The 71,483-nt window shown below is 51.1% G+C and overlaps 2 protein-coding genes, 1 long non-coding RNA gene and 1 pseudogene across 4 annotated transcripts; 3 read left to right on the top strand and 1 right to left on the bottom strand.

The window, feature by feature from the left end:
- The first annotated feature begins 978 nt into the window (after window positions 1-978).
- On the top strand, window positions 979-4,583 carry LOC149367294 (uncharacterized; annotated as a pseudogene).
- A 6,666-nt stretch (window positions 4,584-11,249) lies between these two features.
- LOC149367293 (uncharacterized) lies at window positions 11,250-14,262 on the bottom strand. Its single transcript, XM_089573529.1, has 2 exons — window positions 13,221-14,262; window positions 11,250-11,329 (listed from the first exon to the last, which is right to left on the bottom strand). Exons 1-2 carry the CDS (start codon window positions 14,260-14,262, stop codon window positions 11,250-11,252), a joined length of 1,122 nt encoding a protein of 373 aa, XP_089429655.1.
- A 38,019-nt stretch (window positions 14,263-52,281) lies between these two features.
- LOC149367292 (uncharacterized) lies at window positions 52,282-54,702 on the top strand. The gene has a single exon (XM_089554962.1). It carries the CDS (start codon window positions 52,422-52,424, stop codon window positions 54,642-54,644), a length of 2,223 nt encoding a protein of 740 aa, XP_089411088.1. The 5' UTR covers window positions 52,282-52,421; the 3' UTR covers window positions 54,645-54,702.
- Window positions 54,703-61,453: 6,751 nt separating this feature from the next.
- On the top strand, window positions 61,454-63,833 carry LOC149367291 (uncharacterized). Of its 2 annotated transcripts, XR_016287005.1 has the most exons (4): window positions 61,454-61,738; window positions 62,512-62,830; window positions 62,944-63,109; window positions 63,480-63,833. It is a non-coding gene; the product is annotated as an uncharacterized LOC149367291 (long non-coding RNA). The 2 variants fall into 2 exon arrangements; XR_016287004.1 differs by lacking the exon at window positions 61,454-61,738 and having other exon boundaries at window positions 62,387-62,830.
- The last annotated feature ends 7,650 nt before the right edge of the window (window positions 63,834-71,483 follow it).

Raw genomic sequence — 71,483 nt, 5'->3', positions numbered from 1 at the left:
CCTCCGTCAAGCATACTGCGCATGCGCGAGGAGCGAGTGACGTCACTGCGCACAGCTGGCGCGCCTCGCCGCGCGCGTTCGCTGCCGCCGCTGCTGCCGCCGGCGCAGAGCCACGTGACGTCACTTGTCACGCTACGTATATCCGGCATAGCTCTGCTAAGCCACTGCCCAGTTTTAAGGTGAAAGCCTTTAAAGGGTCATGCTCGCGGTGTCCTCAGCCAGCTCGGGTCTGGTTGGAAACGTGGCCGCCCACAGGCTCGCCCGCTCCTCTTTACCCCGGGGAGCCGTGGACACCTCATACGAATTCAGCACTAAAGAGGAAACCAATACCTTTAATAGCATCACAGACAATCAAAAAAAAGTACAAAAGGATCTATCCTCCTCCGGATAGATCGCTTAGCTCGGCTGAGGCCTATGACTGGAGAAGACTCCAAGCTAGAAACTTCGCATCCCCGCTCTGCAGGAGCTGGACAGGAGTGACACGAGGGAGGATGCGGAGGTGTGCGAGTTCTGCGGGCATACCGCCACACTCGAACACATACTATTGAGATGCCCCAGTGCTCCAGGATATGGCAGAATTAATAATGCAGAGGAATGGGAGACCATACTCAGAAGCGCCGACCTTAGCATACAACGATACCCTACCCGCCTGGCAGCAGAAGCTGCACGACTATATCGTTGCTAGTCTTCCAGCTGCGACGCTGCCCTCCCCGGACGCCTGCGTGCAGACCCGGAGGGGCACGGGTCTTCTTCTGGCGGAAATAATGTTTCTTCACTTCACTCACTCGCGGTGTCCGTCCCTGCACGCGTTCTCCATCCATGCGCTGGAACCGTGCCAACTGTGGCCTCGACAAACACCTAGGGGGCCAACGGGAGCGGATGCCTGCAACGTCGGCTCCTGCAAACGGTACGTGCTTCTCCTACCCAATCTCTCCTACGGCCACTAATCTGCTCGAAAACCGACATAACTGCCTAAGGAGGACAGGAAAGCCGCCCATTACGGGCATAATCCGACCTATTCTGAGAGAAGAACAATTATCGGACCGAGACGCCAAGCCGCACAGCTAGGCCTCACTAGGATTCCTCCCCTCCGCCGACTCCGTCGGCGACGGCAGCCGTTGTCATGGAGGTAACGGTTGAAGGCCGCACCATCACCGCGGAAGAGCAAAACTCAAGCGACTGGACACCGGTGCTGTATAAAGCCTACGCCTCCCGACCAGCCAGTTCGCCGAAACCTTACCGCTCTGACAACGCTACCTCAGAAGCAGCTCACCCGAACGCCAACAACGCGTCGCGCCACGCAGCAGCCGTAACCGGCAGCGGCAAGACGCCGGCCGCCCGCCGCGGTGGCTCAGTGGTAAGGCGCTCGTCTACCAAGCCGGAGTACCCGGGTTCGAACCCGACCGCGGCGGCCGCGTTTCGATGGAGGCGAAACGCAAGAGGCGCCCGTGTGCTGTGCGATGTCAGTGCAAGTTAAATATCCCCAGGTGGTCGAAATTATTCAGGAGACCTCCACTACGGCACCTCTTTCTCTCTTTCTTCTTTCACTCCCACCTTCCTCCCTTCCCTTACGGCGCGGTTCAGGTGTCCGCCGAGGTATGTGAGACAGTTACTGCGCCATTTCCTTTCCTCAAAAACCAATTTACAATTTACAAGACGCCGGCCCGTCTACCACCTGCGACTAAGGAGGCTCGCCTCGCAGTACAGCGGAGCAAGCAGCTGCCACCACTCCCACCGAACGCTATTCGAGTAGTCGTTCGCCCGCGAGGTGAACTACGACTCCTAGATGTCCCAGCACCCCGGCTCTTGAAGACAGTGCAGACGCAGCTCGATATCATTCCACCGGACGACTTCTGCCTGCGCGTCCACCCGACGAACAATACTTTCACCATGGCAACCACACATTTCCCAACAGTCGAGAGTCTCAAGACGCTGACCTCTCTCACCATCGGAGGCAAAACATATCCCTGCGCGGCATACGTAGCACCACCACCGGGGGCTACCAGAGGAGTCATCACGAACGCCTATGACGACGAGACGCCGACGCAACTGTACCACGACCTGGTGAAAAGAAATCCTGAATACACCATTCTAGCAGCACGACGCATGGGAAAGACACACTCCATCCTGATCACCTTCGACGAAACCACAGTAACCTCACTCCATCAAATACATGGGAGCCATCCACCGCTGCACCCCATACCGTGGCAGTCCGGATGCCTGTACTAGCTGCAGACAGCCGGGTCACCGCCACGACGTATGCCCGAGTCCCAAGACAAATATCTGCCCCCGTTGTGGAAGACAACACTCCCAAGAAGACACACTTTGCACGCCCAAGTGCATTCTGTGCGAGGGCCCACACCTGACAGGCACGGGATCCAGCAAGGGACGCAACATCAACCAGCCACGGAAACTGCCAAACCACCCACAAACGCAGCAGCACGACTTGGTCCTATCCAGAGAAAATTTTCCCCATTTGTCATCCGGACTCCCACAGCCCAACCAAAACAAACCAGCTTGGTCAGTGCCGTTGAAACAAGTCTGGGACACCTCCGCCTCTTCACACAGGCACACGACATCCTTGCCTGCACAACCCAGTCTACAACAAGCCCTGGCAAAATCTCAGGAGGAGGAGGAGGAGGAGGAAAACTTTTATTTCTATTTACAGTGAGAGGTCGATGGGGCGAGCCGGAAGGGCCCGCCCCTTACAAACACTAGGAGGGATCCCTAGTCCGGGATACCTGTAGCTTCCGCAGCGGCCCGGGCTCTAGCTACCAGTGCCTGTTGGGCATGGAGTTCGGAGCAGCCGCGCAGGGCAGCTTCCCAGTCCTCTCGAGTGGGGTGGAGGTGGGGTGGGTAGGCAGGATTGGAAGGGCATGCCCACACCATGTGGTAGGTGTCCGAAAACTCCTCCTCACAGTGTGGGCACGCGCCCGAGAAAGAAGAATTGAAGTGCTTAAGTACTGCCGGGCACAGTACAGTATTGGTATAGAGGCGGAGAAGCCAGCGCTCCTCCCCCCTGGTGAGGCCTTTACAGGGAGGGGGATAGAGACCATGAAAATTTTGATAGAGAGGTGATCTCTTTAAAGGTGATGGCCGGATTGAAATTGAATTCCGGATCAGGCTGCGGATGAGGCGACGCCCGGTGAGTAAGCGCGCGGGCGGCAGCGTCTGCTGCCTCGTTCCCCTCAAGACCCGCATGAGCCGGAGCCCACACGATGGTACGATGGGTCGGAAACCCTGTGTATTCGCATGCGTGGAGAATTTTGAAAGCACAGTCTGGAATATACCCTTGCTCAATATTGCGGCAGGCGCCCCTGGAGTCCGTAATAATGACTCGGGACTCTGGATCTGCGGCGGCCAGTGCAATGGCGATCTCTTCCGCAAATGTAATGTTTGGGGCACGGAAAGTAAGGCCCTGAACTGTAGTGTTTTGGTGGATGACGGCCGCCGTGTACCAACCCCCATGGTGTGGGCCGGCCGCATCCACATAGAAGACACCTGGCTTATGGCCATATTGTTGAGAAATAGCCTCCGCCCGCGCGAGACGGCGACCATCATGGGTGTCTGCAGTCATGTTCTTCGGAAGGGGTCGCACCTGGAGTGCAAAGCGCCAGGCTTCAGGGATGCGGACCCGTTCTTCTGTATGTGTTGCGTAGGATATGTGTAAGCGGGTCAGAAGGCGGCTCCCCGCAGGTGTTTTGCTTAGGCGCAAGTATTGATTGTTAAGATGAGCTTCTCGTAACTCCCCAAAGGTGTTGGTCATCCCCAGACCGAGGAGACGCTTGTTGGACGTCGTTATGGGGAGGTCGAGCGCTCTCTTATAAATCCTGCGGAGAACTACTTCTAAGGCATTCTCATCGCATTTGCGTAGGTGGAGGTAGGGAGCCGAATATAAAATCCGGCTGGTCACGAATGCATTGGCCAGCCGCAGAGCAGCGGCTAAAGCACAAGCTACAGCAGCCCGAGCAGAAGCCGCCGCCTTGCGTCAACACATCGCCAAGCTGGAAGCCCAGATAAGTGCTCTTGCCGCTGGTTCTACCCTTCCACCTGCTCCCACTCCTACCACATCCCAAACTCCTCCTCCCAACCCGCCTACCGCCGATACCTCGTCCTCCAACTCCGAGCCTAATTCCTCTCCTGATTTGCTAGCAATGGAGGCTGACACTGATCCCTTTACAAATTAACCTCCGTGCACAACGCCCTCTCCCTCCACACCCATGCCACTAAACAACATACCAACGCTGCTTGAATCATTTGCAGCTCGCTTTGAGGCAAAACTGCAGGAAGCTATAACTCGCATCAACGAGGAATACACACCCATCAAAGACGCAGTAATTCGCATAACACAAGATAACGCTATTCTTAACCACCGATTCGATGTGCTAACTCAAGGATTCTCTGAACGCTGTAACGATCATGAGTCCCGACTCCCAAAGCGTGACCCCACACCAAACAGACGCAAGAAGCCCAAAGCACCGGAGGAACAGACCAACCCTATCCCTACCATAGTTCAGGGCTCCCAACCCCCCGTTACAGCTCGCTCCTCTATAGATTGTCATGATGGCAGTTCCACTCCGTAATCTTACACTCTGGCAGTGGAACTGCCGGGGATTTGGTCACAAGCGTCACGTAATCCACCAACTGCTGTCCTGCGCTGCAGGACCTGACATCCTTGCCCTGCAGGAACCCTCAAGCCCACTCCCCTACCCGACTATGCTCCTGTTCTGCCAACATCCCCCACACCCCCTCGGGTAGCATTTCTGGTTCGTCTTTCAATCACCACCATCTCCCATTCCATAGTGATTGAAGACATTGATCACCTTTTTATTGAGCTTGTGCCGCAACACACTCGAGCGAACAGTGTCTTCATCCTAAATGTTTATAGCCACCCTAAGTGTCTTCAAGGTAACTTCGAACGCCTCTTTACGTTCGCGAAGCGCATAGCCAACAAGTGCCCCTTACTCGTCGTGGGAGACTTTAACGCCCCACATACAGCCTGGGGTTACCCACACGACACACCGAAAGGACGTCGGGTATGGTTAGCCGAATCTTGGTAGTGACCATTTCATCATCGAGATTCTCTTACACATTCAACTACATCGCAGGCCTCTCAGAGGCTCCACTCTTACAAAGTGGGACTCTTTCCGCTCATGTAGAACAGCACGCACTTTCGTCCCCATCACGGACATCACCGCATGGACCGAGCAGCTAAAAAGCGATGTCCAATCCGTAACTTGAACTCTACCCGAAGACTGCCCAAGCGACACAATTGACTCCCGCCTCCTACATTTATGGGAGGCTAAAACAGGCCTAGAGCGCCGCTGGCAAAGGCAGCGATGGAACCGGACACTTAAGCGTCGCCTCGCCCGCCTTAACAAAGAGATGGAAACACACGCAGCGAATCTTTCACGTCAGAACTGGGAATCTATCTGCAGCAAGCTTGATGGCAATATGAGTGTGCCTCAGACCTGGAACCTTTTTCGGCACTTAATAGACTCCACTCACTCTAAGACTGCCCAGAGACACGCCCTCACCAAACTCATACATACTTCAGATATACCTCCACCAGACCTCCTCCAAGACCTTCGAAATCAATACTTCCCCACATACCCTCCTGCACACCACCCTTATTATGCAGGCCCCCCTAACGACCAGCTTGACCAACCCATTACAGAAGCAGAGGTCCAGGCTGAACTCCAGACGCTTAACACGTCCTCAGCCCCCAGCCCAGACGGGGTACATAACAAGGCTCTCAGGAATCTCGACGCACAGTCCATTGCTGCACTTGCAGAATACTTTAATGAGTGCTGGCGACTGGGCACCCTCCCACCACAATGGAAAGAGGCAAGAGTCATTTTCATACCCAAACCTGGCAAACCTCTGCTTACTTCTAACCTCAGACCCATCTCCCTCACATCTTCTGTTGGCAAACTCATGGAGCATGTACTCCAGCGCAGGCTTTGCCAATACCTAGAAAGCAACAATCTCATGCCCACTAGCATGTTTGGATTTCGACCAGGGCTTTCCACACAGGATGTCTTCTTGCAGCTAAAACATCACATTCTCGACTCACAGACCTCCGACACTAAAGCTATCCTGGGGGTGGATCTCACTAAGGCATTTGATAACGTTACACACTCAGCTATCCTAGAAAACCTTACGACCCTGGGAGTCGGCGCCAGGATGTACAACTACATCCGAGACTTCCTCAGCCACCGCACAGCCACGCTTACCTTCGGCGACCACAGCCTACCAGGGATCACGATGGGAGCACGAGGTACGCCCCAGGGAGCCGTCCTCTCCCCTATTTTATTCAACATAGCACTTCTTCACTTACCACAACAGCTAGCTCAAATTCCCGACATCCATTTCAGCCTCTACGCCGACGACATCACTGTCTGGGCAAACCATGGCAGCGATGCCGAAATAGAAGAACACCTACAATTGGCACTAACCACCATCGACGCATATGTACGGGAGCGTGGCCTGACCTGCTCCCCTTCAAAATCGGAGCTTTTCCTCTACCGGCCCAAGCAACACGATTCAGCCAATGCACCCATCTCCCTCGCCCTAGGTACCCATCCCATCCCACTAGTACACAAAATCCGCGTGCTAGGACTGGTTCTCCACTCCCACGGTGCGCACGGAGAAGTCATAAAGACACTTCAAACACACGCTCAACACACCACTCGACTGATTCGCCGCATAGCGAACCGCAGGGCTGGCCTACGCGAGCGAAACACGACTCGCCTCACCCAGGCTTACATCATAAGCCGCACAACATATGCCCTTCCATACTTACCCCTCAAACAGAAGGAGAGAGACCGGGTTAATGCGCTCCTACGTAGTTGCACGAGAACGGCTCTACGTCTTCCCCCCAGCACATCCAACGGCCGACTTCTCAGACTAGGTGTACACGACACCTTTGAGGAGCTAAAAGAAGCTACCTTTATGGCAGAACTATCCCGTCTATCCAGCTCAGAGGCTGGTCGTACTTTATTGTTCCAGTTGAGCCTGACCCCAATTAGAGAGCCTACCGAGGGGGTCCCCTTTCTGCTACCCCCCGCTCTAACCTCAACGTAACCCCCATCCCCAAGAACATGCACCCTGAGCGAGACAGGGAACGCAGAGTAGCAAGGGCTCGGGCCCTTCACAAACAGTATAGCGAGGACCATGAGGTGGTCTACGTGGACGCAGCGGAATATACGACAGGCTCCCGTATGGCCCTGGCGGTAGCCGACAATAATGCAAAGCTTCTAACCTCCAGCTCAATCATTACCAATTCGACCACAGAGGCAGAAGAGGCAGCCATCGCGCTTGCTCTCATTTCTACCTCTGCCACAAAAATTATCTCCGATTCCAAATCTGCAATTTTAAATTATGCGAAGGGCTACATATCCAGCACCGCTGCTCGTTTACTACGTTTCTGGCAGCCCCGGCGCCTCATCACCCTCATCTGGACGCCAGCACATGCTGGCCTCCCTGGCAACGAGGAGGCTCATTCCCTAGCCCGAGGTCTCACATTCCGGGCAGGAGTCGAGCCCCCTCTACGAGCCTCGGAGCGCCTGCTCTCCTTCCGTGATATTCTCTCGTACTACCGAGACAAACGAAGGGAATACGCACCCCCAGCTCCATCCCTCACCATACCGCAGGCTGCACATTGGCGACAACTACAAACCCGAACTGCTCCATACCCAATACTGCTGCATGCCCGATACCCAGACCAATTCCCGTCATCATGCAAACTTTGCGGCAAACCAGGAGACTTCTTACACACCCTCCTCACATGCCCCACCTTCCCTCATCCCCCATCACCAACCGCGGCGGAGTCTTACTGGGAGTCTCTTCTGACCAGCTCGTCCGCTCAAGACCAGCGCCGGATCATCTCCAGCGCTCACAGTAGGATTGCGCTCCAGGGGCTATCCTTCGCGTTGTAAGGGTGCCTCCTCCTCACATTGAGGAGGCATCCAAGTGCCATGTAGGGGGCTTCGCCCCCACGATTTACATCATTGGCAATAAAAGTTTCCACCACCACCACCACCACCACTGTGGCCTCTCCTCTGCGCAGCGGCGCAACCTCCTCCGTAATTTCCTTTCCTCAAATTCATTTTCTTCATTACGGCCCCTTTTTCGGTTTCTTCTGTTACTCCCACTTCCACCCTTCCTCTACAAACCGATGACGGGTGTCCATCGAGACAAGCAAGGCAGCTGCTGCGTAATTTCATTTGGTAAATTGGTTTTTGAGGAAAGGAAATGGTGCAGTATCTGTCTCACATATCTCGGCGGACACCTGAACCGCACCATAAGGGAAGGGAGGAAAGTGGGATTGAAAGAAGAGAGAAAGCGGTGCCGTTGTGGAGGTCTCCGGCATAATTTCGACCACGTGGGGGTCTTTAACGTGCACTGACATCGCACAGCACAGGGGCGCCTCTTGCGTTTCGCCTCCATCGGAAAGCGGCCGCCCCGGTCTTGTTCGAACCCGGGTACTCCGGCTCGGTAGACGAGCGCCTTACCACTGAGCCATCGCGGCAGGTCGTAATTTCGTTTCCTCAAATACAATTTTCACTTTCTTCACTACGGCCCCTCTCTGTCTTTCTGCACTCATTCCCACTTCCTCCCTTCCTGCACGGTGCGGTTCGGGTGTCCACCGAGACGGTTGCTAGGCAACGGCTCATACGACCGCCGTCAACATACGGCCAGTCAACAACACAACCTCGCGATTCAGGCGTCCACTGACCGAGGGAGCCGGTTTGCGCACTTCCTTAAAATGATCGAAGTGTACGACGTCAACGCCACATAACGCAATGAACCCCGAACGGGCAACGGCGACAGCGACGCCGCGAAACGGGCGCCAAAGAGCTGCGCTGTAAATCACTAAAATAAAAAAAGCGACAGCAGTCGCCAAAGACAAAAAAATTCAGGGGGGCACTTAGCTGACCTAAAGTGCGGTGAGGCGAAAGACTTAAGCGCAGTGCCTCTTGCTTGTCTCAGTGATATGTGGTTAAGATGTTACGTTTTGCCTCTAACAGTGGAACGCGACAGTGTCTTGCAACGCTGCCAGGGAGTCCACAGAAAGCCATCGCCCATTCGGCTCTACGCCTTGCTCGACGGTTAAATTGGTTTTCGAGGAAAGGAAATGTATCTCTCTCTCGCATATCTCCGTGGACACCTGAGCTTCGCCGTAAGGAAAGGAAGATAGGAATGAACGAAGACGACACGCCTTTGTTCATTCCAAGCCTTCGAGCTGGCATGGCAGAGTGATTAGCATGCTCGTCTCGCACTCCGAAGACCCTGATTAGATTCCCCAACTCGACCAATTTCCGATTCGGTTTTATTTATTTGTGTGGTGTGACTAGAAAGGTTAATTAGGCTAATTGTCTTACCATTTTTCTAATGACATCCATCATGTCCTGTAACTCACCTGTCAAGTGATGGAACTCTCAGAATGTTCGCCACAATGTGTTTGAAGCATCTAACTATTAATGATGGTTAATGATAGTTAAGCATGACTTGCGCATTTCGTATGTATGGTTACTGATAGTTAACGGGACCTTAACTCGTACACTGGTTAATTAGTGTTAGTTAAGGTACCGGCGCAGTGCGCAGTCCCACATGCCACTTCTTAACTACTACTAGTTACCGATTAATCATTTAGTCATTAAGTACAATGATATAATCGGGCTTCTGCAGATTATGTTTTTCAGCCAGCGTCCGCTTCAGCGGACGCGGTTGTTGCTGCGACGAACCCCAGGCGGTTGAAATTTCCAGAGTCCTTCACTACGGCGTCCCTCATAGCCTGAGTCGCTTTGGTACGTTAACCCCATAAACCAACCAACCACTATGATATAATCATGAAATCCCTTTATATCATGTTCCGATGTCTTTCAAATGCATCCGATTAAGTATCGATTGGCTATTGACTGGCATATGCCCTTATAAGGCATGCATCCGAAACACGGACACATTTGCTAACACATCTTGGTCACGACATTATGAGGCGTTGGATGCTTTGATTCGCAAGACATTCGAGGTAGCACTTCATCTTCCCCTCAATACACCCACAGACAGATTTGGGCCTCCACAACACGATCGGGGAACTGGTGGAGGCCCACTGACAGGCCCAATACATCAGGCTCACAAAAACCTCCACCAGTTGCTATATCCTGGACACCCTCCCGTTGAATATGCACCCGTCCCACCATGAGCAGCGCCGCAGAGCCCGTGCGAAGGCACTCCATCGAGCCTACGGCTCCGAGCCGGACGTCGTATGGGTGGACGCTGCCTGCACGGGTGATGAAGCGACAGCAGCTGTGGCGGACTCCTCTTTATCCGCTCTCCTCACCCTAGCTCTCCCTCCGGAAACCTCCCCAGAGGCCGCAGAGGAAGCCGCCATTGCACTCGCTATCACCCGCGCGGAAGCACGGTATATTTTATTGACTCTAAAACTGCGATTCTAAATTTTGCTCGAGGCCGACTGTATGTCCCTGCTTTTGGCATACTGGACTTGCCCGATGCACTCCCACCTCGCGAAGTGGAGCTCATATGGGTGCCGGCGCACTCTGCGAATCCCGGAAACGAGGCTGCCAACTTTTTAGCCCGCCATAGCCCACTATCATCCCTCCTTCCACACTCCTGCGTGTGCCCTATGCCCAGAACCCTTCCCTTCTTCCCTCCACATCGTTCCCCTCTGCCCGGCAGACCCCCCCCCCCCCCTGGGACCTTGATAACCTCAAGACCTAAGAGGACTGGGAGACCCTGCGGTGCTCGGAAGACGCGGCCACCGGCCGGGCTACCAGTGTTATGGGCCTTAAACTCTTGAGTACAGTGGGGTCGTGCGGGGAACCAGGGACGTGCCCCGAATTCCTCTTACAATAAAGTTTTCTCTCTCTCTCTCCACATGGTGTGGGCATGAACTCAGAACCCTCACCTTCCCCCTTTCCCCACTCCCACCCGAAAGGCACGAGAGACTGCCCTCCTCAACTGTTCTAAATTGGGAGGGCTCTAGTAAAGCGGGCGTGAGACGGGGCCTCGTCGTGCGTTGTCCCGAAATAAGGATACCGACCATGTCGCGGGGTCTTCTGATCCCCAAAATCTTTTGAGTATTAAAAAAAATTTTCACCACCACCGCCACTATCAAGAAACCCGATGCCATAAACGCCAGCGTAGCTTCCGCGCTGAATGAACAGGCAGCAAAGCCGCAACATTCGTGGTGAACGTGCTTTGGATGTGCCTGCGTTGTTCGCCGCTCACCGCGTGATTCCAGCATCCCCGCACGTCCCCACTTCGCCCGAACGAGACGAGCGGGGGCACAACCGTCGCGCGCTATCTGTTGGGGCAGTGGCGTACATTGCGATGAGGAGATTATTGTGGGCGCCGTCTGATGGCGCTACGTGCGCGCCAAGCGAGGATGTAGCGGTCTTCTGCTTTATTTCTTGAGGATTGCTATACCTTCGATATCTGCGGCGACGAAAATCTAAAAAAAAAGAAGCGAATAATATAGCTACTTTATTATGAAGGAGGGACGCATTTCTAAGCTAGAAAGTACGTGCAACAGTGTTCTGAAAACGCTTCAGGCCATCAGATTTTTTTATCGTTGTGGCAAGCTCCAACAGCTTGCTTCGCAACAAAGCCATTTGTTCAAGTTTGGGAGTAAGCTAATTAAGTTTCGGAAGCAACCGAACATGCTAATTTCGCCCCTGCACACACAGCTTGACCAGCGTATCGAGTCCGTGCATGCACCTACAGCTGTAGCATCTTTCTGTAATCAAGCCGCCGCGGTGGCTCAGTGCTTATCTGAAAAAAAAAGCTGCGTCTTTGCTTACAACATTTTGAATTATATGTGCATGTCTACTTTCCTCTTGTTAATGTCGACTGACTGCGTCATAAGCAGAACGCGGTTTCAACGAATTGTGGCGAAAATCAACCGACGCCGGGCTCTGAAACGGTGACGTTGAAAACCGCGGATGCGCATTGCACGTTACAGTAAAGGAATCAAATTACGCAGCTGGTCGAGGGTCTTGTGTGATTATACTGCAATGCACGAAGCTCCTGGCGTCGGCGCGAACGAAAGTTCGCACTGTCACAGAAGTTTGTCAACACACGTGCGCACTCACCGCAAAATAACCGCTCGCTACCCTACCACATGAATTCGCGTCCACCTGGGAATAAAATAGCCATGATAATGCGTGATGCTTGAACTGGTGCTTTAAAACGAACATTAAAACGACAACAGCACACAGTCACGGTTAGACTTTCCAACCCACTTTTGAGTGCCGATTATTGCGATCATCAGCGCCAGACTTCAAGCGAAGCTGAGGACGCGGTAGGAGTAAGCTGGCGCTTATTGAAAGCACCTACATTTGGTCAAAGATCAGCTGTGAAAACAACGCAGCAGCTGAAGCTTGCCTGTTGAAACTCCACTCTCAAGAAGAAAGTACGCATAGCAAACGATGCACCAGCTCGATGAGCTCGACTATAGTGCCAGTATATTCTAGGCACTATAGCTCGACCGAGCCAAGATGGAAACCGGAAGTTGTGGGCGCGGTGTTGCCAGACCGCGAAGCAATTTCGCATATCGTCTATTGCACTCTGTTAAACTGCAGCGCATGGTCATACATCAATCGCTGACCTGCGACCAGTGGTCGGTTTCGGTTCTGCTTCTCCATCCTTCTTGGCTTCAGTATCAGTGGCTCGACATAGCCTTGCTTACTTGAACGTATCTAGGTGGTGTTCCTTGACAGCGGTGGTTTGAGTCAGAGAATCGAGCTGAGCAAGGTCAGCCCATCTCGACGACTCTCTGTTTACATGAACTCTATACGAACGGGTCAGCTATCGCGGCGCGCATCGGCTCCGCGCTTCTGTTCTTTGCTGCAGAAAAAATATATTCCAGAAGCGTGAATAGGGTTAGTGAGTGAGTGAGAACTTTATTGTATCTTTCAAGGGATTCGCGGTTGTGAAGTCTCCGTCGTCTTCTCTGGCGCTGGCGACTTGAGGCTTCTCGTCAGCAAGGGTGGGTCCCTATTTCAAGGCTCCACTGAGTCGTGCTGCATCAGTCGCGTGCTGCACTAAGGCCCTTTGGGTCGCGAGCTCGCCGCTGGTGAGCCGACTCTCCCATTGCTCCGTACTCGGGTGTTCGTGTTGGTGGAATGCTTTGTTGCGTTCGCATTCCGACGTGATATGATAAAGTGTAGGTGTGGCATCGCACCAAGGGCAGGTGCCTCTGTATTGTGTCGGGAACATCTTATTAAGTATGTGTAGGTTAGAAAAGGAGTTGGTCTGTAATCTGCGCCAGCCGGTCGCTTCCTCCTTTGTTAGGGCTTTGTGTGGTGGTGGATATCTAATTCTAGCTCCCCTATGCAAGTGCAAGGTCTCTGCGTATCCCCCCTCGCAAGCCTGTAGGCGGAGCTGCGGAGCATTTGACTGCCCTGCTCGGAATGCGTTACCTCGAGCTAGGCTGTCTGCCCTTTCGTTCCCCACTATGCCCGCGTGACCCGGGATCCAGATTAGGTTATGCCTGGGTTTCTCCTCGGCGGAGGTTACGCCGCTGAGTATTTTAAGGGCTGTTCTGCTGATCCTGCCCCTCGTGTAGTTCCTACACGTCTCCTTCGAGTTCGTCAGTATGTTGAGAGATCGGCCCGTTCTGTAGCCTTCTGCTGCCGCCAGCGCAACGGCAATCTCTTCGGCCTCCGCTGTGCCGGCGACCTTTGCCGTGGCACACGTGATCATGTTTCCTTCCTTGTTTACCACTACCGTCGCGGCTACGCGTTCTCTCTCGCGCGGATATACGGCAGCGTCTGTGTGTACGGTGTTGTCTAACTGGGCTAGCGTTCTCTCCACGTACTCGGCCCTCGCTTTTCGTCTCTTTTCGTGAAGATTGGGGTCCATGTTTTTCGGCAATGGTCCTACGTTAATGGTTTTCCTAAGGTGGTCCGGTACGTCCGCGTATCTGTCTACCAGTCCGCTCGTGTCCCTACCCAACCTACATAGCACCGCTCGTCCCGTGGGGGTGCCTCTGAGTCTCGTGGTTTGCGTTTCCAGCAGAGCTTCGGCGAGCTCGCTGAAGGTATTGCTGATGCCTAGCTGGAGCAACTTTTCGTTCGACGTGTACTTGGGTAGGTGCAGAGCAGTCCTGTACGCCTTCCTGAGAATGATGTCGGCTTGCTCTCTTTCCGCCTTGGTCGTCGCGTGGTACGGCAGGGAGTACGTGACTCGGCTGACAATTAGTCTGTTAACTAGCTTGAGAGTGTCTTCTTCTCTCATTCCATATCTCTTTTGGGAGACTGTGTTGATCATACGGCCCACCTGCTCTGCCGCCTTACTCAGCAGGCTGATGGTGTGGCTGCATTTCCGGCTTCCTTGCAACCACATGCCCAGGATCCTTGTCATGTTCTTTTCCGCGATGTTGTGTCCCTCGAGAACGACCTCCAATGTCGCTTGGGTGGGATGCTTGCCGACCCTGAGGAGTTCCGACTTCTCCGTCGAGCATCTTAGGCCCCTCTATCTGGTGTAAGTTTCTACGCAAGTTGCCGCTTCCTGTAGTTTTTCTTGCTTCTCCCCGAGTGATCCTTGGGTGACCCATATCGTGATGTCGTCGGCGTACATCGCGTGTTGGATGCCCTGGATCTCCTTGAGCCGTCTTGAAAGTCCAATCATTGCCACGTTGAAGAGGATGGGGTTAGACATAATTTGCAGATGGGGCTGCGAGTCACCCCACCCCTTGCGATTGAGATGAAGACTCGAGTCCACGACCGGGTTCGGAGGTTCACGGTCGGGGCTCCCGCAGGCAGAGGTGTCGCGGGCTCTCGGCATGACTGCTACTTGCCGGGCACGCGACGTGCCGTTGCGAGCAGCGTAACAACGACTGACAGCAGCTCGCCGCCTGCGCCCTACCGATGTCAACGACAGGCCGCACGCGGCGCGTCGCACTGACAAGGGGCAGAATGCGAGCGCGCAGAGCGCCAGCGTCATAATGACGTGGGGGCGCGTTTCTCGGGGCGGGCCTGTCAGCTCGGATGCCGGCCGCCGGCGTCAGAAAAACACGCTAGTATTATTTGTTCACGCTCATAACAAGCACTGGAATAGATGAATGCCAAAAATTAATCATTTTTGAGGATCGCTGGCTGATGCCGAGTTGCTGGCAGTATTTAATTCGACGATACAAGCAAATTTCATCCCATGACCGCTTTATTCACTGCCAGATCACCGCTCGCATAGCTGGCATTTGCTAACTCCGCTGGCGTCGCGGAAATCGAGCATATCTTTATTTTATTATGGGACAGGTTCACAGTTAAAGGGGTGACGAGAGTAGTACCTTTTAGAGCGCTGACCAGTTCCGAAGCTCCCTTAGCTGTGGTATCGATAGTATCGATGCAAAACCAGGTAGGCTTAGCGACGACCAGGGCCGCCGGCAAGCCTCGCAGTTCATCGCCCGGCGCGTCCGCAGGCGGCGTCGTTGCCGAAAGCTCGGCATGCTGCCACTGCTCGAATATAACAGGCAGCCTTTCTGATAGCATGGCTGTTTTGTCTTTTCTTGTGCGAATGTGAAATACAGCGAGTCTGCAGGCCGGCCGGCAAACCTGGATCCCGTCCGCTGGCGTCATAAAAATGAGCTAAAGATTTTTCTTCACGTAAATAATGAACTGTGGGAGCAAGAAGTGTGGAAAATAGATCATTTTTGACGATCGTTGAACAATGCCGAGTTGCTGGTAGAAGCAGCAACTGTAATACGAGCAAATTTCTTGCCACAACCGCCGCTCAGCTGCCGCTGCCCGGCCGTTGCGGTCCGGCTTGAGCGCCTGACGTCCGCTATACAGGGTGTTTCACCTAAGACTTTCTGCAATTTTTAAAAATAAGCTATTTGAATTAGATGCGCGCTTTTTCTGGCATAGCATTGTCAGTGGTGTAGTACATCATAATGCAGCTAAGACGTGCTAACTAGCAGGCTTGTTAACCAATATTTAATAGTTAACTTTTAAACTATTACCGTTGGGCTCCTTAATTATTGAGAGGCATGTAGCCCACCGTAAGTAATGTCCATGTCCGTTTTTAGAATTTCGAGAACGCGATTATCCTCGGCGCTGTGGCCCAACAAATTTCGCCTGCATCGCGCAAAAATACATGCGGTTTGAGAAGCTTGCAGGCAAAGCAACCTCTCCAGTGAACCTAACTCATCGAGATAGCCAAAATTTGTTGGGCCACAGCGCCGAGGATAATCGCGTTCTCAAAATTCTAAAAACGGATATGGACATTACTTACGGTGGGCTACAGGCCTCTCAATAATTAAGGAGCCCAACGGTAATAGTTTAAAAGTTAACTATTAAATATAGGTTAACAAGCCTGCTAGTTAGCACGTCTTAGCTGCATTATGATGTACTACACCACTGACAATGCTATGCCAGAAAAAGCGCGCATCTAATTCAAATAGCTTATTTTGAAAAATTGCAGAAAGTCTCAGGTGAAACACCCTGTATAGCTCCGCTGCCGAGCGCACCGCAACAATGACCATATTTTTTGTTGCGAGACGATGCTGTTGACAGTAAAGCGATGCCAAAAGCAGGCATTTTATTATGACCCAGGCTACTTCCGAAGCGCTGTCCACCGCAGCTTCGATGCGAAACAGGCCTAGCGACGACGACCAGGGCAGCCAGAGAGCAGTGCAGTTCGTCACCCCGCGCGCCCGCGTCCAGCGCCGTTGCCGAAAGCGCGCTACGTGGGCAGGCATGCTTTGTCGCCGCCCGAGTACAGCCGGCAGTCTTTCTGATAACATCGCTATTTTGTCTTTTCTGGTGCGAACTTCAGTAGCCAAGCAGCGCGCAGGCGCTGGTGTGCGGTGGAAAACCCGGATGTGGGCCGGGCATGAGTCTAGCGGCGCAAAGATGCTTGCCGCTCCGTGTGCCTGCTTGCGGCGGCAGTTCGCAAGCGGCGACTGGTGCGGCGCGCCGGCCAAGTTTTCGCACATGTGTCAGCTTGACAGCTAGCAGACTCCATTCTGAGCAGACGACGGTGCCACATTCGAATCAATATGCGTGCTGTAACCTCGGTCAACTATGGCTAAACAGGCCTCACTAAGCCGCCATGTTGTGTTGACGACAGAAGCCTCTGATTGGCTTCTTAAAATGAAGTTTGCTGTGAGGTGAGGGGGACACGCGCTGGGAAACCGAAATTTAGTTTTTGTCGCTATTCAGTCAACCCAGACGATGAAACGAACCAAGGTATACTATAGAATGAAGGGTCAGATTTTCGGAAAACATTTCACGACCCCCCTTAACGCTCTGTCGCATCAAAAACGAATTTAAGATCACTTACAAGACCTTAGCGCAATGGGCATACAATATTTTGTATTTGCGGCTGAGAGAAATATGTAAAGGAGAAAGCACGGGCCTGCCGACTGGCTCAAGCCGAGCCACCATCGCTGCGACGTGCAGATAGAGGAGAGTTGAAAGATATGAAGAAAGAGAAAGAGAGAGAAAGAAAAGACGCGCGTCGCAACAAACCGGACGCTGGCTGAAAAAACAGATGAGGGGTCGTAACACCCAGCCTCCGCATACAATATAGGGGTAATATACTGGTAAACACGCGCAGCAAACAATAAACACGCTCTTTAGTTCTAGTTGTTGGCCGCGCGCCTCGGAAAAGTAATTTAATGCCAACCGTTTGGCTCAGAATGTTGTGGGGGGTGTCATATGATTCAGCCTCTCATGCCGCATAAAATTACTAGTTCATCATTGAAGTAGTAATTTTAATTTTTTTTTGAACTAGTAATCAGCGACTCCAATGGGCGGCCTTTAATCGCGAGCTGCGCGCCTACTCCGAGATATGTGAGACTGTTTCTGCGTGATTTCCTCTCCTCAAATCCAATTTTTATTTCCTTCATTACGGCACCTACTTCAATATTTCTTCTTTCACTCCCTCCTTCCTGCCATCCCTTATGATGTGGCTCGAGTGTCCACCGAGATGCGAGACACATACTGCTGTTTCTTCAAAAATGTATTGCGTTCAAGGCTGTTTCCAACGGTCAAGGCGCCGCGGCGAACGGGTGATGGCGTTCCGTGGACTCCCTGGCAGCGTCGCAACACGCTGCCGCGTTCCTCTCTTCAAGGAGAAGCGTAGGCAGCCTCCATTTTTTTTTACCAAGTTTGATAAAATCGCGGCTAACCGGGGTTTGTGTTGTTAAAATTTGTAGTAGTTTTATGCGGTTTTCGTAGCAGAGAATTTCGGCGCCGCAATTGGTGCTGTGCTTTTAGAAGCCTTAAAAATTTGATCCCAAATATGCGACCTAGCTAATAATACATTGCGCGTTAAGTAGGAAATCTTGATGCAGCGTATTTATGTTTGGGCAGCCGCATTCGCAGTGATGTTTTAGGACTACCTGAGACATATCCAGGCCGTGCAATATATGCAGCGTAAGCGCTGCTCGTGATCGTTCCGTCGTTTTCACGCTTATCCTGAGCACGGGGTGTGCACCTGAGGGTAACGATGATACCCCTCTCTGCTTTCCCTGTTCACGCATCATGGAGGCCTGATGATGATGATTAAATAACTTTATTTGCACCCGTCAAGGAATCAGAGGGCGATGAAGACGAGTCTTGACCGCCGTCATCTTCCTCCCATTTCAGCAGGCTGGGATCCCTTGGGATTCAGCGGTGTCCAGAGCCAGACGAATGACTTCTTTTTATTCTTCTTCTTTCTGGCTGGCCATTAAAGCCTCCCAGGACTCTATATTCCTGTCTGGTTCGTTGTGGCTAGGGCATGTCCACGCCATGTGGATCATGTCTGCTGTTTCATTACACTGTTTACACCTCGGGTCTTGGATCGCCAGATTCCATCTGCTTAGTGCGAGTGGGTTCGGAAAAACTCCCGCCTGTAACTTTCTCCATTTGACCTCTTCCTTTTGGCTGAGGCCCTTGCATCCTCCAGGTAGTGTCTGTCTTCCTAATCTGTAATGGCTAAGAATATCTTGGTACGTGTTCAGCTCCTCGTCCCTCTGAAGGGGCTCTCTGCTCGACGAGACCGCATTGGGGTCCCAGTGTGTGAGTCCTCGGGCCAATGCGTGCGCTGTCTCGTTTCCCCGGAGGCCCTAGTGGGCCGGAGTCCAAACAAGGTTAATTAGTTCTGCCGGTGTCGGGCCGGCAGTCAGAATTTTGACTGCTTCGACAGATACCCTGCCTGCGTTGTAGTTGCGGATAGCCGATTTGGAATCTTTTATAATCACCCTGACATTCCGCTGAGTTAAAGCCAGCGCAATGGCTACCTCCTCAGCCGCTGTTGCATCTGTCTGTTGGGTGCTGCAGCACGAGACTCGGTCTCCGCCCTCCTTGGTCGCTAGGGCTACGAAACCCGTTCTGCCTTCATATTCCGCCGCGTCCGTGTAAACCACGTCCTGTCTATTGGCTAATTTTTTCTGCAGAGCTTTCGCTCTGTCCTTTCGCCTACCCTCATGGTGTACCGGATGAATATTCCTTGGGAGTGGTGTGATTCTCATTTTGTTCCTTATGTCTGCTGGGATATTCTTCGTGTGTTTGAGCCGCGCTCGAGGTTCGAAGCCTAGCTTTTCTAGTATTTTTAGCCCCGAATGGCTGCGTAGGAGTCTTTGTTGTTGCGCTATACTCTGGTAGTCTCAATGAGCTCGTCTAGTGTGTTTGAAATCCCCATGTTCAGAATTTTCTGGGTGGATGTGTACGGGGGGAGGCCCAGAGCGGTTTTGACGCCTTTCCTAATTAGGATTTCGATCTTGGTTTTTTCTGCTTTGGCTAGCCGTAGGTATGGTGCCACGTATGTGATTCTGCTGATTACAAATGATTGAACTAGTCTGAAGAGGTTCGTCTCCTTCATTCCCGCGTGTTTATTTGCTATTCTTTTGAGTATCCTACACGTCTGGCCTACACTCGATTCGAGGTTTTGTATCGTTTCGGTGGTCTTACCGTTTGTTTGTATCCTAAGACCCAGTACTCTAACCATCTCCACTGAGGGTATTTTGTCCCCGTTTACCGTTAGCGTTATCCCATGTTCATGGGGCTTTCTTTCTCTTTTGTGGGCCGAGGAAGAGCGCTTCCGATTTCTCGGCAGAACATTGGTGTCCTACTTGTTTTATAGGTACGACTCAATTTCCTAGATCGCTCTTTGGAGGGTACCTTCGATGTGTGCGTCAGTGCCTCTGGTAACCCAGAGGGTGAGGTTGTCCGCGTATATTGTGTGGTTGAGTCCTTCTATACCCGCCAATTTCTCTGGTAAGCCGATCATTGCAATGCTGAAGAGTGTTGGTGATAGGACCGAGCATTGGGGAGTACCATTGTTGCCCAGCCTTATGCCTTTCTCTTCCTTCCCGCCTAGGCTGATAGTAACTGTTCTGTTTGAAAGAAAGTCCTTCACGCAGTTGTATACCTTTCCCCCTACATTTAGAGTTTCTAAGCGTTTTAGTATGGCTGCGTGCTCAACGTTGTCAAAAGCTTTGGCCACGTCTAGGCCTACTATTACTCTGGTATCAGCTGTTGCGTTGTCTAGAACTTGTTCTTTAAGTTGAAGCATAACATCGCATGCAGAAAGATGTGTCCTGAATCCGATCATCGTGTCGGGGTGAAGTTTTTGTTCTTCTAGGAATCGGTGTAGCTCGTTTGGATAACGTGCTCCATTAGCTTACCTACACGTGAGGTAAGCGAAATGGGCCTCAGGTTTTCGAGACTTAGTTTCTTAAAGGAATCATATTCTTAGCGGTAAGAAACAGACACAACACCAAGGTACACACACACAGGACACCCGCTAGACTTCAACTATCTTTACTGGACACTTGTACGACATAAATATGTATCACTGAGCACACGCAGGTGCCTCGTCATCCGCATCAGGTCTAACTACGCCCTCCCCTCTCCTGCAAGGCATACGGTTGCGCAGATAAACAATCTCTTTTTCTGCCAACGCCAGGGAGGGAGTGCTTACACACATGTCGCCCGCCTCTTGAATACGAAAGGCTTCGATAATTTCCCTTTCTTTTTTGTCGGCTCCCACACTCCCTCCCTGGCGTTGGCAGAAAAAGAGACTGTTTATCTGCGCAACCGTATGCCTTGCAGGAGAGGGGAGGGCGTAGTTAGACCTGATGCGGATGACGAGGCAGCTGCTTGTGCTCAGTGATACATATTTATGTCGTACAAGTGTCCAGTAAAGATAGTTGAAGTCTAGCGGGTGTCCTGTGTGTGTGTATCTTGGTGTTGTGTCTGTTTCTTACCGCTAAGAATATGATTCCTTCAAGCCGTTAACAACTAGCCCAACTTAATGTTTTAACTTAGTTTCTTACCTGGTTTTGAATAAGGACTAGGTTGGCCTCTTTCCACGTAGGTGGGATTCGGCCCTTGTCCCAACATTCCTGCATGTACGCTGTTAGGTTTCTAATTGATGCATCATCCAAATTCCTCAGCATGCGATTGCTGATTCTGTCTGGACCTGCCGCCGTTTTACTTCTGAGTATGTTCAACTCCGCCCTAACCTCTCCGATGGTGATGGGCCCATCCAGAAGAGGATTCTCGTCGCCCTTGTACTCGGGGAGGGATGTGGGTGGTGTGCACCTCAAGTACCTGTCCCTCACTTCAGAGATTAGTTGGTCACTAGTGCCTTCGTATTCATATACGAGTTTTTGTAGCTGTTGTCGTGCCTCATACTTTGTCTTGTCCGGGTCTAAGAGATGTCTGAGCATTTTCCACATGTTGGCTTTGCTGATTCTGCGGTCCATCTGCTCGCAGATACTACCCCAGTTTTGTCTGGTTAAGTTCAGCGCGTGCTCTTCGATATCTCTATTCTGTTTGGCTAGGAGCTTACGTATGTTTCTGTTCCCCTTGTTTTGAGCAAGTTTTTCTTCTAGCTCCCTTTTCTTGCGCCACAGGCCTATCATACGCCTGTTCACCTCTTCTTGCGTTTCGTCTGCTTCCACCTCTTCGGTGGCTTCTTTAACTGCCGCGAGAATGTCTGTGCCCCAAGATTCTATGTCCCTGATCGCGTCTCGGGTATGAAGGTTCGCCCTGAATAAGTCCCAATTTACCGCTGCGACCTTTTTGGGTTTCGGTGTGGGCGGTCCGTTTTCTACCACGATCTCAATAATTTTGTGGTCGCTTCCTAGGTCCTCCCCCGTGTTACACCACCTTGCCTTGATTTGGCCTCCGGTGAGTGTTAAGTCAGGTGTAGTGTCCCTACTCGCGCTATTGCCCTGTCTTGCCCTGTCTTGTTGGTTTGATGGGGTCAGTGATCAAGATGAGCTCATTGTGGAGAATGCTGTCCCAGTGTTCTCTGCCCTTGATTTCCGTATATTTGTAGCCGCATGCGGGATGATGAGCGTTTAAGTCTCCGATAATGACGATAGCGTTTTTGCCCGCTATCTGTTTCGTTTTCGCTATCTCTTTCGTAAAAATAAAGCGGAATGAGAAAGAGCCTGCACCTGCGGAGCATCAACAGGCTTAAACCAATCAAAAATAAAAGAACAGGGCCCATGTGGCCAAAAGTCGAATTTGGTGGGAAAAGCCGATTGGAAAAATAAAAAATGGGCACGGTAACAATAGTGGCCTAAGGGCTCAGCGAGCACAGAGGGTGAAGTTAGCCTCGGTGAGCTCTTTTATTGTGAAGAATGCTGATAATGTAGCAGTGAAGGTGCCAAAAAGGGCAAAAAAAATATCAATGACGAAACGTATTAAATGTGAAAAACGAAAATATATGAATAATAATAAAAAAACCAAATTAGTAAAAAATTAATAAATTCAATATATAAAAAACAATAAAAAATAATATCAATGAAGAAGAAAAAAAGAAAACGACAAGTGCATTATGAGGAGGTAATGAGGAATATGATATGGAGGAAAAAAAAGAAAAAGAAACAGGAGAAATAAGATGGAAGCTTCCCAGGCTGTGTAGTGCAGACAGTGTCATGATCCTGAAAAGAAGCGAAAAAGGGAAAAGAGAGGAAACAGAAAACAGAGTAAGAAACAGACAAAGGAAGCACGACGTGAAGAGATGATGAGGGTCGTGAAAAGATTAAGTGTGCAGGAGGGCTAATAAGTGTAAATTGTGATGCATAAATGGTTACAAAGAAAATAAGAAGAGAATGATGAAATGATTATGGAAAAAAGGGAAACATGCATTATACTCAATCAGTGGTGGGGCGGACAGAAAGTATCCACCTCGTTTGGCCAGAGAGGCCCCACCCACTGAAAGAATATTATGACTGATGGGATGATCGTGTGTAATTAGGGAGTAAGGAACTAACTGTTGATACTATGCGTAGGAGTAAGGCGCAATGGTGAGGATTATCAAGCCAGTGGCGCCAGTGTACAGTTGAAGTGTGTCCCGGTGTATGTGAAGGAAGCTGTGTTGTTATGTGTTGTGTTAGTGGACAATCTGTAATGTAATGATGAACATCTCCGTTTGGGTGGCCGCACGGACATGCGGGTGTATTTGTAAAGCCGAATGTATGAAAGTATGCAGGGAATAGTCCGTGGGCTGTGAGTAGTGTAATGAGTGGTTTAGAAGAAGGGAAAGTTTTAGGTAAATATAGTGTGTCGGGTACCCATGTAAATATTCCTGTGTCCTCATGGTTGTTTCGCCACCACGTGGCCCAGTGGACCCGAGCCACGCGGCGAAATGATGTGCGTATTGTTGTTTTGGACATATGAGAAGTCCGCACTCTGGGTGAATTATGTGCGCGGGAGTGAACAATATCTGCTAGTTCGTTACCCCAGAGGCCGGCGTGTGCAGGAACGTGAAATACAGCGATTTTTCTCACTGTGTTAATGAAGTGTAAGAGTTGTTTGATGTTGTGTATTGTGTTGTCTGTAGTGAGGAGTGAAGAAAGAGCGGTGAGGAGTGAAAGTGAATCTGTGTATATATGTATGGGTGTCGACCCGGGTAAATTTTGGGCGTGGAGGAGGGCCTCCCTGAAAGCTACAAGTTCCGCACCGAAAGCGGACGTAGGGAGCTCCACCCGAAAACGGCCAACGAATGAAATATGATGTGATGGCGTGAAGATGACGAACGCGGCGCCTGCAGCCGTCGGTGTGTAGGAGCCATCCATGTAGACGTGGAACACCGGAGTCGACGCCGCCGCTTCCGCCGCCGCCACGTCCAAACGGACGTACCCAAACGAAAGCACCTCCGACGGATGCTGGAGCGCATCATCAAACGGCCGCGCCACATCCAATGCACGAAAGGAATTTTGTCCGAATGTTGTATCTAATCGAAGCACAAAGAGCCTAAACTCCGCGTTCAACCTGTCGAGGTCGAACTGGAGCGGGCCTGCGTGCAAAATAATCTGCAGAGCCCTAGTGCTAGTGGTGGAGTAGGCACCCGCCAACGCCATTAGCGGGGCCCGCTGCGCAGACACCAGCCGGGCTCGCAGACCCGAGTGGGGACACTCAGTCCACCAAACGGGGGAAGCATAGGAGAGGGCGGGCAAAACAACCTGCTGGTAGAGGCTCTCTGAGCTGGGCCGGTTCCGGTGCGCCACTCAACCGCAGAAAGGTCTCGAGGCGCGCGGCAAGCAGCTCGGCACGCTCCTTGAGGTGGTCGCCGTGTGCCAAAAACGAGAGGGTGCGGTCGAAGACTCCGAGTATCCTGACGGCAGGCCTGAATTTCAGAACCGTGCCGCCAAGACGAACGGTGGGAGGAGTGCGCCCCATGCCTCCCCTGGGAGGGGAGACAAGGAGGCAAACCGTCTTCTCCGCACTAATGCTAACCCTCGCCGCTCGCGCCCACGTCGCCACCCGGCCGAGTGCATCCTCCGCCAAGTCCTGTAGGACCCTCCTGGACGGACCAGGCACATGAACGACAACGTCGTCCGCGTACGCCTGGAGCGACACACCCTCTGGCATTGTCTGCTCGAGTAATCCACGCACCACGATGTTCCAAAGCAGGGGCGACAGCGGAGAACCCTGTGGACTTCCCAGGGTGGGACGCGCAACCGCGTCGCCCGCTCTGCAGCGGTACACCACCTCGCGATCGGATAGAAAAAACCGCAGCGCACAGAGATTTCTCGGGCATCGTCAATGGCCTAGTGTGAAGACAGGACCAGGGGGTGCCAAACGCTGTCGAAGGCCCCACGACAATCGATTGAAACGATTAGTGCGTGGAGGCCGTCTGTCCTGTACCCTCTAATTTTGGTGACGAGAGCGTTAGGTCAATTCACCGCTCCTCGCTGTTTCGTAAATCCGAATTGGTTGGTGTGAAGGAGGTTCTTTCGTGCGAGGAAGTGTTACAATCGACCGTAGAGCAAGCGCTCCAGCACTTTGCCCAGCGTCGAGTTCATGACCATGGGACGGTATGAGTGAGGCAAATCGGGTGGTCTACCGGGCTTGGGGAGAAAGACTATTCTCCCCCGTCGCCACACCGTTGAAAAGTGACCCAATTTGAAGGCCTCATTAAATATGAACGTAATGAAGTGAGGACGCATGTCCCAGAGGGCCCGAACAACCCTAACCGTTAATCCGTCTAGCCCCGACGCCGCGCCCTGGCGCAACCGGCCGACGGCCAGAGTTATCTCTCCAACGAAGAACGGCGGGTCATCGGCCCCCCCAAGTCTGATGCCGACGCAGCCGCCCGTATGCGTGTGTGATCGTTGTCATCTTGTGATGTGTCGTCTGTTGCTGTTTGTGTGTCGAGTAATAGTTGAGCTGTTTCGTTTGTTGATGTGAATTCACCGTCGCGCCAGCGACTGGGTGGCAGCACGGCTGGTGATCGTAGTTTCGAAAAGGCGGACTGAAATGAACGGCCGTATATTGTCGATCTTAGTGATTGTTGTGCTATGGCTCGAATGTGTGCGTCGCGGGCGGCTGCAATGTTGTTTCGATATGTTCTGAGTGCGTGATAGTATTGTGTGGTGAAATATTGGCGGAGTGTAGGACCTGTAGTGCGCTGGTATCGGCGACGCATGGCTCTGACTTTGGAGCGCTCGGCAGTCAACTCTGGCGTCCACCATTGTGTTGTGTCCGATGATGTACGTGGAGCTGGACGTGTAGAGGAGTGTTTGTGCCTGAGGCGCTCGTATATCATGTAGAATTTTGTGACGACGTGTTCTAATGAGGATGACGAAGCCAGGTCCGCACCGACCACTGCTGTGAAGAATGAAGAGGCTAGCGCATTTAGCAATCTTGATGTACCGCGGTGCGTGAGGCGCCTCTCCTGGCTCGACGCAGCCGCGGATCCGAAGTGAACGATGATATGTTGGTGTTCCGAAAATGTTAGTGTATCGGACACCTCCCACTGGGTCAACGCCAACGCCAAAGGTGGCGACACCACTGTGACGTCTATCCAGCTGTTCGTGTACGATGGGGTACCCAAAAGAAACCGGACTAAATTTTTTGGTTGGCAAAGCTTCTGTGGTACCGCGTTTTGCCACTAGGAGCGCATAGAACGAACATTTCAGAGTCAGTAAGCCGAGTGCCGTCGTTGAAGGAGGTCTAGTTTAGGCAGAGTTTTAGAGTGACGACTGTTTTGTGTGAATGTCGTTTTTGCAATGGCTGATTTTCGTGAACAGCGTGCGCCGGTGAAATTCAGATTTTTGCTCGAAAAAAGTTGAATGGAAACTCTTGAAATATTAAGAAAGACGTACAAGGACGATGCTATGGGGGCAACTCAAGTGTTCCTGAATCGAATCCTGAATCAAAGCAACAATCATGCCAATGGAAAACTTCAAATTCACCTCGCCTCAAAAAAGCTCGTCAGGTGAAACCAAACCTCAAAACAATGCTGATTTGTTTTTTCGACATGAGAGGAGTCGTCCATTGAGAATTTGTTCCGCAGGGTCAGACAGTCAGCCAGGCTTTCTACTTGGATGTTTTGAAAAGATTGGGCAACAGTGTGCGGTGGAAGCGGCTAGATTTGTGGCGGTCGGGTGACTGGTTCTTCCATCATGGTAATGCCCCTGCTCACACAGCCCTGTTTCTACGATAATTTTGGACCAAAAATGGCATGACCCCTATTCCTCAACCCCCATTCTCTCCCGACCTTGCCCCGTGCTACTTTCTTTGTTTCCTAGAAGGAAAAAATAGGTGAACGGAAAGCGTTTCGCTGATGTTGCTGAGGTGAAGAAAAAAACGACGGAGGCACTGTCAAGCATCACAAAAGATGAATTTAAACAATGTTTTCAAAAATGGAATGAAAGATTCGACAAGCATATCATTGCAAGTGGGGAATACTTTAAAGGAGATTGAAGGTCTGTGCTTAAAATGTGAACAAAGTTCAAACAAAAATAAGTCCGGTTACTATTGGCTACCCCCTCGTATGGCGTGGTGTATGTCGGAGGGGACGCAGGGTCATTTAAAATTATGAGGCCGGAAGCCATGGCGAAGCGCAGCAGCCCCCCCCCCCCCCCCCCCCCCCCCGCGCGCATCGCACACCTCCGGCCCCCAAGCGGCGTGCTTGGCGTTAAAGTCTCCCGCCACCACCGCTGGGATCCCCTCCGTTAGTATGAGTGCTTGTCTAGTGTCGTCTAAAGTGGGATTCATGGGGAAGTGTGGCGGCGCGTGTGCGGTGACAAGAAGAAATGAAGCCGTGGCCGACGTGCAGACCAACGCAACAACGCTTGTGGTAACCAAAATGGGAAGAGGTCGAAATTTGGATGACGAGCAATGATGGCGCATCGTGGCTTTGATGTGGCGTGAAAGATGGACCATTCTGGAGGTATCCCCTGCACTGTGTCCTGCCTTGTGTATGGATCTGTGACGAGCGCAAATGTGTGGATGTTTTTACTGAGAGTTTCCACTATGCTGGGGTCGCGTTCATGCTGTGGTCGAGGTTTGCCTGTAAAAATGAAAATTTAGGTGTAGAGGCCATGTTTGTATAGGGAAGCCGATCGTGCGAGTGACAAGATTTCTTTGTTGATGTGAGTATTGGAAGCGAACCCTGTGAGTAGTAACGTGACAAAAATTGTGTTGTTGTTTGGGTCAGGAGAAGTGTGTGTAGGGGATAGCCGATCCAGCGATGGGCGAATTATGTGGGATGTACGAGTTATGAATGTTATGTATGATTTGTGTTGCATGTACTGCACGTGTTGTGTGTGTGTTGTTTGTGTGACACATGTGACACATGAAACGCATGTGGCGTGTGCGGCGTATGAGGGGAGCCGGGTTCGAAAAAATAGACCGTCGGTAGGGTTAGTTTGGAAAAGAAAAGGAAGAGAAGAATGAACGTGATCCAGTGAGAGGTGATGACTGAATTTAGCGAAAAAGGGAGAAGAGGTCAAATCATTCAAGAGAGGGTAAGGAGAAAGGTGTGTAGCTCGACGGCGCCATGCCCACGTTAAAAAACGAGGCACAGCACAGTACAGAAAGGTAACAGTGAGAAAGGAAAGTCTGGCTCCGCCTAGGAGCGCCCAAAAGGTGACGGTGTTAAGCGGCGCCATAGTCTGTGCGGGAGCGCAATCTAGCCAGCCGTGCAACAAGGACAGGGCACTGAGGCGATCCTGCCCTGTGAGGCGGGCCATCTCTCCCCGCACGACGGCAAACCGCACACGCCACCGCGGAGTTGTCCGGCGACACGGGGCAGTCGGCCACCGTGTGCCCTCCTGCACACTTGGTGCAGACCGCCCGTCCGGCGTCCCCGCTCGCTCGACAGTTCCGGCGGGAATGGCCGTAGGTGGCGCAGTACGTGCAGATCGGGACATGAAGGTCCTCGGCCACCATTGCCGAGGACCAGCCGATCGTTAAACGTCCCCGCGCCATGACCCTTCTAAATGCCTCCGCAGGCATTTCATTTCATTTATTTATTTCGTCCTTAAAGGCCCGAAGGCATTACATAAGGAGGGGGTTACAAATTGTTTTGTGTGAACGCACTCATGATGAAAACATAGACAATAAAAGAAACACTGCAACTGCAAACACTAAAAATAAAGATAAAAAGTATCAAGTGGTTATATAAAAAGAAACAAGACAAGCCAAGAAAGCACAGAAAAATACAAGAAAAACTCAGGGAAAATACAGAAAAAAAAGTAAAGGCCAGCAAATGATTCACGTGTTCTGAAAATGACTGGTGAGTTTCGCGCGAAATGATTTGCGATCGTTGCATGATACTATGTCGTTGGGCAGGGCATTCCAATGGTTTATTGCGTCAGGAAAAAAGGAACTGCTCATTGCTAAAGTACGACTCTTGATGCTGGCTATGGGGTGGCTGTGGCTGAGGCGACTGGAAGTTCGGATCGGTGGTTTCAGCAGGGGATGTTTTGATATCGGATGGTAGAAAAAGCTGTGTAGTAGGCAAAGGCGTGAGATGATGCGGCGTGATTCAAGTGTGGGGAGGGAGATAGAATGTTTGAGTGCAGTGATGCTACTTTCTTTTGAGTATTCAGAGGTGATAAAACGGGTCGCGCGGTTTTGGATGGCCTCAAGTTCGGTGCTAAGGTACGCTTGAGAGGGATGCCAGATGGATGATGCAAATTCAAGTTTGGGACGAACAAATGTTAGGTAAGCAAGCTTTTTTACTTCGGGAGATGCTGACTTGAGGTTACGTCGGAGATAACCCAAGACATGGGAGGCATCAGAACATATTCTTTGGACATGGTTCACCCAAGATAGTGAAGATGTCAGATGTAATCCAAGATACTTATATGACGTTGTTGAGGCAATCGGGACTGAGTTAATATTGCATGAGTGATGAATAACTGCGCGTTTGCGAGAGAATGACAACAGTTGGCATTTATCTAGGTTTAAAGGCATGAGCCATCGGTCGCACCATGTGGCTATTATGTCAATATCTTTTTGTAGTAGGTGACTATCGGTGGGATGACGAATGGGGCTGTAAATTACGCAGTCGTCCGCGAACAGTCTTAATTTGGCGTTTGTGTTTACTGAAAGATCGTTGATGTAAATGAGGAATAGCAGTGGTGATAATCCAGCGCCCTGGGGGACACCTGATGATACATCGGTAAGGGGTGAGCGGTAACCATTGCATGAAGTGAATTGCATGCGCCCATTTAAGAAATGATCGATCCAGGTTATTAGGTTACCAGGAATGCCTAGGGAGGAGAGTTTTGCGAGCAGGTGCGAGTGAGGAACACGGTCGAATGCTTTCGAAAAATCTAAAAAAACGGCGTCTATTTGAAGGTTATTGTCCATAAAGTGTAGGATGTCATGAGTGAATTCGGCCAATTGGGTTTCACAGGAATAGTGTTTTCGAAAACCGTGTTGGTGGGGATAAAAGAAGTTAATTGAGTCAAGATGGCTCATTAAGTTAGACGATATAACATGTTCGAGTAATTTTGAAGGAATGCTGGTCAAGGAAATGGGGCGATAGTTGGACGGATTTGTGCGGTCACCTTTCTTGAATATCGGAATGATTTCAGCTATCTTCCAGTCGTCGGGGACTTCGCCGGATTCCAACGATTGGGTAAAAATTAGATGCAGGATTAAGCTGAGACTGAACTAGTATTTTTCAGGAGTTTGCTGTTGATATTGTCACAGCCAGCCGATGATGAAGTTTTGAGAGAACTGATTAAGGTTGCTATACCTGCCGGTGTGATTGTGATTTGGGACATGGGTAATGCTGAGGAGGCTGGCAAAAAACTTGGACTGCTAGTTGCTGAGGAGAACACTGAACAGAAGTATTTATTTAGAATTTCCGCGCACTCATTGCTGTCTATGGGCTCACGGTCAGCGTCAAGAAGCTCAATTCTAGAGGATCGGAGTTTAGGGGAGAGAATACGCCAGAATTTATTAGGGTTTGTTTGAAGGATAGAATGTAAGTCGGAAGAAAAAAACTTCAGTTTAGCGGAGACTAATTTTTCATTATATTCTTTTGCGCATAGATGGTATCGTTCCCATGTTTCAGGCAGGTTATGCAAGTTAGCTTTACGGTAAAGACGCTTTTTCCGATTAAGAATTCTTTTCAAGTCTCTATTGAACCATTCGTTGTTACAATCGGATTTTACAAGGAAGGACGGAATGTGTAGGTTTTTCAGTGTTAGCATTGTAGATTTAAAAAGTTCCCAGTTGGCACTGACCGAGCGAGCATTGTAAGATTTCACAAAAGAGTTATAAAATTCTGATAGTGCGTGGTTGATGGCATTGAAATTAGCCCTTTTGTGGTCGGTTATTATCTTTTTCGTTGGGGACCGCTTTGTGATGGGCAATGATAGGCGGATGTGAATTAGTTTGTGATCGCTAATGGCTGGTAACATGGTGATGCCTTTAACGTCATCGGGGGAGGTTGTCAGAAGTAGGTCAAGAATGTTACTTCCTCTTGTAGGGCATGTAATGACTTGGTGTAGGTTGAAGTCAAGTGTTAGATCAAGGAAGCGTTTTGATTCGTGGGAAGGTGATCTATTAAGCACTGAGAGTAAGGGCCAGCTGATGTTAGGGAAGTTGAAATCACCGAATAAATAGATGGGAGAATTTGGAAATTTATCTTTGATGTTGTTCAAAGCAAGGCACAGCGCGTCGCAGAAGGATGAATCACTATCAGGTGGTCGATAGCAAATACCAAAAACGACTTTCTTTGCCCTGTCATTCACGGATGCCCACGTGAGTTCAAGAGTGTCGTCATTAGAGATGTGAGAAGATGAAAAGGTGTTCTTGATGGCTATGAGGACGCCTCCGCCTTTTTTGTTTTTCCTGTCATGCCGGTATATTGTGAAGTTAAGGGAGGGGCAAAATATTTCACTGTCTCTAATATCTTCGTTCAGCCAGGTTTCAGTAAGTAGCACGACATCCGCTTCAATGTCAGTAATGCAACCTTCAAGTTTATCGCGTTTTGGGATAACGCTTCGGATGTTTGTGAACGCAATATTCAGGTCGAGGTGTAGTGATGGACGCTGTATAATGACGGGTGAAAGTACTTGTTGGCCGGTGCGTCACGTATCGCTTCGCTGGGTGTTTGTGGGGGGTGATTCAGTGTTACTGCGCACGGTAGCTGCTGAGCTTGGGATTTCCAGTACGCTGTCAGCGTCAGCGTTATAATAATAGCATTTACTGCCTACATAAAGTTTGTCGAAAGCAAGTTTAAAGGCACATTTTTTTGGTCTTATGAACTCGAGCAGCTTCGAACGTGCTTTGCGTGTGGGAAATTCAAAGTCTTCTCTTATGGCGAAGTTCGCCCCTTTAAGTTTACGCCCTTGGGAAAGAATGTTCTCTTTCGTTTTAAACTGTACAAACTTTACGATGATGGGGCGTTTTTTGTCGTCGGAATGACTTCCAATACGGTGGGCACGTTCGATGCTACTCCGGTCGAGTTGAAGGTCAAGGTGATCTGCGCAAAGTTGGACAATTTTGTTCTCCGATTCGGTCCATGTTTCGGTGTTTGTGTCGTCAAGGCCCAAGAAAAGCAAGTTGTTGCGGCGCATACGGTTTTTGGTGTCGATGTTGGCAGCTTTTAAGAGTGCGATTTCGCGCTGTATGTGGTCAGTCTCATTATGCGTATTGACGGCATTCGGTGAGTGTTCCGGCGACTCAAGATTCGATAGACGTTTGCTTAAATCGGCTATTTGTTTTTCGTGCGAGACTTGAGTCACACCGAGGTTAGCTATTTCTAAGCGGAGTGCTGCAAAACTTTCTTCGAGTCGCTGAATACGGGCTTCAACAGGTAATGGTTCTTTGGTCGTGTCAGGGCCAGGGTTGAGTTCAACGTCACCAGATAATATTAGCATGAGTTTTGACAGGTAGTTGAAAGCTAGAACATCAGTGAGTATGTGAAAAACATCGCGCCACTTCGAGTCGTAGGGGCACGACACCATCACCAAGAAACGGTTGCTACTACGGTATTGTTTGCAATGGTTAAGGTAACTAACCTGAAACATCAGGAGTGCGGTGAGCATTGTGCGGCTACCGATGTCGTGCCCCGTGTGGCCCGGGTGGATCTGCTGGTTAAGTAGGGAACCGTCGAGTCCCGTGGTTGATGACGTAATGGATAGGGGTGGTTGAAATGATGTGCGTTTTCGTCCCGTCTCTGGAACGGAACGAGTAGCGCCGGACGGCGGTCTGCGGATCGAGGTGTAAATCGGGATTCTTTGAGATAATATTGCGGATCAAATCGTCGTCCGCAACGTCAGGGTCCATACCCCAGACCCGCACGTGCGGGCGACGACGCTCCGCAACCCGCAAAGCAATAGCGGCGCGCGTCACCGCGTTGCTCTCTACGGCCGCGCGAAGATTTGTGATGGTTTCCCTATCGCGAGCAAGCACCGTGACTCCGGCGGCCGTGGTCCGCAGTGTAACGGGCCCAATGCCCGCCTCTTCAGGTATTATGTTGGATTTTATGGTGTGAATTATTTGCTCGGGTGAAGTTGTGTTAGGTGTTGTGGGTGTAAGAAAAGCAACGTGGTTGGCCACTTGCCGTTCTGGAGGCCTGAGGCGTGGGCCGCCAGGGTCAGTAGCTCGAGAAACCACACCGGACCGCGCGCCAGATGTCCCGCCAGAGCCCGCAAGGACCTCCGCAAAGGTGGGTCGCGCCGCCGGTGGTGGGGCGACGTGCAGACGAGCCTCGCCTGTCGAGGCCCTCTCCCGAGCGTCAGCGGACTCCCTTCGCTCCGCGGACCACATCGCGCGGAGGACCTCGGCACGTCCGCGCGCATCCGACGCAAGCGCCTGGTAGCGGGCGCAACGGGAGATCACCTCGCCGAAGATGTTGGTTATGGCCACCCTGTGGGCGACCGGGATCTTGCGCTCGGCTGCGTTCAGGTAGTGGACGAGCTGATCCTGCAGGGCGGTCACCTCCCTGAAGTCGGGCATCGCCGTAAATCCCAGGTTGAGCAGCGAATCCGTCGGAGCCGCCGCCGATGGAACGCTCTCTGCGCTGTCGGACCCCAGAGGGGGCGCGTGCGCAGAGGGTCGAGGTGATGGTTGGACCTCTTCGGTTGACGCTTGGCGCTGCGGGGACTCGGGGACACCGGGATCCGTCACGCCCGAAACGGGCACGACAGCTGGCGTCGCATCCTGGTCGGGCTCAGACAGGTTCGCCAAGAGGGCGTCCCCGCCGTCCGAGAACGGCGATGACGCGGCGGTCGAGCGCGCCTCAGAAACGGCCGAACCGGAAGACGGGTCGGGCGAGAGACGGTGCAGCGCCACCGTTGGCAGACTGACCCCCGACGGCGAGGACGAGGGCGGCGTGCGCGGTGCGCTCATGGTCGTTGCCGCCTGCGATAGCCAGCAAGGCAACCAACGCGACAGGGCGGGGCCGGACCTAGGCGAGCCCGTGCGCGAGGCTCAAAGAGCGCACGCGGCCGAGAACTCGGAAACAACCCACCCGGAACGGCGGGAACGGCCACCCGAAGCTTGGCTGCAAAAAGGGCCCAAAAACCGCGAGGCGGCCGCAGGAGACGGTCGCGACGGCCGCGGGAAAGACCGGGACCGTGGGCCGCAGCCGGAAATCGCGACCGGAACCAGCCCGGGGCAGCAGCACAGCCGAGAAGGCCGGGAGGACAACTTCCTCTTCTTCCTCCTCGACCGCAGCCAAAGGCGGCCGCGGCTATGTCCCGGGTCGCGGAAACGCGGTCAAAATCCCGCTGGCGGCTCACCAAGATCTCGTTGGTGCAGTCCCGGATCGTGAACGGGGCGGCCGAGGGCAGCCCCGAAGTCGCAGGGTGGTAGATGGCGAAATCGAAGGGCCAGAGACCAGCCCCACCTCGCAGCAGGTGGAGAACCGCGAGGCGGCCGCAGGAAAAGGTCGCGGTGGGTCCGGGAAGGTCCGCGACCACGGGCCGCAGGTGGAAACGGCGCCCCGAAGGACCCCGGGGCAGCAGGGCAGCCCAGTTGTTGTTGTTGTTGTAGCCTATGACAGAATGGCACGAACCCACTCTGGGGGATCGGCCAAGAATCGGGAGGTAAAGGTTGGTATTCACCTGTACGTGGTAAAGGCGAAAGGAAAGCACACGGGAGAGGAGCACCGGGGGAGTCTACCATAAGAAGGGCACGGAGAGGATGAAAAAATACAAATTAAACAAACAAAACAAAAAAGAAATAATAATGATAGTTATAAATAATAATAATAATCATAAATATATATATATATATATATAAAGGAGTTTGGATTGGAGAGAGAGTGAAAGAGAGAAAAGAGAGAATAATTCGAAAAATAATGTAGCATAAAAAGAAAATACTGAAAGCTTTAGCGAGGTAGTCGATGAGATTCCGGCAAGAAATTTTGAACAGCGTAGCACACAGACCTGTGGCTGAATCCAAGCGTGGTGGCACGAAATGATAGCAAGTGTGGGCTGCTCAAACTAAGGCCAAGTTGCTGTAAGGGCAACTCCAGCAGTCTTCTTCTCAAAGAGGTGAAACGACGACAACGGAGCCAAAAATGATCGATAGATTCAGGCTCACGGCAAAATGCACAGAGGGGAGATAACGCCAAACCAGATCTGTGCAGATAGAAATTTAGAGGGGGGATGCGGCAGCGCAACCTCGTCAGAGATACTTCTAACTGCCGAGATGGACAAATTTTCCTGCTCCAGGAATATTTCAGATGCTGATATTCCACCAATGCTAAAAGTGTTGTGTCTTGCCCGCTTAATAACGTTCGTCGCCGGAACCTAGATGCTGTGATATACGCTGTAGCCGGGATGATGGGCAACACAGGGCCGCCTAGGGAAGCCTTTGCAATGTTGTCCGCGATCTCATTGACAGTCACGCTGCTGTGGCCGGGTACCTATATCAAGTGAAAAAAAGGCTGCCACGTTTTTATCCTTCGTATTCTATGTAATTATGCGCATTAATATGTGCTACAGAGCTCACATTTTTTGTTGTAAACTGTGTTCTTTATACGTTGTAATTTTCTCGTAGTTTAGTCCCCTTTTCAATAAAGCGCGCCTGTCATGCTTACGGTTTTGGGCTTTTTAGAGAATCTTGCCACATAGTATTGCGAGGTGGCGTACAGCCGACCTGGAAGACGACGGTGTAGCTTATAGCTTATCGACCGCCATTACCGCTATATCGAGGATAACAACAACCGCTTAATTATGCCTGGCTCCAGGTCTTCAAGAACGTCTCCATCACAAGTATACGTAACATTATGTACGGCAAAGTGTGAGGTTTGGGGCACTGTCGTCTCGGTGGCATGATGAGGATGCGCAACAGAGAATGATTTATATCGCAGTCGCAGTCGGATAAAATGCCGCAATAAAAATTCTCTGCCTCTCTCGTAACCGATTGTAGAGTAAGCATGAAATGTTTACGGGCCTAATGTCATCTCGGTGGACACCCGAACCGCGCCGTACAGGAAGGGAGGAACGCCACCACCCGTTCAGCGCGATGCCTTGCCATTTGAACGCAAGGTTTTTTTAGGAAAGGAAATGGCGCAGTAATTCTCTGCCATCTCGGTGGACACCCGAACCGCACCGTAATGGAAGGGAGGAACGCCACCACCTGTTCGGCGCGATGCCTTGCCCCTTGAACGCAGTGCTTCTCCCCCGGATCACGTATGACAACGAAGTGTAACGTGGCATTTATGTGCTTTTTGCACGCGTTATTAGAAATCGGAAATTATAATTCCGTGCATTATCAAACCCACAGCTCCACTGATATCTTGATAAACATTGAGAAGGCACTGGCAGCAGTTATTTTTTTGTATCGTTTGGAGACCAACCGGCGCTTGCATGCCGGTCGTGTAGGAGGGCTTAGAGAGTCTCGTTAAATCTCGTTAAGTCTCGTACGGTGCCCGGATGTTCTCGTTTCAGAGCCCGGATAACTGGAATTCAGTGCCCGGTTGAGTGGATTTTAGTGCCCGGATGATGGCTCTCGGTCTCGGCGTGACGTCACCACACTGCCGACAACGGGAGCTAAAAGCATTTCATGCTTAAAAGGCTCAAATGGGAAGGAAGTAGCGATAAAAAAGTGCTTAAAGTGGGACAGTCAACATGGGATGCGAGGGACGAACACAACGATAAAGAATCGGTAATGACTGCCACTGCAGAAATAGAAGGATCAAGCTTGCGCAGAGCAAGAACTACTGCCAGAAACTCAGCTTGAAAAATAGGGGTGAAATCCGGAAGGCGCAGCGAAAAGGACCAGTCTAAACTCGGACTGAAAATTCCCACCCCTGCCCTTTCGTTGCACTGAGAGGCATCGGTTTGCTATTGCAATTGTTGTAGGTAGGGACCTTAAATGATCCTCTAATAGTCCATTTAAAATACGGGGTGGTAAAAGTTTTGCGTTTTGATGAAAAATGTTGTCGAAAAAAATGTGGACAGAGGACTCACTGCTTAATGCTGGAAGGATGTTGTAAATCTGCACGTTTAAAGGCTCAAGCAGCCTTTGCACGAACATAACCTGTGGGGTATGATGATGATGATGATGATGTCCTCAGGCTGAATGGCACATACCCACGGCAGGGGATTGGCCAGGGTGCGTAGCGGATACAAACCCACTCATGTACAAGGAATGGAGTATATTTAAATTTAAAATTTTGGGATGGAGAGCTAGAATTTGTACAAAACAAAAAATACGAAGAAAAGTTGTGAATTCACATTCTAGCAGAGGAATCTACCAGATGAAATTATATAATCGTGAATAGAATCGAACACTGGTTTCAGGGCATATCCCTTGGCGCTTGCCCCGAAGGACAAGAGAATCTGAATAGATAGGGGAAGCCCAAGCCGAGCGAGGGGGTACTCCAAGTAAATTCTACGGAGAGCAGCGAGCCGCCGGCAGGAGAGGAAAAAATGTTCTATAGACTCAATTTCGCCACAAGACTCACAAAGGTTGGATATCGAAAGCCCCGATCGGCATAAATAAAGATTTAGCCGCAGTATCCTGCAGTGCAAAAGGGTCATGGACACCTCACATTGCCTCGAACTGCCCATCCGCACACTCAAAGGAAATGCCAGGTGTTGAAAATCCGCTGCAGCGAGGAGAGCCTCATGGCTCAAGGTGTGGAAACGCTGGAATCGCTGAAAGCGTGCTAGAGTCAAGTAAACGGTATTTGGGACGAAAGGGACAATAGGACCATGAAGGGCAGACTTTGCTAAAGAATCAGCCCTCTCATTAGAAACAAAGCCACAGTGCCCAGGCACCCAGTGAAAGCGAACTTCTGTAACATGTGGAGGAATAAAAAAACTGCCTCTCCCGTAACCGAGAGTAGAGTAAGCATGAAATGTTTACGGGCATAATGCGAAGCGCACGCGGACACGACGAGACGCAGGCCTGACAAGAATGTATAAGCAGCGCGTTCGAAACTGTCCGAAGTGCGTAGAGGCGAAAGCGTGTTCAGCACCACTTTGCCTATGTGACACTGGTGATGTTACCACTGGGTTACGTCACACATAATTCATGACGAAGTAATGACAAATTACTGATTAGTATGTAATGACTGATTAATGACTAAATACTAATAAACTGCTAATTAATGACGCTTAAGCTTCGCCTTTAGGAGTGGAACGCGACAGCGTGTTGTAGCGCCCGCGGAACGCCACCACCCGTTCGGCGTGATGCTTCGTCCTTTGAACGCGACGCTTTTTGAGGAAAGGAAATTACGCAGTAATTCTCTGCCATCTCGGTGGACACCCGAGCCGCACCTTACAGGAAGGTAGGAACGCCACCACCCGTTCGGCGCGATGTCTTGCCCTTTGAACGCAACGTTTTTTGAAGACAGGAAATGGAGCAGTAATTCTCTGTAATCGCGGTGGACACCCGAACCGCACCGTAATGGAAGGGAGGAACGCCACCACCCGTTCGGCGCGATGTCTTGCCCTTTGAACGCAACGTTTTTTGAAGACAGGAAATGGAGCAGTAATTCTCTGTAATCGCGGTGGACACCCGAACCGCACCGTTACAGGAAGGGAGGAACGTCACCAGCCGTTCGGCGCGATGCGTTGCCTTTGAACGAAACACTTTTTTGAGGAAAGGAAATGGCTCACCACCCCAATTCCTGTGTAATTTTCGTGAGCATGTCAGTTGATTCGTACATAAAAAAAAATTTTAGTGGGCGACTTTAATCTTCCAGGAGTTAACTGGGCACATTGTTCTTCTAGTGGTGAATTTAGCACTCATGTTAGTTACATGCGTGATATAATCTTATGCCACAATTTGCAGCAAGTTTTCAACTTACCAACGCGAGTGCATGGTACATCATGATCAATGCTTGATCTTGTCTTCGTGAGCAAAACAGTCGAGAACTTTTCAGTATCAAGTGAACATGGAATGTCTGATCATAGGATGGTGTACTACTCGTGTCATTTAAAAAAATGTACCGCTAAGAAATCAAAAATTGTACGAGTGAAGGACTTCACACGTGCCAGAGAAAAAAAGCGTGTTAGATTACCTCGATTTACACCGAAGCAACTTTCACAGAAGCAATGTAGTAGAACTTTGGGAAAAGTTCAAAAACATCTGCACTTATTGTATCAAAATTTTTGTTCCAATGAAACAAAGAAAACAGGAAATGAAAACCCTTGGATAACGCGTGAAGTCATTGACTTGAAAAGAAAAATAAAGCGCTTAAGGTGACGGAACGCCTGACGAACTACAGTAGAAAACTTACAAGCTACGCTGAGCTCGTCAATTGGGCAAGCCAAACGACATTATTTTAATAACACTTTGCCGCACTTTATTCGTACGGCTCCAGAAAAATTCTGGAAATTTCTGAGTAAAGATAACAAGGCAGTGGATCAATTAATAAAAGATGGCATTCCCGTTGTTGAAAAGCAAAGTACCGCCGAACAGTTTAATGCATTCTTCCACAGTGTGTTTACTAACTCAGAAGAGCTTCCACTTCAATTTTCGCCTTTATCAAATGTATCTCCTGAATTTGTATCCGCCCAAGGTGTGCTTTCTGTGCTCATTAATCTAAAAACAAATTCTACTCCCGGACCGGATAACATACCGAATGTTTTTTTGCGCCGATACGCAGAAATGCTGTCACACTTTCTGGTAATAATTTTCAGTGCGTCACTGTCCACTGCAGCCCTTCCCCCTGACTGGCGAAAGTCACGTGTAGTGCCAATTTCGCTAACATCATCTTGTTGTAAAATGCTTAAACACGTCATAGCCAACTTCATCAGAGATTTTCTGGAGGATAACAATACACTTTCACCTCCACAGCATGGTTTTCGTAAAGGATTTTCTACGATGACACAATTAACAACTGTAATCCCGGTGCTAGAATCCAGGTGGACGTTATGTTTTTATACTTCAGGAAAGCCTTTGACCTTGTTTCACACTCTAAGCTTATTGTAAAATTTAAACTGATTAACCTTCCTCCTTTCATTATTAAATGGGTTGCTGTGTACGTCACTGATCGTAGACAGTTGGTTAATATTGATGCTTACTACTCCCATGAACTTCCAGTTACTTCCGGCGTCCCTAAGGCAGTGTGCTAGGACCGTTGTTGTTCTTAATATATATTAATGACATTGTGAGCGTTATTACCGAACCCGTCCAAATACGATTGTTTGCAGACAACCGTCTGCTTTTCAGGGAAGTGCCAAGCGAGGATGACGTCATATTGGAAGCCAGCCAACTCGCTGCCGCATTCAGAAGACAGGGTGACGGGGATTATGCCGCTTTGATTCTGCACGCAGCCGCTGCAGTTTGTCTCCGGTGACGAGATGGACGCCGATGAAGATCTCCAGGCGTACAAATCGAGTCGCGGTTCGCCGTTACGATCGGCATTGGTGCCAGCCCGCTGTTGCTGAGTGAAAAGGGGTGTGGTAAGGCACGTGAGGCCATACGCGTGTATCTGCCCCGTGGCTTCATCTCCCACGGCCTACGTCACTCAAGCAACAGCCAGTGACGAAGCACTGTATGAAACAAACAAGAGGTGAATCGTTACAAGCTTAGGGCGCCAGAACTGATTTGTGAGCAGAAAAGTATCTTAGGGGAACATGCCTCTGTGGGAGTCGACGGCGATAGATCCGGAGCATGTCGAGCTTCTTGTAAGAGCTCGCTTGGGACACATACTCAGCAGCGGTAGGTTCCGGCACCTCGAAAAACTCTGCTCGCGAGCAGCGTGTGAACACAGATGTTTACTAGTGCGGCACAGGGTGGCGTCGTCTGCAGCGGAGAAACCTCCCTAGAGTAGCCGCGTCAATAAAAAATACGGTTATTCTTTCTGCAGTGCCACTATCTCTCTGGTCATTCGTCTCTGAAGCCGTTGAAAAGAAAAAAATTGTCGCAAGCATTTATAACGGACGACAAAATGGCAGCTGCTCGGCTCGAAAGCGCAGCCGGTACGACCCACATCTGCCCAGGGCATTTGCAAGTGCACCGCTTGTAATCTGCAGCTGTCGGGGGATGAATGTTTAGGGCGATTTTGTTGTCAATTCCTTCCATTTCTTCTCATGTCGAAAATCCCCAGAAAAGAAATTTGAAAATTAGTAAACTGTAAGAAACTGTTAAGGAAATATTCACGATAATGGTGTATTGTTCCCGTATGTAGCATAATCTTTCTTTTAGAGTGTTTCCATCGATCGCATTGAAGAGATCGAACAGTTTACACTGCCGCAAAAAAACAATGGGGAACGCTTTTGACGACAGCAAAACGTTAATGGAAAAAAAATTCAAGGCTATCTTCGGGTGACCTGCGGATATATTTATTGTTACACTGAAATCACATTGTATGAAAAAACGACGTCTGTAAACTGTTTCCCGTTTCAAAAACGCTTTTGCAAAAATTTCCCGCTCAGAAGCGCTTTTGTCCAGAATTGTTTGGTATGTATAGCGCGAGTAAATGTTTAAGCAACATTGATTTCAGCGAGCCTCTCTTGCCAAACCGACTAACCATCCACCCCGGCTCTACCCATTGATGCCGGAATCAATGCTGCAAGGTTAGCTTTCACGACTCAAAGACTCAACTCGGCAGAAGTAAACCAGCGTCTACTATCAACGCTTCCTTCAGCACCTGAAGTACAAGCCGTGCAAGCAGTGCTTGCTAGAGACAGATAGCAAAGAATTCTACGACTTCCCTTCTTTGGATAGGACAAAGCAGTAGAAACTACGCCCCCCTAATGGCCAAGAGAGTGCGACACGGCCCTTTCGCCCTGGCGCTCGACGCTCTTAAGCTCGGATATTGCGACCTCGGTGCATGAACACAATCTCCGCGCCTGAGAACGGTGATCCTCCCCTGTAGAAGGCCTAAGGTCCACCGCCAACATGGGCAACTGAAATCATACGGGTGGTATTGCTGCAACACATCGGAACATACCAGCGGGTTGCTGAGCCGCATTTTTGTCCATGCCACCTCCCACGCCTCGGACGACAGAAGAGTTCAGCAATCCGCGGTGTGGTGCATCCACTATGGACATTAGGGGTATATATTTCTGCATGGCCTTTTAGTAGAGCACTCGACGCTTTTCAGGGACGCAGTGGATTATATTCTGAATGTTATAAGAACTTACGATCGCGCGGCGGCGGGTTTAGATAGGCGCACCAGGCTATGCACTCGGCCCCTGCAAGAGTGATAAGCAACACTTTGTCGGACACCAACGGTATGCTTTGCCGTAGTCCTGGCGGAACCCTTCGCAGGCACATGGAACACCTGCAAAAAAAAACTAGAAAGTACACTTAAGCTCCGGCTGAAGAGTATGGTTCGATAGCATTAATGAAGTTATTATGCGGAATTGGACATTCACTACTAAATGTTGCCGAGTCGGCAGCAGTAGCCGACCGGAGACTGCTCGGCACACAGCTCGTGCGCCGCGTTGGTGGCTTCCGTGACGGAACTTTCTTCCTTTCTTTATTTCATTCATTTTCACTCAACATAGAAAAAAGGAACAGGAGCTAAAGGCTCATAGCCTGACAGAGGCTCCTGCCCCAGGTAGCACAATTTGGCATTTCAGTGCATACTTAATAGAAAGAAAAGATAGACAGAGAAACAGCTCTCAATTACATAAACACATTTGAACATGCAAATATTTGAACATATAAAAGCGAACATATAAATATGAAATTAGACAACACTTAGTAGAATTTAAGGGAAAGAAGAACCGCTAAATGCACATCTCGGCACTCTACAAAACTCATGCTATTGCAAACACACACACACACACCGTATACTCTGATAATATATATATACACCTTGATTACACCGAAAATTAATGAATGCAAACAATGTATTATTAAAGGAAAGAAATGGGTTTTTTTTTCACAAATATGAATTGACATATTTCTTAAACTCCGGTTTTTGGAATTTAATTTCTTCTCTTATGAAATTCAGCAAATAAGGAACATGGAAATCTAAGATCTGACTGCCATAATTTATGGAACTGATGTTGAGACATGCAACTGATATCTGCCCGCGCGGAACTGATGTTCCGCGCCGGCTGCCTTTCTGTGGTGTTGCAGGTTCTCAGAGCTTCTCGGTGTTGGCGTTTTTCTGCCATCTAGACCTAGATACCAGTACCAACTGCTACGTAACACTGGTGGAGGTTGTGGACTCGACGCCTCCATGTCCAGGACCACTCCAGACAGCCACTCATCCAGTCGACCAGCCTCCGCTTTGGTGCACGCCCATACATCGCAGCAGCAGCCGCCTCCTGGGAATACATCAATGCGATCTGGACGGGGGAAACCCCGCTCCCCATTGACTGGAAGACAGCTCTTGTCGCCTTCATCCCGAAGGCCGGGAAACCGATCGACACGGACAACCTCCGCCCCATCTCTCTCACCTCGTGTGTGGGAAAATTGATGGAGACGATGGTGCGGGATCGGCTGCCCGAGTACCTCGAACAACACAACACCTTCGCGGACACCATGTTCGGATTTCGCCCACATAGATGCGCACAGGATGTCCTGCTCCAACTCGACCGCGAAATCTTGAACCCCATTACACACCCCCAAAACGATAAAATTGTCCTTGCGCTCGACCTGAGAGGAGCGTTCGATAACGCAGCTCACGAGGTCATACTCACACATTTGAGTCAAACTCACTGCGGCACCAATACCTTCAATTACGTTAAACAATTTCTCACGGAAAGACTGTCCTACATCCGAATACAGGACGAAGAGCACGGACCTTTCCTCCTCGGGACGAGGGGGACTCCACAAGGCGCGGTGCTGTCCCCTCTGCTATTCAACATTGCCATGATGCGCCTACCCGCCCTGCTTGGTGCGGTCGAAGGGGTCCAGCACGCGCTGTACGCCGACGACATCACCATCTGGGCTACGCAAGGACGCCTGGGGGATATGGAGACCAGCCTGCAAACGGCCGCCAGCATAGTGGACCGCTATGCTCGAGACTGTGGTCTGCAATGCTCCCCGCAGAAATCGGAATTCGCACATTTACGTCCCTCGCGCACATGCTCGACCCAAATCAATCTCTCATTGCAAAGCGGTCCCATTCGCGAATCCAAGGAAATCAGAGTCCTTGGACTCTTCATACACAACCAGCGACGCTGCGACACAACACTCGCCAAGCTCCGGCAGGTGGGGGACCAGGTGGGCCGCATGGTCCGCCGGGTTTCCAACAAGCGCGGTGGGTTACGATGCAAAGACGCCTTGCGGCTGGCGAACGCATTCGTGACCAGTCGAATCTTGCATTCGACTCCCTACCTCCACCTGCGGAAACAGGAGGAGGATTCCCTCGAGGTCATCCTCCGCAAAATCATGAAACGAGCGCTGGACCTCCCAGTTTCTACCTCTACCAGCCGCCTTATGGCACTGGGGATGGTGAACACTTTTAGGGAGCTTCGGGAGGCCCACCTCAACAACCAATACACTCGTCTCACAAAGACAGGGTCGGGTCGCCGCCTTTTAGCCCGACTACACATCCAGCACACTCAATTCACAGAGGAGAGATGCCGCCTTCCCGTACACTAGAGACGCGCCCTCCACGTGCGGCCTCTCCCCACCAATATGTCCAAAGAGGATCATAATGGCAGGCGCCTGGCGCGGGCGGAAGCCTTGGACCGCCATTTTCGGAGCAAACCAGGAGTCTTCTACGTGGACGCGTCCGGCCCGGACTTCAGGGGATGGTACACGGCCGCGGTCGTCCACGAGGGTAACACAGTAGACGCCCTTACTTTCAAGGCCCAGTCAGCAATTCACGCAGAAGAGGTTGCCATCGCTCTGGCAGCCTCTGACACCTCCTCCAAATACATAATCACCGACTCACGAGGGGCTTGTCGAAACGTCACGCAAGGGTGGGTTACTCCCCTAGCTTATCGTATTTACCAAAATTGTAGCCGAGACTCGGATCCCGCGCACCGATCTATCGTTTGGGCTCCAGGTCACCAAGGCGCCCACGGAAATGAGGGAGCCGACGCCGCCCGCGCGCTCTCTCTCCGGGCATTTCCCACGGGACCCGACGCCGACCAGGACTTCCATTTCAATCCGATTTACACTTTTAAGGAAATATGCGATTATTACAAATCCACGCACCAAACTCTTCCCACCCCATGCAAAGGGCTGGGGAAGGTCAACGAGCGGGTACTCATGCGCCTGCTCACCAACACGATGTTGTGCCCGGCAATTCTACAGCATTTCGATCCTAACGTGGACGCGTCCGGCCCGGACTTCAGGGGATGGTACACGGCCGCGGTCGTCCACGAGGGTAACACAGTAGACGCCCTTACTTTCAAGGCCCAGTCAGCAATTCACGCAGAAGAGGTTGCCATCGCTTTGGCAGCCTCTGACACCTCCTCCAAATACATAATCACCGACTCACGAGGGGCTTGTCGAAACGTCACGCAAGGGTGGGTTACTCCCCTAGCTTATCGTGTTTACCAAAATTGTAGCCGAGACTCGGATCCCGCGCACCGATCTATCGTTTGGGCTCCAGGTCACCAAGGCGCCCACGGAAATGAGGGAGCCGACGCCGCCGCCCGCGCGCTCTCTCTCCGGGCATTTCCCACGGGACCCGACGCCGACCAGGACTTCCATTTCAATCCGATTTACACTTTTAAGGAAATATGCGATTATTACAAATCCACGCATCAAACTCTTCCCACCCCATGCAAAGGGCTGGGGAAGGTCAACGAGCGGGTACTCATGCGCCTGCTCACCAACACGATGTTGTGCCCGGCAATTCTACAGCATTTCGATCCTAAATTCGACGGGCGGTGCTCACACTGTGGGGAGGGGTCTGACACCTACCACATGGTGTGGGCCTGCCAGCAGAACCCATCCCTACTCCCTATCCCGAACCCCACCCGAGAGGACTGGGAGGCGACCCTGTCCGGTTGCTGCACCCTCGAGGCCCAACGGGCCTTAACGCAGCGCGCCCGGGCTGCGGCAAACGCCAATGGTGTGCCTGACTGGGCATCCCACCTAGTGGTTGTAAGGGCGTGACCCTTCAGGTCTCGACCCCCAACACCTCTATGATTAATAAATGTTTTCACCACCACCACCTCCTGGGAATGGCCCCTCGGACCCCTACACGAACATTCGCCCACTGATCGACCCGTTGCGCATACACCCACGGCGCAGGCTAGCGTCTCTCTCTCAACGCTTCAGCAGGTCACAATGCCGGCCAGCTTCCATTGCGCCCCTTTTGCAGACGTTGAAGACTGGATGGACCAATAAAGCGGGTGGCCGCTTTCAACCGCGGCAGCACTGCGCACAGGCTGCGGAACGTTAATTTCGCACTCTACGACGGAGTCAATCAAGACTTGTTAAGGATCGTGCACGGCGCCTCCTGGACGCTCGCATACAAAAACCTAACGAGAGCGTTGCCATGTTCGCCGAGGACTTGGCGGGTCTTTGTCAGCGCGCTGACTACGATATGGTGGAAGCCACGAAGCTCTGACATCTGATGCAAAGTGTGAAAGAGAAGCTCAGCGCGGGTTTGGTCCGAAATTCCCGGTAGACTGTTTCAAATTTCATGAAGGAAGCTATCAACGTTGAGCGCAGTGACCCCTTGTGCGGGGAGCCAAGCAACAGTGCGGCCGCTTTGTGCATTCACGTGGGCTGATACGCGCGGTGGTGCGTGAAGAGCTCCCGAAACTGATCCTCGGCGCACCTGACCAGACAGCCGCGGCTGCTTCCGAAGTCGTGAGTGACGCGATCCGGCACGCATTTTCAACACCTCAACTGCTGCCGGAGCCGCGCCCCATGACCTAGGCCTCGGCTCTCTGCTCCGAGTTGCCATCAGCGCGACGTAAGTCATGCCACTCCGCCACCGCCATTCTAGCAGCGGCCCAAGCGGGAACCCGCATTGCGTCCACCGGCTCGGAAGGCGGCTGTGTGACGCACTTCTGACCGGCAGTCGCTCTGCTATTATTGCGGCCACTTATTGAAGCCGGCCACTTGTATCGCCGTTGTCCCTACCGCGAGTTCAGGCCCCGGGGTTTTCCACTTCACGCTCCCCGTTTTGGTCAGCGATTCCTTGAAATCGAGGAATACCTTGCTGCCCATGACACGTCCTCTACCGGCCGGCCACGATCTTCATCTACCGCGCACTACACGTCGCACAGCCGCCGGGCTTTCGCAGATTGCCTGCGCGGGTCGGTCTCTAAGCCCACGCCGGGGAAACTGAAAGCGTCGACCGGAGGGGGGAAGTTTGCTGACTGCAGATAATCCGAAGACCCCTAAATGCCACTGCCGCGGGAGGCCAAGATTCTAATTCCGCCGCAGCCTTATTTTATGGTACGGGATTTCCTGACACCGCTGCAGTTCTAAGTGCCGACCCACACGTTCACGTTGACGGGTACCCAGTGACGGCTTTAGTTGATATAGGCACGGACCTTTCAATAATCAGCAAACATCTCTCGGATCACCTCATCATACATAAACCTGCTGTAGGCAGTAGCCACTTGCAGTGGCTAGGCCGGATAGCTTGGCTGCGCTGCTGAGCGCTCTCGCGAGGCTCGCTGCTGCCGGCACGTGTCTCCTGCTCGTGCCGGTATTCGCCTGGCTGGAATACACCTGTCCTGTTGGCGGCACATGTCACAGCAGCGTCTACGACCTGGACTACACGGCCAGAATATGGCGTCCTTCATTACTCAACTACCCGAGGCCTTCTGATTCACCATTCCTACCGCCTGGCCGAAATTGAGGAAGCGGTTCGAGCGTTTCTGCACACCTTCTGGTTTCATTGACAAGCCAGACTGCGTAATTTCCTAACTTCGGAAGACTTCATAACTGCGCTTCACACGCTTTCCAGCCGTTGTGAGTATGGTACCATCCGAGAGGGACGAGTTCCAGACAGACTGGTAGTCGGCATTCAAGAGCAGAAATGGTTAGGGAGACTGCAATTTGATGCTGATCTTGGTGCTGAGGTGAATTTCTCGTAGCCGTCTTGTCCTTCCACGCGTTGACATGGGACACAACCATCGCCATGCAAGTCCAACCTGTCAAATTCAAGATTGACACAGGCGCCGACGAATCTGTCCTCCCACCAACGACTTTCAGCATGCTTCGAAATCAGCCTCCGTTGTCGTGTGCTCCTCGGCAGCTCTACGCTCTTGATTGGAGACCTCTCGCGCCAAGGGCGTAGCGCTCCTTCAACTCGCCTACGGTGGACGTGAAACTCCAAGACGTCTACGTGTTGGAAGATGTCCGCACTCATTTACTCGGCAAGCCCGCCATCATTGACTCCTAGGTGTTAACCTTCGTCAGCGCAGTCTTAAAGGTGAGCCCAAGAGTCGATTTTCTATCCTTGTTTCAAGGCCTCGACAAGCTACTAAGAGAACACATACCACATTCGCCTCCACCGAGATGCGAACATACCTGCTCGGTAAGAGAGGAGGTGGTTGTCTGGAGGGTTTGAGTCAAGGCATGTATCTGCTATTGTAGATCGTGGGAAATGCGCTGCTGCTCTCGCTGCTGGCGTTCCAGCATTGCGAGCCGGAGGTCGAAGGAGCTGCTCTCGTTAGTCAAGGATGGAGAGGGTGGTGTAGTGGAAGAGAGGGACGCTGGCACCGAGGATCCTTTAACTATGGCGGCGTAGGAGCCTGGTGGTGACGTGATCGGAGCTGATGGAGATTCATGATTAGAGGAGGAGGAGGACGAGGAGGAGGGGGTGCTGGGTTGAGTGGCCCGGCGCAAAGCTAGGCGTCGGAGGTATGCAGCTTTAGCACACTCGCGTTGTTTAGCAAGGAGCAAGGGGCAAGTGGGGTCGAGGGAGCGGTGGGTGTTCACCTGGCAATGAACGCACCAGGGCTGGGCGCACACATGAGCGGAAGGGTCAGCGGGTAGAGGAGCAGCACAGCGGGGTAGTCGTTAGCACGCTCGGCTGCGGAACGGAAGGATGGTGGTTGGAATCCCATCGTGCAGAAGGGGAGGACGAGCGCGAGTGACAACGGACTCACTCCAGATGAGCTCCGCTGATTTCGTGTCTTCACCCTAGACAGTGAGATCCTGGTATAATTTCATCGAGATCACGGGTTTCCTGAAGAGGAGAGGAATCCAGGGACACCAACCGGAACGCCGAAGAACACGGAGCTCCGCGTCGCAGTGGCGTTCGCCACCTGCGTCGCAGCAGCGTTCGCCAGCTGGGCCGCGCCGTGGACCGTGCCCGCGCGCCGTAGTTCGTCATGAAGGTCACCGTAGAAGGCATCCCAATTTCTCAAGAAGAATTAGCAGCCAGTGATTGGTTGACTAAAGTTAACAAGCTCCGGGAAGCGCGAACAGCATCAAGGCCATCCGTGCCCGATTTCCCTGGAGACAAAGCGGGACCGAGCCAAGCGTCCCAAATCACCAATGGGCTGCGTGTGAACAAGATGACAGCTGAACTCACGCCTCGGCAGCGAGGACGCCTACTAGCCAAAAAATCTGTAGCTTCGAACCAGCCTCGCTTACCCAGCAACGCTCTCAAGCTGATTGTGCGCCCACGCGGCGGACTGCTACTCTCCAAGATTACAACCTACCAACTACTGGAAGCGATCTGCACGGCTGCTCACTTCACCAGGGACGCTGTTCGTCACGAAGACCTAATACAAGCTAACCTGATTCAGAATACTTTCGCGTACTGCACCCCAGTCGTCGAAAGTGCTGAACGGATCATGCAACTCAAAGAGATCACCGTCGACAACAAGGCGTATGAGATATCCGTCTACTGCGCTCCAGATGATAGTTCGAGCCGCGGTGTGATTCGTGGCGTCGATCTCCGACTGGATCGAAATACAATTCAAACAGAGTTACAAGACAACCGTAACCCACCCATTGTGGATTTTCGGCGGCTCGGGAACACCACCGCTGTACTCATCACGTTCGCTCAGCCCCAAGTGCCTACCTGGGTCTACTTCTGCAATAGTCGCCATAGGTGCAACTTATTCAAGAAGAAATACGAGGTGTGCTATCGCTGTGGTGAGCTCGGTCATCGAGCCGACGTTTGCGCAAGCCCAACTACTAAATGTAGAGGTTGCGGACTATCCAATCCTACCAAAGACCACACGTGCAAACCAATCTGCCGCCTGTGTGGCAAGGAACATCTCACGGGCGATAGTCGCTGCAGGGAAATTTTCAGGACTCCTTACGAAGTCAAGCGCAGGAAGTGGGAGAAGATCCAAAAAGCAGAGGCAGATAAACTCAAGTCCCAAGAGACCGCCAAGCGGGCCACGCTCCAGCACATCAGCCGATGGGACCGGCAACGCTCAGATAGCCAGCAACGGCAGCCCCGAGACCGCTCGAGTTCTTTTCCGCCACTCAAGGCTCCCACTCCACGGATGGGGTCTCAAGATACCTCCCGGACCAAGCCCCGGCCACCTGCAGTCGTCCAGCAGACACGGGTCTCTTCTCAGCCTCTGCAACAGCCACCTGGGCTACCACCATCACTACCCGATCTACGAGAACGTCATGAACCGGTGAGTACGCAGGGAGGGACTCCCACTACTCCAGACACACATCAAGCAATTATGGAACTGACAGCAGTCATCCAACAACTGATACTCAGAGTAGAGGCTCTCGAAAAGCCAACGGCCACAATCACTCCTCCGTATCCGCAGGGATCACCTGAAACAGTACCTATGGATAACGCTGCCCCCAACCGATCCGCACAAAAACGCAAAGCAACGCCCGACACTGACTCCCCCACGGATGGTTGGCAGGCGCGTTTTGTCAAAATCGAGGAAAGCTGCGCCCTCAGTCAAACTCGCATCACAGCTTTAGAAGCACACATCGAACGCTCACTCCACACAATCGGCTCACAAGTCACACGACAATTTGAGATTCTGAGCAAAACTATACAAGCACAGGGCAAACTTCTCGCTGCTGTGGTACCCGTGGCCCCTGCGCCAACACCCGCTCCAACCCCACAGCTTTCCCAGCCTAATCATGGCGAACAGCTCAGGTAACACCACCATCTCGCAGTGGAACTGTCGCGGGTTCGCGCGTAAGCGTCCGGTCCTCGAGCAGTTCCTCACCGCGAGTGATCGCCCCGAACTAATAGCCCTACAGGAATGCGACAAGAACACGCAACTTGCCGGTTACACTACATACATATCGGAACGAGTGAAGCCTCGATTAGCCACTCTCGTCAAACGTAATCTCACTGTCCTCCAACACAATTTAAATCCAACTTTCCCCGAACACGTCTTCTTAGAAATATTACCTCGGCCCTCGCGCAAGCGTCGCACCAGTTTGTTTGTAATTAATGTCTATAGTCCTCCCCGAGCACGTAAGGATATTTTCGGTCCTCTTTTCCTCAAAGCCCAGCAGCTAGCGCAGGGACAACCCCTCCTCATCCTCGGTGACTTCAACGCGCATCACCGTGCTTGGGTCTACCACTACGACTCGGCTAAAGGCCGACGCCTTTGGAATGACTGGCATACGCATCAGCTGACCCTCATCACGGACGTCTCCTACCCCACTAGACAAGGTACGGGCCTACACCGAGATACAACTCCGGATCTTGCCTTTACGACCTCCGCAGTTAAAGCTACTTGGTGCCACACTCACGAAAATTTCGGGAGTGATCACTTTGTGCTCGAGATTGTCATACATGAGCCCACCAGGCAATGTACGCGGAAGGCTCAGGTGATTAACTGGGACTCTTTCCGGATGCACAGGGAACAGCATGACAAACATCCCACTATTACTAACATCAAGGCGTGGACAACCGAAATTGTCAAACAAGTGGCCAACGCCACAAAAACCGTCGACTTAGAGGACACAGTTCCCCACTGCGACCGCTACTACGCCCATCTATGGGAGCGCAAGAAGTCGCTCGAAGCTCTACTTGCCACTCGGAAATGGGACCGCGATATCCGACGTAGACTGGCGCGCGCACACACGAATATCGAGAACTATGCAATCGAACTCACTCGACAGAGCTGGCACAACATTTGTGACCAGATGAACAAGACTCCAAACACTCGTAACACGTGGAACCTCCTTCGACATCTACTCGACCCAGCTGGAGGTAAACTCCAAACACGCCAACAGCTCGAGCGAATCTTCCACCAGTATCCTGGCACGCCAGACGAGCTCAAACAATAGCTTATAAATACTTACAACCGCCCCGAACCAGCAACCAACCTCCCCTTCTATCAGGGCGCTGACAATCCCGGCCTAGACGCTCCAATCACTCTTGCGGAGGTCCGAGCAGAACTAAATGGCCTCAAGACGACTTCAGCGGCCGGTCCCGACCGCATTTCAAATAAAATGCTTAGGAACCTGGACGACGCATCCATTCATGCTCTTACCGACTATCTTCAAGAATGTTGGGCCAGCGGTACCATCCCTCAGGAGTGGAAATGCGCGAATCTAGTCCTCATCCCCAAGCCGGGAAAACCACCAACCTTGGCCAACCTCCGCCCCATCTCTCTCACGTCCTGCGTTGGGAAGCTGATGGAACACGTTATCCACACCAGACTCTTGAGATACCTCGAGGACAACCATCTACTACCAGACACAATGTTCGGCTTCCGCTCTCATTTAACGGCCACGGACATTATGCTTCTTCTCCATCATCAGGTGGTCATGAAACGTACATTAGACACGAAAGTCATCGTCGGCCTCGATGTTGCCAAGGCATTCGACAACGTCCTTCATGAAGCGATCCTTCAACAACTTCAGGCTCTCGGTGTCGGACATCGCACGTATGCGTACGTCCGAGATTTCCTCTCCGACCGCACAGTACAACTAAACACCGGCACGGGAGATCCTTCCATCATCTCTCCAGGAAACCGTGGCACGCCCCAGGGCTCCGTGCTTTCGCCGATGCTTTTTAACGTTGCACTAATAGGCCTTCCCAAGCTACTCTCCGACATCCCTCACCTGCACCACAGCATTTATGCTGACGACCTCACACTTTGGATCACGCATGGCAGTGACGGCCAGATAGAGGAGACTCTCCATACCGCAATCAAACGGATCGGAGATTACCTCATGACAATTGGCCTCACCTGCTCGGCGACAAAGTCAGAGTATATAATCATCCCGTCCCCGGGACGACGCCCTCCAAACATACATCCTGAGATCAACCTCCAGGTGCAAGGTAACCCGATCCCTCGTACAGATTACATCAGGATCTTGGGCTTACACCTACAGGCCAACGGTAGCAACAACACCACGCTCCAACACATCGACCAGTCGGTGGTACAGATCGGACGCCTCCTTAAGCGAGTTTCCAATAAGCATCATGGTATGCAAGAGTCCAACCTCCTGCGCCTCGTTCAAGCCTTCATCTGCTCCCGCATCACCTACTCTGCACCCTACCTACGTCTCACTCGTGCCGAAAGCGAACGGCTAGAGGCGTCACTCCGAAAAGCGTACAAGACGGCCTTGGGCCTTCCCATGTCCACAGCTATGCATAAGCTCATGGCTCTCGGAATCTCCAATACCGTGAGCGAACTTATTGAAGCAACCCTCACTGCCCAATACGAGCGGCTCTCACTCACACACGCTGGCCGAGCGGTACTGCAGCAAGTTGGGATCTCCCCGCCGAGAGCGGCCCCAAGTTATGCTGAACTTACCCCGGAATATCGCCAAAATCTCCGCATCTCTCCCATTCCCAAACGGATGCACCAGGAACACCATGCCGAGAGACGGGCCGACCGTGCACGTCAATTCGAGAAACGCTTCAGCGGACGTCCGGACGTCACGTATACGGACGCCTCTTACCATCCCTCGAAGCCAGTGACGATGGCGGTAGCTCTCGCCCCTCACCGCAGCTGGTACACAGCCTGCAGCATTCGCAATGCAGAAACAGTCACCGCAGCAGAGGAGGTTGCCATTGCGCTAGCGCTAGCTGACCCTGATACCAAAGTCGTCATCAGTGATTCTCAACAGGCTATCCGCAACTACGATGCTGGCCGTATCTCTTGCCAGGCGTCACACATTCTTCTTTCTACTGCACCCTCTTTCAACTCTCGCTTACTTCTTTGGGCCCCAGCCCACGAGTCGCTCAGCGGAAACGCACAGGCGCACACACTCGCCCGAGATCTCAGCTGCCGAGCAGAGTGTGTGATCGGCCTCCCTGCTTCCTCTGACACTAATATCTCACGCGCTTCTCTACTCACCACTTACACGGACATACTACAGCACTACCGGCTCGAAAGATGTCTCTATCCTTCCGCACACCGTGATCTAACAAGACGCGAGGCCGTCCAATGGCGCAAACTACAAACTGGCAGTTTTCCATACCCCCTCTTATACAGCAAGATCTTTCCGCAACAGATAGACCCCATGTGCAAACGCTGCTCAACTCCAGCCACTCTCATACACATGGTGTGGACTTGTACACATCACAAAACAAACAACTCAAACACCCCAGAGACGTGGGAGTCTCTCCTGCGTACTTCCGAGCCGGCAGACCAACGCCGGCTTATCCAGCGCGCGGTGGAGGCCGCGACATCCCAAGGGATCCCCGCCGACCTCCTCTAAGCCAGCGCAACCGGTCCTTGGACTGGTCCCCTGTTTTGGGAGAATAAAAGAAATCACCACCACCAGCACAGCGGCGGCACTTGGCCGGAACGCTGGGCTGGGGGCATTGGTGGGCGCGGTGACCTAGAGTGAGACAACGGGTGCAGGTGGGAGGCTTAGGTTTATGAGGACGGCACCGGAAGGCAACGCGTTTGAAATATACAAAGTGGGGGATGACGGTACCAGCGAACGTTACGAGCACTGACTGAGTGGATCCCATCATGCGAGCAGCGAGAATATCCGTTTTGAAAGATTGTAGATCATGCATGAGCTCATCAGGAGTGAAGTGGCCACCGACGTTATGGATGACGCCGAGGCATGAGATGGGAGGATGGGGGAATAAGTTTTGATGCTGACAGGCTTAAGGTGAAGGTGCGTGATAGAAAGTAGGAGGTGGGCGGTGAGAGGAGAATGAGTTTTTATAAACACAAGGCTTTGGGCTGGCTTGGCCTGAAGGGTGATGTCTGCACTGGTCTTGGAGGAAAGTTGTGCAGCGGAGATGACTGCGGTGAGCACGTCGTAGAGAGGCAGCTTGGGATTGAGGGTACCAGGAGGGAGTTGTATGCGAACAGTGATGAGCTCGGAGCGGGGTCGGGTGGCGGAAGCAGGCTTACGGCTGGCACCGATGGTGCTCCAGCCGATTTCCGGGGATGGAGTGTAGTCTACCGGGGACGCCATGAAGTCCATGTCGGCCGACGAATCGTCAGCCTGAGGCGCAATCTGCGACGCTGGTGCCGGGCTGCAGGTCTTGGTGTCAGTGGGTAATGTGGCTGGTGTAGGCGCGGCGGCACCGGCGGCGTCGACGAACGCAGGCGGCTGCGACGCGTCTATGGGCCCAAAGGTGTTGGCGTCCCTTAGAGCGTGGAGTTGGCTAGCAGTGGACGCTGCGGCGACGACGAACGCTGCCGGCTGCGCCGCGGCCGTCGATCCGGAGCTCCCAGCGTCGCTCACAGTGTTGGTTGCGACAGGATTTTGCGCGGTGACGTGGGCGGTTGGAGTAGGCCCCGCGGCAGCGGCATCAGTGGGTCTGGGCTGCAGGGTCTTCGTCAGACGCTGCATTTCAGAGGTGCAGGCGCGGCGCGTTAGGGTTAGCGAGGCGCCGCGCCGCTTCAAACTTTTGGAGGCGTTTGGAGGGCCAGCTCGGCAGCGGGTCGTGATGCTGATGGTATCCACGTGCTTCGGAAGCCTTCCTAAATCGATGGAGAGGAAATCCAGGGGCGGGCGAAGGCCTGGACTAGGCCAGGGGCAGGTGAATGCGGAGCACGATAGGCAGCCGATGGATGGATGGATGGATGGATAGGAGCGCCCCCTTTGAAACGGGGTGGTGGCAATTGCCACCATGCTCAGCTTTTCTTTATTTATTATTTTTTTTTGTTTACTAACCAGGGCGGCGCCACCTAGCGGGAATCCCAACCTAGCGGGAATCCTCCTCTCTTACCTCCCAGCTTAGCAAGCTAAATGAGCGCCTTGCCACGTTCACCACTCCCTCCTCCAGCGCCCAGGTCGCCCCTTTGGCTGACCTTGTCGAAACCACCACACAGGCACATCACACTCGCTTGGTTCAGCTGGAAACTTCGGTTCTCCAGATTCTTACCACCCTCCAAGCACAATCAAAGCAATTGGAATCCTTCACATCTATGCTCCAATCCGTCCATGAGTCACTGCTCCTGGCAAAAAAGAAGGAACGCGTACCATCGCGTTCCTCTCCACTATCATACTGGCGTTTGGCGAGGACCTCGAGATTGTGCAGTGGAACTGCCGAAATCTTTGCCACAATAAGACCCCCCCTCCACCAGTATCTACTCACCCGCCCCTCTCTGCCTCATTTTCTTCTCCAGCAGACCCGGACGGCCCGCAATGTCCCACGCTACCGCGCCTACCATGCCACTATGGCCACACCACTTGCGTCTATTTATGTACGCAGTGACGTGCTCGTAGAGCAAATTGACATCCCCTCCACCCTCCTTAAATATTTAGTTGGTGTGGTTTATTACCACCCTTCATCCCGCATCTCACTCGTCCTTTTGTCTTTTTACAACCCCCCTGTCACTTCCTCTTTATTCTCTGCTCTGGGCAAATTCCTTCACTCTCTCCCTTCTACCTCCCATCTCCTCTTTGGTGGTGACTTTAATGCCCCTCACACACTCTGGGGCTACCCACAAACCCTCAAACCCGGCCGCCTCCTCCATTGTCTGGCCCAGGAACGCCACCTCACCCTTCTTAATACTCCTGGCTTTCCTACTCGAGCGGGCACTGCCTCAGAACGCCCCCTGACACCCGACCTCACTTTCTCTCGGGGTTCACTTTCCCTTCACTGGCAGGTGACAGCCGAAACTCTTCTAAGTGACCACTTTCTCATCCATATCACCACCTCTCTTTCCCACATCCCTCGCTGTCATCCGGTTATTCACACTGACTGGCATGCTTTTCGCACTAATCTCGCCTCCGACTCCTTTCAATCCTACGACGACTGGACGTCGCGCATCTCTGCAGCGCTCACGTCGAGTAGCCGTCGCGTTCGCTCTCGTTACCCAATCCAAGACCCAGATCCTCACCTTCTCCGTTTATGGCGTCGCCGTAAACGTCTTCAACGCTCCTTTCGCTCCCAACCACACAATGCCCAACTTTCCTCCCGGATCACTGCTCTGCGGGCCGAGATCGTCGCCCACTGCGCCTCCCTCGAGCACTCTCGTTGGAGTGCTCTTTGTGATGGCCTTGATTCTGCATTGCACTCGCGATCCGCATGGTCTCTCTTTAAATCCCTCCTTGGCACTAAGCCTGCCCTTGCTCCCACTCTAGCTAAAGCCCTCACTCAGGGCACTCCCTCCGAAATTTTTGATCAACTCGCCTCTCTCTACCTCCCGCCCCCTCTGGCACTCTCATACGTGTACTCAGGTGGACCTAACCCCGATCTGGACCAATGCTTCACTCTCCGGGAGCTCGAATCTGCTCTGGCTGCTAATGCTACACGCTCGGCTCCCGGTGAGGATGCCATTACATACACCACACTTCGTAACCTTCCTGACGGCGCCAAAGAATTCCTCCTTCAAACCTACAATGAGGCCTGGGAGAGCGACTGCTTACTGAGCTCCTGGACATCCTCCCTTATTTCTATGATTCCAAAGCCGGGAAAACCTCCCTCTCTCTCTAACCTCCGCCCAATCTCCCTGACGTCGTGCGTTGGTTAGACCCTTGAGCGAATGGCTCTGACTCGCCTCTCTGATTTTCTTGAGGCACGGGAGTTCTTCCCCCATTCTCTCATTGGCTTCCGACGCCGCGTCTGTGCACAGGACATGTTTCTGATTCTCCAGTAAACGTTCCTGTCCCCTACACCCACTCAAATTTACGCACTTATGACTGTCGATGTTCGCAAGGCCTTTGACGGTGTTTTCCACGATCACATCCTTTCTCAACTCGCCTCTTTGGATTGTGGCTCCCGCATGTACTCCTATATCCGCTCATTCCTCTCTAAACGTGTGGCTCGCTTTCGAGTAGATACCCACTTGTCTAACCCACACAACCTCACCCGTGGCACTCCTTAAGGTGCTGTTCTCTCTCCTACCCTTTTCAATCTCGTGATGGCCCCTCTCGCCTCCCAGCTAGCTGAAATTCCCGACCTGCATCATATATTTTACGCCGATGACATCACTCTCTGGTGTTCATCTGGCTCTCCCGGTCACGTGCAGGACACCCTGCAACGTGGCCTAGATCTCATCGACTCCTTTCTCACCACCGCTGGCCTCTCTCCTGCTCCTGAGAAATCCGAGCTTCTCCTTCTCAACCATTCCTCCTACCAGCGCTCACACAACCACTTCGTCTCTCTCCACCTTTCTGGCTCTCCCATTCCTGTCGTCACACAGTGCAAAGTTCTTGGCTTCCCTTTGCATGCGGCTAAGAATGTGCAAGCCCTCCACCGCGCTGTCACCACCTGCCACTCTAACTCACCTCCAGCGGCGCGTGGTCACTCGACGCTCAGGTCTCCACGAGGCTCACGCGTGCCGAGTTGCCCACGCGCTGGCCCTCAACAAGGTCTTGTACTTTGCACCCTACGCTTCCTTCACTCAGAATCAACTTAACGCTCTCGAGACTGCCCTTGTGGGCCTCTACAAGGCAGCTCTCAACCTCCCTATCACTACCTCTACCACTAAGCTCTTTGCCACTGGCCTCTTCCATCCACTTCGTTCTCTTCTCAGTCTCCATCGTGACTCGCAGCTTGCCCGGCTTTCCCTTACCCGTCAGGGTCAGTGGTTATTAACTCAAGCGGGTATCTCGCCCATTCCAATCTCCCCGTTTACCTCTCCTATTCCCACCCCCGCTCCCAATCTTCGTATCCTTCCCCTCCCGACCAACATGTCCCCCGTACTGCACGCCGGACGTCGTCATGCGGCCGCACAGCACCATTCCCCTCTCTTTGATACCCAGGGTGTAGCTTACATGGATGCCTCCTTCGTGGCTCCTCGAGGTTCCTGCGGCTACGTCCTGTACTATCCACACCTCCCTGCTCCTGAGACCCACATCAGCGGGCCGTATCTACACCCTCCAGACGCATTGTCCCTCGAGGTCCTCGCCATTGCGCATGCCCTCCAGTCATTTGCCCTCCTTCCCTCTCTCCAAGAGTACACAGTATATTCAGACTCACAAGCCGCTATACACCACATACAGAAACACACCCTGACCCCTTCTCTCCAACAGGAGGTCGAACGAGCGGTCTCCGCACTGCAGCCTTCCATCGTTTTCCTCCGCTGGGTCCGTGGGCACTCAGGGATTGACGGCAATGAGCTGGCCCATCAGCTCGCCCGCGACACACTTTTCTGGGCACCGTTGATCCCCTGGCCCAAGCCCTCCGAGGACGATGGGAGACTGATCCTTCGCCGCACCATAAAAGAAGTCTACCTTGAGCTCCGCCTCGACAAACGCCTTTACCCTCCCCCTCATCCATCACGGCACATTCAGATGAATGCAGTTATCACCCCGTCCCGCCTCTTCCTCTATCGCTATCGTTCGGACCCTTCCTGTCCCAACTGCCCCTGTATGTATGTGGACCTGGCCAATTGCCTCTTCTATTGCCCGGCTGCTCAGCAGTCGGGTTCCTTCCCCCCACCCTCTCTATCCATCACCACCTGGCTCTACTGGCTTGGCGCTGAAGGGGAATAACAGCGGCTTCTGGTCGCCCAGGCGGTGGACATGCTCGGCCTATAAATTATGGTCGAATAAAAGTATTTTACTACTACTACTACTACCTGCTTTGAGCTCCCCTCGGCGCATACCAATTTCACCTGTCAATTTCACCAATTTCAATTTCACATTCGTCATTTCACCTGTTGATAAACCGAATGAATGGTGTGCACCTATGGTGGTAGTCCAAAAATAAAAGGCGATTTTAGAATCTGCATCGACTTCACTGCACTCAATCGTTACGTTGTGAGAGAGTGCCATCCGATTCCATCGGTCGAGCATAAACTGGGGCTGCTTCACAGGGCCGAGGTGTTTTCGAAGCTGTTCTGGCAGATACCACTCAGTGAAGACAGCAAGAAACTTATTGCCTTCACCACGCCATTCGGGAAGTTTTCCTTCAAGAGGCTTTCATTTGGCATTACGTCCGCTCTCGAGCACTTGCAGAAGCAGAACTAAAAATTTCTGGAAGGTATCAACAGAGTTGTGTGTCATAAGGAGGCATCCCTATCTGTGGCTCACACGAAACAGAGCACAACGAGATACTTCGAACCATTCTTCAACGACTAACTGAGCCAGGTGTCACGCTAAACGAGAACAAGGGCCTGTTTCACCTCGACCAGCCGACATTCCTAGGTCACAAGCTTGACCAGCACGGATCAAACCCGACGAAAAAAAGGCTGACGCCACCTTAAAAAAATCTGTCCGAGGCTGAGCTTGGTTAAGCCCGGTAAGTTGCGAAAGCAATAGCCCTGGCTGCGCCTGGTTTGGCTGGTGGTGTGTCTTGGTAGTGCTCTCAGTAATGCTTATGTTTATGAAAGTTTTGCCCATTTGTTTTACGTGGCATTATACTCAACACACGAGGGCCCCCACGGGCTGGGAGATTTATGCGTGCCTCGGTCGCCAAAACAAGCGGCTGACGCTAACGGATAATTGTGTAGAAGCTCCGAGCTACGCGGCCAAAGCCAGCGGCCGAGGTTGCGGATAACCTCTGGACGGACGGACGGACGGCCGGTTGGTTGGTTGGTTGGTTGGTTGGTTGGTTTGGTTGGTTGGTTGGTTGTTTGGTTGTTTGGGTCGGGCTGGGCTGGTCGGTCGGTCGGTCGGTCGGTCGGTGTGAAACTTCTGTGAGGAGACGTCGAGGAGAGGCGCCTAGCAATCAGCAGAGAGTTGCCGCTGTGGATTAAACATGCTGTAAATCACAGCACATAAATTATATGGCTCTCCTGCTTGACGTTTCGAAGAGCAGGCGCGCCGGTGCAAAGACCGCTCTTTGTATTCGAACACTGAAAGCGCGTTTTCTCCTACGGAGCCCGAATCACGTTCCACATCGAGTGCAGCTAACCCGCCACTCGTAGGGCTGGATTTAGGTAACATATAATGGCCCTGAAAGCCGACGGTAGTTACGCGAGCGAAAAAATTTGCTTCATGTTACGAACGCCTCTGTTACGCCTCGGCTAGCTGGCGGCAGCACGCGGATTGACAGGCGCAGCGTACGCTGCCTTCGCCGCCGCCTTCGCCGAGCTCGCTCGCGCGCTTATCACCCGCGCGCTATCGTGTCGGCAGATCTTGGAGGCAATGAGGCAATGATCTTTCTTGAGTCACGCCGCAGCTTGCTGCTTGGTGTCACTCGCACGGTGGCGATGCAGGCTAGTTTGCCAAAGTGGTTTTAACCGTTTCAAGCAGTACTTCATTTCGCCATTTAGCGTTGCAGAGGCTAGCGATACGCGCGCGAAGTGGATGCTGCGTTTGTACGTTTCGCTGCGCACTTTTTTCCGCGCTGGTTGGCACTTCACGCCGCTGCAGTTCGCAGTTTCCCCTTTTTCTGCGATATCGTTTACTACCAGTGTTGCACTGAGATGTGAGCCTCGTTTTCCGCAAAAGTAAGTAACCTTCCATTTCTTTTCTGTGGTGAAAGTGTCGGCCTTGCTTTCGCTAAGCCTCTAACGCGCCTGATTGAACGGTCGGCTAGTGTGTCACTCCTTTGGTTTACAAATCACAAAACAGTATCAGGCAGTGCTTTACATACCGAAGTGCTATTTGAGCTTTTGTTAAGTGGATACAGCTAGGCTGCTCTCGCATGCGAGTTGCTTTCTTTACCAAGGCGGTGACAAGGTGAACGTGAGAAAGCTTCAAACCAACCAGCTTTGTTTAAGCGTACGTTGATAAGGCGCGAATTTTTTCCTAGACATTGATTAAAGTCTGTGCTCTATTGCATTCTGGCAGGGTTTTATTCTTGCCAAGGACTCTCATCTGGCCACCTGTGTGCTCTAATTCTTGCTGTGATTGCCGTCAGTGAAACTCTCGTTAAAAAGGCTTTGGTTATCTTCACTAAGGCATTTGTTTGGGCTAGTCGGTACATTGTTAAAACTGAAGGCACAGCGCACGAAGGACCTGTCCTGTCCATCGTGCGCTGTGCCTTCAGTTTTTGGTTATCTTAACTGCGTCAAGCTTTTGTTTCATTACGATTGAGAGCCCCGGCACAAAGGTAGTTTACTCAGTGGTGCTGCTCTGTATGTGTGCAAGCTGTTTGACAGTGCAGTGAAGTACTACGGCTCTTTGCAGGCATGGCAGCTTTTATTTTTTGGAAAATCATTGGGCCGTGCACAGCTGGCGTTGTCCCTGCTTCACTGTGTGCATTTCGTTTTGGGTACAGGCTGTTCAACAGTGGTTTTCAGAGGACCTCCTTGCCTGCTCAAATTCTCAAGTTTTGGTAAGCACGCTTTGCAGCTGACACCTTTTCTTTCACTTCATGATTTCTTGTATAGGTCTAGGCTCTTTGCTAATGTTCATTCCACAAGCCCCATTATTTGTTTGTCCTTTAGAACCCCAACTGTTGGCCGGAGGAGCAAGGACCTGGTCTAGTTTCACGCAAATTAATCGCAGCACCTTGTACTTGGTTGTTCAGAAAACTTGGCCTGGAGATTGTTTCAGTTCTGAGGTGGGAATCGGACAAATGCTTCTTGTGCAGTGGTGTAAGTAATCTCTTGCCCGCTGTTCGAGCTTCATCGTACAGATTAGAAAGGGCTTGTTTGGCAGTGCAGTGTTAGGAACCTTATACATACAACTTTTATTTCTTATCTTTCAGATGTGCCCCTGCGTGGCTGTCAAGGAGAGGTCCAAGATTTAACCCATCTCTGGTGTATACTGAAGTGATGCAGGTATTACCAGGACAGCAGCATCTGTGCTATGTTTTCGTGCGACGGTGCAAGATTTCAACCATCAACCACTTTTGATTCAGCCACATCTTGCAGGTAAGAGAAAGCCTGTTTGCAAGATGCAGCTTAGGAGGTTCTGTGAGTACAGTGTGCATCACAGTAAGGCAGTGCACTTGCTATTGACTGCTTGGCTTTCAGTGTCCGTGCACGCTGTTTGCATTTTGCTTCTGTTAAAGGCCTCCACAGTGATTGACTTCTGGAGTTTATGGTGAGCCGTAGCACTCTGCTGAAATGCCGCTTGCAATGACATCATATGCATATATGTTTTTGGTTAGCTTATTTTATTGCCTGTTCTGTCACTCCTTGCCATTTCCTGGTCTTATTTGCTTCCGACTCCTCATTGGCCATTCTATATGCACCTGACTGACTGTGCTTTTGGTTACTCTAATAGTTTTCACTTCTGCAGGCTGCTGAACAGAGCTGGATTTGACTTCCCCTTGTTACCGTCTAGTTGGCATCCTCCTTGCAAGAAAAGCGATGTTTGGAACACCTAGCGAGCTCTTCATTGCCGTCCACATCACAGCAACTTGATCATCAACGCATCCGTTGTGAACAAGGCCTGGGGCCGAATGAATTTTGGATTTAACAGTTGGTTGCTGCTCGACACTTTCCCGCCATTCAAGTGCTTACCGTTGTAATGTCAGCCAAACCAGTGAAGCTACCTCCTCCATGGCTTCTAACATTAATTTCCTGGTCCCTTTCTTTTTTGTGTGTGGGTGTATGCACTGGATTCAATAAAGAGTAACGCAGTGACTGAAAAGTGTGCTAGCACATGCATTTATGGCTCATTACTACAGCCATACATCTCTTGTAATGTGGGCTTATGGTTCGGGTCATTGCAGATCAGCTTTGAGTTCATTTTTGAGTGTATACCAGAAAAATGAACTATAACATTTTTAAAGCTTTAGAGGGTTTAAAGGCAGCACTAAAAATCAGTCTTGAAATGCGTAAGATATTACAGGCGCCCATTTCAGAAAAAAAAGGAACGTCTAAAAAAATTCTAGAAAAGTTCTACCTCAGAAGTTTTCTAGCCGTATACAAGCGTAGCGTTAGCAGAGCTAATAGAGGGCTAGTGAACGTCTAAGTCTAAAACACTGCTTAGATGAAACTTCTTCTAGATGTCAAGCTTTTTTTTTCGAGACTTTTTTTAGACGTCTATTAGCGCTTTTTGTGTTTCGTAGGCGGGCTGGCTGGCTGGCTTGGCTTGGCTTGGCTTGGCTTGGCTTGGCTTGGGTTTGGATAGGCTAGTTCTAAAGGCTGCTCGGCATGGGTACGTATTGTTGAGGGAAAGAATATATTTACAGAATATATTTACAGCCAGCCAGAACATCGCCGTCGTCTTCATCTACTCCCACTCGTTCCATAGCTCATTGTCGTCGTCTACCCGCTTCAGGACCCCCGGCTGCTGAAACGCTGTCTCTGCGTTAGGGTGGCGACGTATGGGCGTTGTGATAAGGTTTAAGGCGGCATACGTGGACGTTGTCGGTGGTGGGGCCAGAGGACGATGGCGAGGACGTAAGGGGAGCAGTTTCATAGTTCAAGTCGGTGACACAGAGCACCGCACGGTGAGGGTCACGGTAGTGAGAAAGAAGCTTCTCGGAGAGACCCGGCGCTGCGAGACGGTGTCCAGAAAAGGACGAGTGATCCTGGGTTATATTCGACTGCCCGTTGACGGTGGTCGTAGGCGGACTTTTTTGAAACTTGAGAGGCAGGGAGCCGACTAGGTGCGATTTGGCGCGCCAGCGTGGCCTGGGCGATGGCGTCCCGAGCCTAAGCAGTGGCGGGAACTAAAGAACGTGGCATGAGTGTGTCCAAAGGCAAGGTGGGATGCCTACCAAACAAAAGGTAGAAAGGAAAATAGCTTGTTTTGTCATGAAGGGAAGAGTTATATGCAAACGTCACATAAGGCAAGGCTGCGTCCCAATCGCGGTGGTCTGGGGAGACATGGCTAACATGTCGGTGATCGTGCGGTTGAACCTTTTCGTAAGCCCGTTGGTTTGTGGGTAGTAAGCCGTCGCGAGCTGGTGCTGCGTGTCTCACGAACGAAGAATGTTGTGAACTACTCTGGACTGGAAATAACGACCGCCGTCGGTGAGCAGTTGACGAGGGGCGCCGTGGTGAAGGATGACGTCTTGGAGAAGAAAATCGGCGACATCGGAAGCGCAGCTGGACGGCAAAGCACGTGTGATGGCTTACCGAGTCGTATAATGAGTTGCGACAGCGATCCACTTGTTGCCGGAGAGGGAGGTCGGAAAAGGGCCAAGAAGGTCGAGGTCAACACGGTGAAACGGTTCCGGAGGTATGTCGATGGGTTGTAGAAGACCGGCAGGCAAAGTGGAGGGCCTTTTCCGACGTTGACACAGGTCGCAAGCGCCCACGTAACGCTTGACGGAACGATACAGACCAGGCCAACGGAAGCGGTGCCGCACCCGAGCGTACGTGCGGTACACGCCAAGGTGGCCGGCTTTCGGCAGATCGTGCAATTCTTCAAGAACAGAAGAGCGTAGACGTTGAGGTATGACGACATGCAGCGGAGGACCATCGGAGCGTAGGTCGCGGCGATACAAGATGCCAGTCTGGAACACATAAAGGTTAATGCCATCAAAGATAGGTCGTAAGGATGAGTCGTGGCGCTGTTCGTTGGCAATATTATTGAGATCTGAGATAGCTAAGAGGCAGCGCAGGGTCTCAGCGTCTTCGAGGTCAGGTGGCACCACAGGGTATCGGGATAAACAGCCAGCGTCCTGGTGAAGACGCCCTGACTAGTACATGGCGGAGTATGAATAACGTTACGTGCTTAGCACGCACCGGGGTTTATTTACAGAGGGCATCGGTAGAAGCAGGATGGCGACGAAGCCTACAAGCGTCCTTCAGCCCTTTCTCTTCCTTTTTCTCTACCGGTCAGTCCTACCCTTGATCTTCTGTGTTGACGTTCTGTGAAACCGAGTGACATTTCCCTGCTCGCAGACGAAGCCCGTAGGGCGAGTTAAATAGAACGTCTGGGATGAAATCGCTTGAGGCGGGCTACATGCACCAACTGAGACTGGCATGGCTGTCGACAACTAGCAGTTAGCGCGATATAACGTAATTAAGGTCGCTTATACACTCTAACACAGCAAACGGTACAGTGTACTGTGACAACAGTTTCTGACACAGACCTCGCTTGCGTAGAGTTGTCAACAACCACACAATGTCACCAGCAGCATACGAAACTTCTTGATGTCGGACGTCGTAGCGGTTCTTAGAACGCTTTGGCGCAGATAAAATTCGAATTCGGGCAAGCTGGCGAGCTTCTTCAGCTCTGCAGAGTGTAGTCGCAAGAGAAGGTTCATCGTGGATGAAAAATGGTAGTATGGTGTCAAGGCCACAGCGAGGCGAGCGAGCATAGAGCATGTAGAAGAGGCTGTAGTGAGTTGTCTCATGTTGCGCTGTGTTGTATGCATGAGTAATGAACGGGAGGACGCCATCCCAGTCTTTATGGTCTGCAGCGACGTACATAGCAAGCATGGTGCTGAGCGTGCGATTAGTGCGTTCTTCCACACCGTTCGTTTAGGGATGATACGACGTGGAGAGGTATATTGGACGTCATTGACTCGCCGGCGGCCTCACCTCCATCGGCCGCGCCTCGTAGTTTCCCGGAGGCGGAGGGGAAGCACGACGTCGAGGAGAAGGTGACCGCTGTTGGCGCTGAGGTGACGGCGTCACACTGCGATCAGATGAAGGTGATGAACTCCGCAAATTTGTCGGATGGTACGTGTCCCAAGCGGACTTAGTCGGGGATCGCTGCTGCTCGGTGTGCAGTTGTCCGTAAATATTTGCCGGGGGTCGGTAGTCTTGAGAAGTCCGGAAACGGTGGCGGCAATATTTCATTTCATTTATTGATCCCTTAAAGGCCCGAAGGCATTACATAAGGGGGGGCATATTGGTTTCCAACGGCGATGATGGGAACATGCATAACAATAAAAAGAACAAACATACAAACAAAAATAAAAGGGGTTGCAGTCATATCAGGGTTTCCCAGCAGGTGATACATCATTTAATAAAGATATGTCAAGCAATACTCGCTGCAAAGAGCGCAGAAGTGATCAAGATTTATGTGAGGTGAATTTTTATTTTCTCGCGGAATGTTTTGTGATCAGTGCATGCAGCGATGTCGTTAGGCAGTGAATTCCATAGTGCTATTGCGTTGGGGAAAAATGAGTTGTTGTAAGCTGACGTGTGGCCACTGATGCGTGCTATCGGGTTATCGTGACTAAGCCGGGAGGACGTTCGTAGTGGGGCGGTTAATAGAGCGTGCCGTGATCTTGTGTTATCATAAAATGTATGAAGTAAGCATAGGCGGGAAACGACGCGGCGTGATTCCAGTGTTGAGAGACGGAGGGACTGCTTGAGGGCGGTGACACTGGCTTCTCTTGAGTAACATGAAGTGATGAACCGAGCTGCACGATTTTGGATTGATTCCAATTCGATGGTGAGATACGATTGCCATGGGTGCCAGATGGATTATGCATACTCTAATTTTGGCCGCACAAATATTTCATACGCGAGTTGTTTTATGTTAGGGGATGCAGATTTCAGATTCCTTCTCAGGTAGCCAAGTGTGCGTGAAGTGTCGGAGCAAATGGTTCTAATGTGGGTGACCCAAGAAAGTGTTGATGTGAGATGTACACCTAGATATTTGTAAGATTTTGCAACGGTTATAGGGACTGATGAAATGCTGTAAGTGTGATTCGTCAAGGTGTGTTTGTGAGTGAAGGACAACGATTTGCACTTAGTAAGATTTAAAGGCATCTGCCACTTTTCACACCATGATGCAATAACGTCAACGTCCTGTTGCAAAGTGAGGTTATCGGTTGGGCTACTTATTGCATTATAGATGACACAATCGTCCGCAAAGAGTCGCAATTTGCATTGAATATTAGAGGGCAGGTCGTTGATGTATATTAAGAAGAGTAATGGTGATAACCCGGCCCCTTGAGGGACACCAGATGTTACATCTGTTAAGGGTGACTGGATGTTATTGGCGGATGTGAACTGCGAGCGTCCTTTTAGAAAATGTTCGAGCCAGCATATCAGATTAGCAGGAATTCCCAGGAACGAAAGTTTCGCAAGCAGATGGTTGTGAGGTACGCGATCAAATGCCTTCGAGAAGTCTAAGAAGATTGCATCTATTTGGAGGTTATCGTCTATGGCCTTAAGGATGTCTTGGGTGAACTCTGCCAGCTGGGTTTCGCATGAAAATGATTTCCTGAAGCCATGTTGATGAGGATAAAAGAAATTAATCGAATCAAGGTGCGACATTAAGCTTGATGATATAATGTGCTCTAGAAGTTTAGAAGATATGCTAGTAAGGGATATTGGACGATAGTTAGCTGGGCATGCGCGATCACCTGTTTTGAAAATGGGAACAATTTGGGCTATCTTCCAATCGTCAGGAATGATTCCGGTGTCTAAAGATTGGGTAAATATTAGGCGTAGTATCTGGCTTGATAATGATAGAGTGTTTTTAAGTAGTTTACTGTTTATTTGGTCACATCCTGCAGATGATGAGAGCTTGAGTGAACTGATTAATTTGGAGATTCCTTCGGGGCTAATTTGAATTTCCGGCATTTCTTTTTGACTATTCCCAGTAAACCATAAAACGTACCATAGACATCAGCGAGATATTTACGCTGGACATTAGACACCTCCATTAGACATCCATTTTAGTACTGTTTACGAAGAATCTACGTACCTACGACGTGAAAATTGGGGTCCGGTCCATGTTGCAGGTACGTAGTGCAGACATCAAGCTCGACATTTACCGGATGTTTGCCCATGGTGTAAGTACGTCCAGTCTACGTAGTCTAGATGTCTATATTAAGAGAATATGACTATACATAGACCAATAATAACCAGTAATAACTGAAAAATTACTCATTACAGAAATATTGACGTCTTCGTCCTACTACTCCTTGGATCACCTCTTGCCTAGAGGCTTCCGCTATGATAAGTGCTATATGATAAGTGCTATGATAATGCTAACATAATGCAAAGACCATTTTGTTCACAATGCCAGCAGACTCTTCATGGGAAGAAAAGCCCAAGGGACAGTGGGTTGAAGACCTCATAGTTTTGTAATACAGCACGTAAAGCATAGCCGCTTGCAACCCATGCTTTACGCAATTACACGTTTTATGAAAAAATGCAATTGCGTTTTTTCCTTGATCCATGCCAGCATTGTTATTTCAACTACGATGTTAAGTTAAAAACATCCAAAACAAAATAACAAAACTGGCATGGGCAGCGCATGTAATGCAAAAGCAAGATAACCGATTATTATCAATGGTAACGGGTTGGATTCAGAGAGAAAGCAAGCATAGCAGAGAGGATCAGGTCAGGTGGGCAGGTGAGGCTCGGAAGTTTGCTGGGATAAGGTGGCCACCCCTGGAAAAGGACAAGGTTAATTGGGGATATTTTTGACGAGCAGTGGCCAGAGGCTGGTGATGATAAAAAGTGGGGCTCAAGACGTTTACTGTCAAGAAAAGATGAGGATAGGTTCTGCAAGACCAACATACCTTTGGAGTGGTTATCTATGCCTGTGTCTCTTTTCTATAGCCCTAAGAACTGTGACACAAAAATTAAGTGCAGTAGAATTAGCCTACTGCAAGTACTACAGAGCACAACCAAGTTACACTAATACCTTTCGACCAATGATGGACAGAATATGCACACACACAAAAATCAGGAAACCTTCATATTAGTAATGGTTTATTAAAAACAAAATTTTGCAAATACATCATTGAAATAAGTATTGCACAATATTCATACAGCTTAATTAGCTGCTATCACAGGCAAACCAACATGTATGATGATAAAAAAACAGACTATCATAAGTCTACAACAGTATGAAGTGCTTCTGTGACTTAGTTTACAGGGCCATCACCCATTCTATGTTTTAATAACAACATAAATTGCAACAATGGATCACTGCAATGGTGAACTTAATTCACAAAGCTCACTTAGCTATCACAGGGAAGCCAAGACATCTGAATGGCAAAGAAACCAGTGGTTACCATGACAGTACACAACACCGTCAAGTGCTTTTTTGGCTTAGCTTACAAGGCCGTCAAAAAAAGCATAGCTTACAAGACCGTCATCCATTACATATGGTTTCAAAAAAAACATAAAATTGACAGAATAAATCGCTCAAACCCAGTGTTTAACACAAAGCTCAATTAGCTAACCCAGGGAAGCCAAGACATCTGAATGGCAAAGAAACAGTGGTTACCATGACAGTACACAACACCGTCAAGTGCTTTTTTGGCTTAGCTTACAAGGCTGTCAAAAAAATGCTTACCTTACAAGGCCGTCATCCATTACATATGGTTTCATAAAAAACATAAAATTGACAGAATAAATCGCTCAAACCCAGTGTTTAACACAAAGCTCAATTAGCTAACCCAGGGAAGCCAAGACATCTGAATGGCAAAGAAACCAGTGGTTACCATGACAGTACACAACACCGCCAAGTGCTTTTTGGCTTAGCTTACAAGGCCGTCAAAAAAAAATGCTTACCTTACAAGACCGTCATCCATTACATATGGTTTCATAAAGAAAATAAAACTGAAAGAATAAATCGCTCAAACCCAGTGTTTAACACAAAGCTCAATTAGCTAACCCAGGGAAGCCAAGACATCTGAATGGCAAAGAAACCAGTGGTTACCATGACAGTACACAACACCGCCAAGTGCTTTTTTGGCTTAGCTTACAAGGCCGTCAAAAAAAAATGCTAACCTTACAAGACCGTCATCCATTACATATGGTTTCATAAAGAAAATAAAACTGAAAGAATAAATCGCTCAAACCCAGTGTTTAACACAAAGCTCAATTAGCTAACCCAGGGAAGCCAAGACATCTGAATGGCAAAGAAACCAGTGGTTACCATGACAGTACACAACACCGTCAAGTGCTTTTTTGGCTTAGCTTACAAGGCCGTCAAAAAAAATGCTTACCTTACAAGACCGTCATCCATTACATATGGTTTCATAAAGAAAATAAAACTGAAAGAATAAATCGCTCAAACCCAGTGTTTAACACAAAGCTCAATTAGCTAACCCAGGGAAGCCAAGACATTTGAATGGCAAAGAAACCAGTGGTTACCATGACAGTACACAACACCGCCAAGTGCTTTTTTGGCTTAGCTTACAAGGCCGTCAAAAAAAATGCTAACCTTACAAGACCGTCATCCATTACATATGGTTTCATAACGAAAATAAAACTGAAAGAATAAATCGCTCAAACCCAGTGTTTAACACAAAGCTCAATTAGCTAACCCAGGGAAGCCAAGACATTTGAATGGCAAAGAAACCAGTGGTTACCATGACAGTACACAACACCGTCAAGTGCTTTTTTGGCTTAGCTTACAAGG

Source organism: Amblyomma mixtum, chromosome 1 (genome assembly GCF_055824585.1).
Source record: "Amblyomma mixtum isolate Tamu chromosome 1, ASM5582458v1, whole genome shotgun sequence".
In the NCBI taxonomy this organism is placed as follows: Eukaryota; Metazoa; Arthropoda; class Arachnida; order Ixodida; family Ixodidae; genus Amblyomma; species Amblyomma mixtum.
Note: the sequence above shows the minus strand (reverse complement) of the source record. Positions and strands in the feature narration are given on the sequence as shown.

Bases quoted from the DNA above. Each gene is read 5' to 3' on its own strand.
- LOC149367293 (XM_089573529.1), bottom strand. From the start codon at position 14,262: ATGAGAGAAGAAGACACTCTCAAGCTAGTTAACAGACTAATTGTCAGC. The intron at 11,330-13,220 runs GCACCTGCCCTT...CTGCCCCAACAG, and splicing joins GTTCCCGACACAATACAGAG to ATAGCGCGCGACGGTTGTGC.
- LOC149367292 (XM_089554962.1), top strand. From the start codon at position 52,422: ATGCTTAGGAACCTGGACGACGCATCCATTCATGCTCTTACCGACTAT.